Genomic DNA, 72,089 nt, shown 5'->3' with positions numbered 1-72,089 from the left:
TGTCCAGAAATACCGGCAGTGATTTGATATTATTAAGAATAAGTTTGAATTGGAGCGTTCAATAAGCGACAATAAGTGTATTTTTTTAGACTCAAAGTATTACATATTATGTAAATTTGAAGGGGAGATCGAGTCAAAGATAAACACCAAGTGACGTCCTCAATATTTTTAGCTTCCTGAAATTTGAAAATATTCAGTGAAAAAAGCAATAGCATAGTTTTCGCGGGAGAAAACATACCGCGTATTGTATATTTTGTAGCTAAAAGAGTAGGATTTACAGAAGTCTTGAATAACGAAATAATATATAGGGAAGTCATTTCTGAGAAATATATAAAATAGTTTAAAAACATAAAATCGAAAGTAGTTAATGGAAGAAGTATTGTACTGTTTCAGATTCCTGTCATTAGTGTGTTTTAAAATTATTTAAATGTTATCAAAAGTTTAAAATTAATATATGAATGAAGGTGTAATTTTAAGAGTTATGTTGCTAATCTGGATATACAAAAATTATTTTAAATGCCATCAGGACAAATTTATCTCAACGCTTAAAATTTATCTGTATAATGTTACATATGCCTAACCGCCCTCTGTCAATGGGCGCAACTGGAATCATCCATAAAAAGCGCGAGGCATTTTTGTTACGTCATATATTTCGTAAATTGTTGTTGACGTAATAGAATTTTGTCGTCAGAAATCCATTTTCAAGAGATGATGTTTGATAACTAAAATTGATGGGCCGTTCTTGAGTTATGGATTTGGAAAAAATATTGAAATTTGAATGTTTATGACATATTTCTTTGAAACCCCGATAATCCAAAATTGAATAATGTTTTAATAATGAGATGATTAACGTTTTAAACATCTGGATATATCATTGTTTCAGGAGTTTTAAAATGAAAAAAAAAAGGAGCTAAGGGCTGGATAGTAATGGATGAAAAAGCAAAATTTTTTGTCTTAAAAGTAAGTCAATTTTAGATAAAAAACCCTGTGATGGTGTTCTTTTGCTTTTTTTCATTTTTAAAAATTTTTGTCATTATTGAACAAAACTTTACATTTGTAGATCCCGTTTTAAAAAAATCATGAAAGACCCCCGAACTTATGTATATATTAAAACATGACCGTGCTTTCATCCGTTAAAAATTTTAAATGAAGGAATTCGGCATGGTAGGAAAAATAAACAACAGAGATTTACCATAGAGAAATCAAAATTGCTTTCAGACAGATTCCATTTAAAACTTGTGAAAACGTCATTTTGTCCGTCAATTTTTTTAAGCTTAAAAATTAATGTATCTTCATTTACTAGGCCTAGTGAATTAGAATATCGAAAATAGTTCTTAAAAAAATTGTTTAAATTCCATTAATCTGACATTTTGAGGGAAAAAACTGCAAATGTATAGCACATCCGTCGTCAGTTTGACGGAATTTATGTCCCGGCGTTTACACCATGTTAATTACCTGGTATATTTTTTCAATTCAAAGACCAAAATCCAAGGTAAGTACGGTTTATTATTGATATAAATGCTTTTCAATAATAAAAAATAACATCTTCTGCTGTTTAGTTTGATTAATGAAAGGAATTTTATGGATTTCATTTTTGGTACGTATCGTACTGCACATCTGTCAATCGAGTGACGTTTGCAAAATGTAAAGAAACTCAAGCTTGTAAGCACGAATGTTTAATGAGGCTATCTTAGTTAGACAGATACAACTAGTCCTTGTTAAAAAATGCCACCATCGATAGTTTTTGTACGACTTTCGTACGAATTTCTAAAAAAATAATTTGCGAACATAATTTCCGTCAATTCTTTTTAGTGACGTTCGACCTATCGCGCACTGCCTTAGAGGGTTACTTTCCGTTGATTCATTCTGATTGGGTTCATTGAGGTAAACACCGAAGTAAACCGAATGCTTAAACATGGCGGGCGGGTAGAAACTGAAATAATATTTAGGTTGGTATTTTGAAGTTTAATCGTGTCTGTCAACTTTATTTTATGTTCGCAACTAATGACGTTCTCCAAATATGTTGTGTTCTATCGATTCCAGTCATTTTGTGGCACTGACATGCTGTATTTGAGGTCAGAAATGCATTTGATTCGCCGGCAGCAGATGATCGCTTAGATAGGTTCTGTTTATTTTGAAAAACACCCTTGCGCATGAATGAACGTCATTTTTTAAGTTTTTAAGAAAGTTTTATATATTTGGATTCTGTATTTATCTATTTTATGGTCACATCCGTGTTATTTGTGCCGCGTGGCGGCTGTAAAAAGTCTCCCCGTACATTTAATCAATGATGTTATATTTTCGATCCTTGAAGATCGTTCAGCACGACATTATTGTTGTGCTTGTGGTATTTTTAGTTTCAACTTTTCGGCATTTTCTAGTTGGGTGGTTCCAATATTCCTACTTGAATAATGTGAAATCACCCTTAGGATATGTTGCCTGCTTTTTAAATTTGTCTTTTGACGTCTTATCTGTGATATGCAGGCTTCATAACCTCTGATCCCCTTTCAAAATTCCATTTTATTTAGTTCCGCCCATTGTTTTCTCGTTTAGGGCACACGCTTTTTATTACTTGGGGACCATACGCCGCTTTTCATGGAATGGCACGGAAGTGTCACATTGAAGGTTCCATGATAACCGCCGTATGAACACATCTGCGGATGTTTCTAAATTCAAAATTTTACTATTTCATGTTTAAAATGTTGAATTCTGCTTAAGCGGTGCTAGGGGGCGTGGACGGTAACTTGCACTTTCCAGTACCGTCCATGAACAGGCTCAATCAAACCGAGCCTGCAACATTTTCAATTTTGTCATGTTGGGCTTTCTTTAGGGATTCTGTATTTATCTATTTTAGTGTTTTGCTTAACACCAGAGTTAATTTTGAAACTTATTAACCCATTGTACAAACAATTGTTACCATTAATGTTGTGAGCGTCAGCTTTTGACAGACTTTAAGTTTTGAATGTCATCCTTTTGATTTACCTTCTTGTTTAACGTCTACACTACTTGAGGTCGTCAACAAAATCTCCTATCCAGGCACATGTCCTGTTAAAGGCGGCAAAAATCCAAACAAACTTAGAACTGTGTTTTCACAAACTACCTTACAATTGTGTTTTCTCCCAACTTTTCAGACTCTTCTCATAGACATAGACCTGCGAAATGGAAGACTTGGTCCGTGATGACACCAACAGCCTTGGTGACAGTAAGTCACTATATTTTCTTTTTTTAACCTCCTAGTTACACATTTTGTGATAACTTACTTTATATTGAAGGATCTCTACACTATATATGGTTTAATCTCTGCTGGTTTTATCTTATTTCACACAATATTTTATTATTTTTTTTCGTGACAATATCCGGGAGACAAGTCTGGTGTCCCAGCCCAAGCTTTGTTGAAACAAATAAATATTAGTAAAACAATTATAATAACAAATAGAAATCTTATCATTATCTTGATTTTTTCTTCCATTTCATAATTTATGTACTTTTAAACTGTTTACAATTAAGACAAAAAAGACATATGGTAATGATATTGTTTTGCCTTTATTATTTATCGAACACGCTAAAATGTGCCCCTTTTGGGGAACAACACCACACCTGCCTAAATTCCTAGAATAAACACTAAATTCATAGTGGGATACAAAATTTATTCTTCATTCAGAAGCAAGAGCTCTCTAATCAAGAATTCATTTTGCTGACATATGAAGAAAGATATGTTTGGTTTTCAGGAACTCACAAGAGTAAGTCTGCCCTGTCTCGAAATAAAATGAAAACGGACGATCCAGAAAGGTACAGAATTTATCTAGATAAATAGAAGGTGACAGCCAAACAGAGGCGTGAGGAACTGAAAAGGGAGTTACAGAAGAAAAAAGGAAATGAGCAATCTAAAGCCAAAAAAGCACATCAAAATGAGATGCAGAGACGCAGACAAAAAAGGTCGGTAAAATCTAGCATTGAATTTAGTACATTTCATAGAATATTAAACACTGAAATGGATCACAACACATGACAAAAATTCACTTAGCTGCGTCATATGAAAATGTAATCTAGACATATAGAACGGATTAAAAGATCGCCGAATTGCCTTTAATGATTTGATAAAATTTGGAACATCCACAAATGGGTCTATGGTGGGCGTCAAGATCACTCTGTGATCTCTTATTTCAAATTGTTTGTGTCAATGAAATCTAGGTCAGTTTCGAAACTGGATCATACTTGGTCACTAGTACAAATCTTTCGAAACCATTATTAACACATGTTTAGCAATGTAAGTATTTATAAATAGCTCTTGTTTAAACTTGTTTTTCACAGGTATATGGAGAGAAAGAAAGAACAAGGGATAAGCATCCAAAGTTCAACACCTAGTACAAAGGCTAAACCTCAAACTAGGAACATTATTGAAACAAGAAGGGAGTACAATAGACAAAAGAAAAGAAAAGAAAGACAGGAAATGTCGTGGCAAAAAAAGATGTGGATTAGAAAGAAGGACAGAGAAAGAAAAAAGAAAAATAGAAAAGAAGCAGCGAAACTAAAGGAAATTTTATCAACATCAACAGGAAGTCCGTTTGCGTCTAAAAAACAGAGTACAATATAACATCAAAAGTAAGGAAAAGTATACCTAAATCACCAACAAAATTTGCGAAAGTTGTGGATAATTTGCTGTCCAAAGCATCACCAAGGAAAGTCGAAGCTCTAAAACAGCTGAAAATTTCAAAGTCAACTACAAGTGTGCAATATGCCAGAAAGGTACTAGCTATTAAACAGGTGTTGAACAGTTCGAAGGCTTCTTCTGTCATTGTCGCTGAGCATTTAGTAAAAAAATATAGAGCAGGACATATCGCACATAAAAAAGGTTCTATCATGAAAAGAAAATCTCACGTTGATAGAAATTCAATTCAGACATTTTTTCTTCGGGAAGATATTTCCAGAGTCTTGCCAGGGAAGAGATACACAACAAAGGATGGACCTGGGTATGCGATGCAAGTATCTCTAAAAGCAGCACATTCTAAATATTTAGCTGAAAATCCAACAAAACGTGTGAGCCTTGGCAAGTTCTCTGCATTGCGGACAAAGAATGTTCGTCTATTGAGTGTTTCTGATAGGGAATTTTGTTGTTGTGTTTATTGCGTCAATGTACGTTACAAAATGCTTTGCTTGAGTAGAGCTGTTGTTGACAAGGACAAGAAAAAAACATGTGAAACTGATGTTCTAGATATTGTGCTCTGCCCAAAACGTGATGGCCAAAGATATCACGACCCTGATTGCATCAATGCTAACTGTAGTGATTGCATGAACTATATGGATACTTTGAATCAGTTTTATCGTACTGTCCCAGATGATAAACAATTAACATGGACAAGATGGGAGTACAGAGAGACAGAAAAAGGCAAACGCAAGAGAGTGGTTGTGACAAAGCAAGGCAACAAGCAGGCATGCTTGGAGGAGTTTGTTGAAAATGATCTTAAGAGACCAGTTCAAGCAATTAGCTATTTCCAACACATTCACACAGCACATTGGCAAATTGCTCAGTTCAATCAAATCAAGAATCAACTTCCCACTTGTGACATTTTACAAGTCATGGACTTTGCAAAGAATAGAGAAATCAAATATTAAGATGAAATCAAGGGAGCATTCTATACAGCTGGCCAAATTACAATGCACCCAATCATCACATTTTACAAGGCAGACACTGGTTTAGATCTCTCTGATCTCAGAGGATAACGGCCATGATTATTATGCAGTTCAGCATTTTCAGGAGATAGTTGATATTGAACTTGAAGAGGAACTTGGAGGCTGCAAACCAAACAGGAAAGTCATCTTTAGCGATGGATGTAGCTGTCAGTATAAGTCCAAGGGACCGTTTGCTGAATTGGCAGATTCAAGTGATGTTATCAATCGAAATTACTATGGTTCTGAACACGGAAAAAGTGAATGTGACGCTGAAACAGGTGTTGTGAATCGGTGTATTGACAGAGCTATTGTAGCTAATCAGACGGTTATAAATGATGCAGAACATCTGTACCAATACTGTAAGAAAAATTTGGAATCAGACTCGCCGTTTTCAAAAAGAACATTTCATTTAGTGAAATTAGGAGAAATAGACAGAGAGAGACCTGGTATAATGAAAGCACAGACTGTGCAGGACACTAGAAAAATCCACTAAGTATTGAATCTTCAAACCAGAAACACTTTCAAGGCTCGAAATCTGTCGTGTTTTTGCATAAAGTGTGAAGCTGGCAACCCAGATTGTTTGAATTCAAAGTATGTGAACTCGTATAAAGAGACGACCCTCGTAGAACAAACAAAGTCAAGTAAAACTCAAGCAGGTGATGAATCAAAGAAGTCCACATCAGTGAAACCAAAGGCAGGTAAAACAAGACAATCAGAAGAAAACCCAAAGCAAGGTAAAACAGTGAAACAATCAGAAGAAAAACCACAGACAGGTAAAACAAGACAATCAGAAGAAAAACCAAAGAAAGGTGAAACAGTGAAACAATCAGAAGAAAAACCAGAGACAGGTAAAACAAGACAATCAGAAGAAAAACCAAAGAAAGGTAAAACAGTGAAACAATCAGACGAAAAACCACAGACAGGTAAAACAAGAGGACGATCAGAAACATCAAATGCAGAAAATGAACGTCAGCAGTATTTCAGTTCATTATTAACCATAATGGAACTATCAGGATCAGAAGGATTTGCAAAACTGAAAGAAGTAAGCTCAGCCCTTCATACAGAAATAATGAGAAGTATCCATTCAGTTTTGCAGACGGGAAATACACAGCCGATCAGATAGCTCTGACACTTATTCCGGAAGAAATACGCACTGGAGGGATGTTGCCAGTAAATGTTACGGCGGACGGCAACTGTTTGCCTAGAACAGGTAGCATATTGTTATTTGGCAATGAAAGCGCACAAGAAGAAATGAGAGTGAGAATAGCCATTGAACAGTGTCTGAACTCGGACTTGTACATTGATAACAATTATTTGAACAGAGGTGAAAACTTTCCAGAACAAGAATCCAAATTCCTTGATCGAACCTACACAATGTTTTCGGAGCAATATATACCTGGTAACAAAGTAACAAAAACAGACACAGAAAATATATTTGAAGAAGAGACGGTGAAAATCTGTAAAAGAGGTTCATATATGGGCATATGGCAGCTGTTTGCCTTAAGCTCTGTTCTAAAAAAGAAAATCACTTCACTGTACCCAATCATAGGTCAGAGTTCCGTGAAGCAGGTGCTGAATAGAAGCATACTTCCAAGGCAAGGTGACCACAATGAACCAAGCGTTACAGTAATGTGGACATCCACGCGAACAGATATGGTACCACAACATTGGATACCAAACCACTTTGTGCCACTTTTACCTACCACACGACTGTCATATTTCACTGAAATGATGGGAGATTTGAGTGGCATGATTGACGGCTTCGACTTCAATGAAGAAGATGCTGATCTATCCCTGGATGATTCCATGATGGACACCATCCTTACTACTCTGTAAGTTTAGGTACTTTTCGAGCCTTTTAATTTTAGGTCCACTTTTCAAAGAAAAAGCAGTGTTATAAACCAGTTGTCGGTGTCGGTTAAGTTTTCTTGAGAATCCATACAGGGGAGATAAGTTTTAAATGTGGTCTTTTCTTATGCTTATAAATCTTGAGAAGAAAAGTTTTGAAATGTGAAGTTCTTTTCTAAGTTTTTGTTTATGGTCTCTAACTTCAATACTCTCATAGCTATTGCTTGGTAACTTGACATGCTTGTATAAATGTCTTAAGTAGAATAAAATTTAGTGTCTTGAAATTTGACTGGGTCAATGCTGGTCACAGATTTGATTTCTCAAAGACAACTACATGTATTTGATAACATCACGAGTATGATGTCTCATTGCACAGGTCCTCGAGCATCCCCACGCCTGATAGCACCGCCACACCTGAGGGAATTGCTGAGATAACAAAGACTGGTGAAGTTGCCAAGTGGGATGATGATACTGACTTGTCAGGACGTGAAATTCAGTCAAGGTAAAGTAAAAGTTTCAGTAACCTTTATAAATATCAATTACAATTTACTTAGATAGATACCTTCAATGACCTGCAAAATGTCAAGTACAGTCTTAGTTTTATAGAATAAATGACATTGGAAGAATCTTACTATAACATCAAATTGATTAATAGATTGAGTCCTGTATGCAATGTTTATTAATGATGCTTTATTGAAGTAACGGTACCAAAGACATTGACCCCACCTTCACGCGTGATGGCACCTCTAAACCTGATGGCACCCCCACACCTGAGGACACCGGGCCCACACCTGATGGCACTCCCACACCTGAGGACACTGGGCCCACACGTGATGGCACCCCCACACCTGATGACACCGGGCCCACACCTGATGGCATCCCCACACCTGAGGAAACCGGGCCCACACCTGATGGCACCCCCCACACCTGAGGACACCGGGCCCACACCTGATGGCACCCCCACACCTGAGGACACCGGGCCCACACCTGATGGCACCCCCACACCTGAGGACACCGGGCCCACACCTGATGGCACCCCCACACCTGAGGACACTAGGCCTACACCTGATGGCACCCCCACACCTGAGGACACTAGGCCTACACCTGATGGCACCCCCAGACCCAATCAAACTGAGGAGATAACCATTGCTGGTGGTGATGATGTTGACTTGCCAGGACGTGAAATCCAGTCAAGGTAAAGTAAAAGTCTCAATAACCTTTATAAATATAAACAAGTAGAGCGCATACATGTATGCTCTCTTGGGCCTCTTGTTTCTGTTTTCAAGAGTCATTCATGCCATTTCAAGATTTTAAATACGACATCCCTTGAATATGTAGTCAGTATATTCAATTAGTTCAAATACATTAACAATTGTGTTTAAAATTATTAAACCAGGTTTAGAACAGGAGACTATGTCCTAGTTCAACATGGAAAGTGTTTATTACCTGCAGTGGTAAGTCTTGTTATAAGTAAATGGTTGTTTTATTTTCAGCTTTTGGTACTGTTTAAGTGATTTATTGTTGGACATCATGACCATTAAGATTGTTTTATATAGTTAATACTCACAGTGAATTTTTAAAGGCTGTTTCCCAATTGGAAATGAACTATTTTTCCCAAAATATAAGCTTTTTCCCCCCGAAAACTGGTAGTTTCCCAATTGAAAGAAATATATATAAACAAAATCTAACATATACATGTATATTGGTCTTTTGGATTGGAAACTGCCACATTGTGTCACTGTGAATTTTAACTCTAGAACAGTTGCTTTATTCAGGTTATACTTATACAAGTTGTTGGTTTTTATATCGTTCCTACCATTTTGAATTTTTCAAATTTTAGACTTATTGCGCTAATTTTCCCAATTCAAACGCCACAATTGGTTTTATAATTGATGTTTTGCAAAAAATCACTGACTCATTTCGATTTATCATTGTTTTTACATGTATGTTATCATTGTTACATCTTATTGTTGCTATGCATCTGATCATTTCTATATCATAATCATTTCACCAGGTTTCAATTTTATTGTTTTCAGCCAATGGCTGCATGTTTTTTCTGTTCAAAATAAAACTGTGCTTAGATATGATCGTGAAATTAGATGCAGTTTTCTCGGAAACCATCTGTTAATGCTAGAAAAAGATTTTTTGAAGTCAATATAAACAGCCAGTCAGATTGTTAGTAAACACGCTTTTAAATGAGAACTCGCCAGTAAATTTGCTAGGAGGACGCAGAAGGCTGAGGAAACAGCGGAAGAGTATGCTGCTGATCTGAAAAGACTCTACGATAAAGCACACCAGAATAGAGATAAGTACACAAGACAAGAAGATCTGCTGCGTAAATTTATAGATGGACTTAATGATGATGAGGCAAGGTTTCATGTAGAATATCACAAGGAACCTAGTAACATTGATGAGGCAGTGTCACAGGTGGTAAACTACGTTTATAGTCGTAAGAACATAGTAATAGATAGGCACCATGAAGGAAGAAGTAACAGACGGGGTACACGCGTAGCACGAGAACTTGATCGAGACAGTGAAGATGAAGATCAGAACAGAGTCAGAACTACCTCAGGAGGTCCAAAAGAAGGAAACGGCGAAGTGAGCAAAAGGAAACAGACTGCCTTGTTGGATGACCAAAATGTGACCGCGAATACTGAACTTGATGCCCTGAAAACTCAAATTAAGGAAATGGAAATGAAACTGAAGGAAGTGGTAGAGACAAACAAGAGTCGAGACAACGTTAGGAAAGATAGCAAATCAGATGTAACTTGCTTCAACTGCAGACAAAAGGGACACTTTTCGAGAGATTGCCCTAAGAGACGACCAGGATACGGCAGATACGATGGTCGTGGAGGCCAAGGGAGAGGTATTGATAGGGGAGACAAGGGTAATGCACGAGATTTTTATAACACCGGTTCGTCTAACAGTCCTTTAAACTAGAACGGACCTACCCTTGTGGCCATAGGGAGGTCCAAACTAATGGCCAAAAGAAACGGGATGACGGTTCCGCTGTGAGACCAATGGCGCTAAGAAGGAAAGCTGGACTATGTGATGGAATTTATATAAGAGGCAGCATTCAAGGCATTCCAACTGTCCTCACAGCAGACACCGGAGCATCAAGAACAGTTCTGTCAATCAGATTCTTTAATAAGATTGAAGATAAGAATAGGCCAACCTTAGAAAAATCAAATATGCTTAAGGGAGCAGGTGGAGCTCCATTAAATGAATCAGGGAAGGGGGTTTTCTCGTTACAGATGGGATCACTGAGCTTACAGCAGGAGATGGTTGTCGCTGATATAGAAGATGATTGCCTTCTTGGAATAGATGTGCTTCAGAATGGTAACGGAGGGCCTGCAGATATGATGCTCAGCAAAGGATTTATAAAACTTCAAGGTCATGAGATCCCATGCACCCAGATAGGAATGTCTAGTCATGTTAGAAAGGTTACTGCGACGGATACAGTAGAAATACAAGGCTATAGCGAGACTTTAGTAGACGTTACAATTGAACGAAATGATATTGATGATCTGGTAGAGGAATCACATTTTTTGATAGAACCTACAGAACACTTTATAGGCAACTATCCGTTGCGCATGGCAGCATCATTAGTTGACATTAACAAAAGTAACACCAGCAAAGTAAGACTGCTTAACCCGTATCCAACGCCAGTGTCTATCAGACAGGACGCCATACTTGGAAGTGCTGAACGAATAGGAGAATATGTGAGTGTGCTGACTCCGCGTGAATCAGATCAAGAAGAGGGAAATTTCTCAGCTGTTAGAAGAATACAGATTCCAGCGCAAAATACGGAAATCACAAAACATGTGTGACGATTGTTCTCTTCTGCCTAAATTCTATAATGATATTTAGTGGGTTTATACTTAAATAAATTGTAAACAAATATGTTATCTTGTGTTTAAAAGTAGAGTTTGATCTTTTATAAATAAGTAAAAAATACATAAAAATTAAATGATAAGATTTAACAACTTATTCATAGCAATTATTTGATATAATGGGCATATTTTTATAAATTCTAAAATATCAGAACAATTCGTACTTAAAATCATTCGAACTCAATGCTATTCGTACCAATATTCGAACCATTATCAATATCTCTTGGATGCTTGATTTCTTCAACTTCAGTAAACGATCATTAAATATAACTACATGTACATAATTGGGTATACATAACGCTCAAAGCTGCGGACAATCAGTCTCTGTCCAGCTGACGAAGTGTCAACACCTCGAGAATAATATATTAATAATTTAGATTAATTACTTGGATTCTTGCACTATTTACGAAGTATATCAATTGCATCAATTTAACATTGCGTTAGGTGGAATTGTTCTTACTAAATTATTGAAAACTCGATATCCAAGTGGTTTTTCTATATATATCAAATAGCCTTAAAAGTGTCACCCCAATTTTAAATCAAGTTCAAGGAAAACTTATTTTTTTTCAAGCACGTTACTGTCATAACATTAGTTAAATAAACCTGATTCCAAAGTTTGAACAAATTATTGTATAATCATTTGTAACCAATCAACTGGCAAAGTAGCCATAAGAATAATAATATATAACAGCTAGCCCATGCACGTTACACATTATAGAAAGCAAGTAAATTCCCCAACAAAAGTTCCTGGGCACCTGAACAAGCTGTATGAAGCCAAGTGCAAAGATCTCAAGGATAATGAAAAAAATAAAATAGCTAATTTGTTAATTCGCCATCAAGAAGTTTTCTCGAAGAATGAGTGGGATATAGGCCTTACTGAATTAGCAGAACATGGCATCAATGCCGGCAATGCACGCCCAATCAAGCAAAATAGATAAAAACAGAATCCCTAAAGAAGACCAACACGGCAAAATTGAAAATGTTGCAGGCTCGGTTTGATTGAGCCTGTTCATGGACGGTACTGGAAAGTGTAAGTTACCGTCCACGCCCCCTAGCACCGGCTTAAGCAGAATTCAACATTAAAACATGAAATAGTAAAATTTAGAAACATCCGCCCAAGTAATAAAAAGGGTGTGCCCTAAACGAGAAAACAATGGGCGGTGACAAAGACAAGGAAAGTGCCATTAGCATTCGCAGATGAAGAAAAGGCAGCAATAGAAGACCTGAAAGCAAAGGGGTTGATAAGGGAGAGCACATTTCCATGGGCATCTCCACTTGTGCTTGTTCGCAAGAAAAACGGGTCAGTTAGACCATGTGTCGTCTTCCGAAAGTTGAACTTAATTCGGTTAAACCAGACGGATTTCCGATGCCTCGTGTACAGGACTGCCTGGACTTTGTGGCAGGATCGACACTACTCAGCACCTTTGACTTGACTATCGGTTATTTTCAGATCCCGATGAAAGAGGAAGATGTCCAAAAGACCGCATTTGTGTGCAAATTCGGGCAATATGAAATAATTAGAATGCCATTTGGCCTGAACAATGCGGCCAGTACGTTCCAGAGGACAATGGAAATAGCTTTGCATGGATTACAATGGAAGGTTCCGGGTTCGAACAGACCACAGGGCGCTGGTTTATCTTTTTAAGTTGAAGGAACCACGCGGAAAAACAGCAAGGTGGTTAAAATTATGATTTGGATTGAATACCGACCAGGGCACAAACAAGGCCATTTTGATGCACTCTCGAGATGTGAAACGCCAAAAAGACTGCCAATGTGCATATGTCGACATGATGGAACCGCTGAAATGTGGGCCATGTATGAAGTGCCAAAAGAGGGCAGAAAGCATGATGTGGGATGGTTCATATGCAGGAATAGTGATGGCCCAGCCTGATCTTGCGTAATGAGAAGGAAATCACTGAAGAAACAAAAGCAGTGAGGACAGTAATAGTAACAATAGTAACACCCACGACTAACAGAGAAAAGCTGCCTGAACAATGCCTGCAGGGAATTCTGTCAGGATATACCGTGGCGGAAATTAAGAAGAGTCAGGAGGACGATCCAGATGTCAAGGTGGTGCTAGAGGCAAAGTCTGAGGGTAAAAGGCCATCAGACCGAGACATCGCTGCATGGAGTCCAGCAAGTAGGCATTATTTCTTGTTGTGGGAGGCATTAGAGGTCACTGACGGAGTGTTGATAAAAATCTTCAAGAAGCAAGATGGTACAGGACAGCAATACCAGATAATAGTACCACAAAAATTAAGGAAGCATGTGCTCTTCCAAATGCATGATGCACCGATGGCCGGTCACATGGGAGTCAAAAAGACTAAAGAAAAGCTGGCCCAAAGGTATTTCTGGTACCAAATGAAGGCAGACATTTCAATATATATCAAAAGATGCGACATATGTGCTGCAGACAAGAAGCCCATGAAGACTCCAAGAGGTCCACTTGGAACCATTAGGACTGGAGCACCTTGGGACGTTTTGGCAATGGACTACATAGGACCACTCCCATGCACACCTCGAGGGAACCGCTATGCCTTGGTATTTACCGACCAGTTCTCGAAGTACGTCGAAGTGGTAGCTTTGCCAGACCAAACAGCTGAGGCATGCGCTAGGTACGTTTTGTTTGAGTTCATACCCAGGTGGGTATGTCCAATGACCATTCATACTGATCAGGGGAGGAATTTCGTGAGCAAGGTTTTTCAGGAGATGTGTCGAAAGTGGAGGTAAAGAAGACCAGGGGTGAGTAACCAGAAGCTTTCGTTAAAATCACGCTAACGAAAGCGTAAGCGATCGCGTAACGAACACGTTAGTTATTTTTACGATTGTTTTTGTTGCATAACCAGAAAGCATCGTTACCATATCGCTAATCAGTCGTTAGTAAAATTCATTAACGAAATCGTTGTGTAATCGTTAAGGGTATGCACAGCATTTTGGCACCACCTGTTATTAGCTTTTCCTGCATAGATTACATTGCACGTGCAAATAATTGTCTATAAATTGTTTAAAAATGTTTGTACAAATGAACAACCATATATCTGTGAACGTACAACTGCTTCAAAGAAACAGTTGACACTCTTTATAAATCTTTTTGTTTGTTTGTATGTTTGTTTGTTTGTTTGTATGCATGTATGTATATAGTACAGAATAGAACAGAACAGAACATTTTTTTATTTTGATATGTACATAGTACATCATCATACTAAGTGTGATAAACATTGATAGAAATGCATTAACAATACAATTTAAATACAAATTTTAAGTGAATTAAAATAAACTTTGAAGACAATGTCACGTTACATTTTAATGACGTCATTTATAGTACGAGCACGGGTAATTATACTAGAACGTTATTTCAAATAAAAAAAATTGATATTATAATGTTGATGATAAACTGTTTAAAACGCAATTAAAAATACATGTTTATATCACAGATATATCATCAGAAAATATCTGCAATATACATAAAAAATGTTTAATGGAATTTGTATGTTCTTTAATACAGATGTATAGATAAATTAAATTTATCAATACAATGCAATACAATACAATAAAGTTGAACATTATACAATGTTCTAGCAAAATATATAGACAGGAAACAACTGAACATTTTGGATTTGCAACAAAATACAAAAGGAGAGACTAGATATAAGTTCATTGCCTCATCTTTAAGATGCAGAATATTTCGGTCTTGACAGGTTATATGTGTGTGATGAAAAAGAGGAGTACACTATTTAGGACTAAATCTTAAAGTGCAAAGTAAATAAAAAAACAATAACACTTGGATACTTTTCAAGATAAATATACAATGATAGAAAAAAGTGAAATAATCTCTTATCTGCTAAATAAATAATATATAAATATATGATTTGATATTTTTTGTGATGAAATGTACATAAATAAAGATTTATACACAATTTAAGAGCAATTGTTAATTATATTTCCCTTTAAAGGCAAATTATCAATTTTTTTTAATAAATGTGAAATATTTGTTTTAAGAATAAGTTAATAAAATAGTTTAAAACTTTTTGATTATTGGCAATAACATCTTCGCTAATATCTTAATCGATGCTTGCGAAGAACTCTTTCAAAAATATTGACGCTAAATGAATTGCTTTTTCTGTAAAACGTTCTTAATATAACCTTTGTTACACACAGGTGAAAATAGTTAATAAATCTTCATATTGAAAAAATACATTGGGAAACAAAGCAAGTTTCGATTAATAAACTCTACTTTTCATGAAAATAGAGGTAAACCATCATTTAAACCATATGAAACGTATATAATGGTTTTATTAATATACTCCGATGAATTTCATTATAAATTTATCCATATACTGTGTTACGCTCTTTCATTGTACATGAATGTGTTTATACTGACTTCCTTAATTTCACTTTGTATATAGAACTAGTATAAGCATTAAAAACCTGAAACTTTTATGTAATATTATATCTATTTGATTCCATACATGAAAGAATGTAATGTGTTGTTAAACATGCAATACAAATAGTGTTAGCTTGTTTCTAGAAATAAGGAAATATGAGGAAATGACACAGATAAGAAAAAAATACTATCACATAAGATAGCTAAGGCGTGTATTAATGAAATAAATCAACCTCCTTAGAAGCATATTTGAGAGTCCAAAGTATGTCAGCTATCTAAATACTCTAGCAGCATGGCGGCCATTAATTGCGAATGAAAAAACAACATCATTTGTATAAAGATATTTGGAATTATTCTAAAAATCATTTACGAAAGAAATGCTCACTCAAGTTTTATAAGTACGGTATGTGCCATTTATAATTATTGTTAAACTTAGCGTTAAAGGTAAATTCTAATGGATATTTACAGAAATTTCGTTTGGATCTGTGAGTTATTTATTGTTTATGTGAACTAAATTATAAAATTAAAAGGAATTATAAAAAAATGAAAACTTATTTTGATCTTCATCCGTTCTCTCACTACATACCATTGGATGGGCATAATGTCACTTTAACGTATTATTTGGAAAATGAATGCAGTAATAATAATAATAATAATAATAATAATGCAGTAATAATAATAATAATAATAATTATTTAATTTTACCCATGAAATATGGTGCTATATCAGTCAAATATATTTCATATTTTTTAAAAATAAATATGAAATAAAAAATATGAAAGTGGGCGGAGTCAAATTTCATATTTATTTTTTAGGGACTACTTTCTTAATATCACATCTGACATTCAGTATTTCAGTTATTCACTTCTTTATCAATAAATTATAATAAAATTTCTATATTGAAAAATAATGATTATAAATAAATAAAATAATTTAAATAAATAAAAAGAATAAAAATAAAAATAAATAATTAAAAATGAGTTGAATTTTTATTTTAACTTCTATCCCACAACAACTAATTTTTGTCTTGTGCAAAAATATGGAAGCACAACAAGAAATGGATTTAAATATAACTAATTATTCATTAAATCCAATTATTGATAATATGACTGAGTCAGAAATTGAAAAAGCTTTTGAAAATGCTACAGGTAATGATCATGATAAAGATATTCCTGATTTTGAACTTATTCCTTCTCAATCGTCGCATAATATATCACCTGTAAAATCAACAACATCAAAATCAGAGCCAACACGGTTTAAGAAAATCACTCAAAATGATGTCATTGACTTTTTTCAAAAAACTGAAAATGAAAACACAAAGAAAAAAACTTCATCTGACTTAAAATTCATCTATGAATACCTTAGCACAATGGAAAACGAAACACGCCTTGTTGACTTTATCCCCCCGGACCAACTGGACACATACATGCAACGGTTCATTTTATCAGCAAAGAAAAAAAATTGGGAAGAGTATGAACCAGGGTCATTGGATGCCTTTATTGGTAGCCTAGAAAGGCATTTAAAATAAAAAAAATATCCGGTTGGTATAAAGGTGACTCCAAAAAATTTATTAACACAAGAGAATGCCTCAGAAATAAATAAATGAAGCTTTAATCCTTGGGCAAGGGAAACAAGCCTCATGCTGCTGAATGCCTAGAAGACCACCACCTGCAAAAAATGATAGAAAATCAAACACTTGGGACAAGAAACCCACGCTCTTTACTAAATTCCATGTGGCTTGTTTGGACATCAAATTTCGGTATGCGCACGGGAAAAGAAGCTTCAACGCTGAAATGGGGAGACATTAAATTAAGATCAGATACAGCCCACGGAGAGTACCTGATTTATGACACTGAGCGCCAAACCAAAACTAGAAGTGGTGCTGAACCTAGGAATATCAGGTAGGCTACTACACCTTTTAAAACTATATATCTGTAAAAATGTATAAATCTTATAAATTTATTATGATAACTACAAGAATAGAATCTTTTCATTTTTTTAATGAAATATTTAAACTAAATTCTGATAATCTATTAAATAAAAAATAAATAGTGCATTTAAAATTCAGCCAGATCAGGAGTTGAACCTGAAACCTTCCCAAATCTGAATAGAAACTAAATTTGGGATGCTCTAACCAATTAAGCTACCTGGCATAGAAAATCAAATAACACATGTAAAAAAATATGAAATAAATAAATATTCAATTTTTAAGTATGGTAAAAATAACATTAAATTTTAAAATATAAAAATAAAATATTGAAATGTCTCCCTTTTTTAGGTTATAAGTAACAATCGTTTAATAAAATTACTGCATTAAATATAAAATTGAAAATTTTGGTTTCATTTGCAGATCATCTAAACCAAAGGCTTGGCCTATACCAGAAACCCCTGAAAAGTGCCCTATCACATTATACAAATTGTATCAATCAAAGAGGCCTAAAGAAATGCTTGATCCAGAGGCCCCATTCTTCTTGACAGTGGCAAATGAGAGACCAAACGAGGGTCAAGCATGGTACAAGAGAGTTGCAATGGGAATTTACAAAATTTACAATATCATGAAGCAAATGAAAACTGGCGCAGGTATTGAAGCACCCAAAATCAAACCATACAGGTATGAATAAATTCCAACAACAATCAAAATTAAAACTATTACATATCATAAAAAATCTATAACTTACATGTATCACAAGCCTTCTAAGTGTCTGTACATCCATGTTCTTTTGCCATATAAACATGTGTCATTGTTGTTGAATTACAAATCCCTCTTTTTCGTATTCCATGAATTTTTACACTTTGACACAATTTCACTGCATTTGAATATAAACTCTAACTTTCACAAGATGATTTTTTGTATCACATATTGTTATCATTTTAACATCAATATTACGTCTTGTTCTTGTGGCACTAATCGAGTTGATGAACAATTTTAAGCTAAAGCACTAGATGTAAACAATGCAAATTTTGCATGGTTTGAGTTAATAATATCTTCACACTGCTGTTGCAAAAATAATATATGACAAAATTGCCTAAACTGTTTAAGCTCCTGCAAATATAGAAAAATAAGTGTTATTATATACTTTAATACTAAAGAAATGCTGTTATTTGAGTTCAATGACATTCATATATTTATCACACACCCGTGCCAATTTTGCGACTTCGTAAATATGGTATTGCACAGCCATGCATATATTTTGATGTGATGTCATTTGCCTTATACAAACATAGTGTAAAGACGCGCTAAATGTTAGCATTATACTATAGGCGCGTCAATGAAATATGACTCTTATTTCACCTTTAACGGTCTTTATTTTTGGTATGTGATAAATAGAATATTAAATTCGTGTAAGTTCATTACTGAATTTATTGCACTCGTTGAATAAAATAATATTACGCTCGCCAGAGGCTCGCATAATATTTTTTTTAACTTGTGCAATAAATTCAGTATTGCACTTACACTCATTCAATATCCTTTATATATAGTTGTCTTCAAATGATAAATTTGACTTAAAATGACAATGCAAAATCTTTTTTTTTTAAGCGCAAGAAAACGTCTTCTACAAAACATGAATGACCAGAACATTCCCCCACAACATCAAATCCAAATATCTGGTCATAAAAGCATAAATTCTTTGAATAATTATGCTGAAATGAACATGGAACAGTCCAAACTTTATTCACATGCAATTGTTCATGGAAGTAAGACAGGGTCAGATAAAATAAATGATAATGATAAAGCACAAGCACCTCCACATCCAAAAGTGTCAGAAACGCCCAGTTTTCAACCTGTTCAACCAAATTTTGCAACAACAATGCCATTTCACTATGCTCAAGTGCCTGCACATGTTAATGCTGCTGCACCATTTCATTATCAACAAAACCAACCCTCAATCACTCAACCTCGTCTGCCTGTCACCCCTTATTACCACCATGAACAAGTAATATCCCCTGATCAATATCAAAACCATCAAATCATGCCCCCACACCAATCTCACTTTCGCCACATGACAACAGGTCTTCAATATCACTATGGCCATCCCCATTTGATTACAGGTAACACTTTCAATGGCCCTGTAACATTTCGACTGCATAATTCCCAAAGCCATAATCAGACTGCCTTATCAAATATTTGTCAACAAGTACCAGCGAGCGATTTTTCGGACAGATCCCCAGATGTTGGTCCAAGGCGTTGGAAACGTATTCGTCGTTTAAGCAACTCAGACAGTGAATGAGTGATTGAAGTGGAAAAAATAAAAATAAAACATTGTTTGTGATTCATTGTTAAGAAAGAAATTTTATTAGTGTTTTCAACTGAAGAGTTCGAAATTGGCCGCGATGTCGGCCATGTGACTAAAATTTAAGATAAATAAAATCATACAAACAAACATTATTACTTACATTTCGACTTAGTTATTTATTAAACCACTCTTTTGAATATCCTTGGATCAACCAGCATTTCCCAAGATGGCGGCTATAAATTGTGTATTGAACCGCGTCACGACTCTATTAATAATCAATATATTACTGCGCGCTGTACAATTGCAGTTGCGTAGCAAGCAAGGGGATTCATAAGCATTTTTCTTTTAATGAAATTAAATAAAAAGGTTATTTTTCGTTTTTCGTGAAATGTGGAATATATTTCCACTCAACATGATAAAATGCCACATATTTTCACTCGCCGTGCCGGCTCGTGAAAATATGTGGCATTTTATCATGTTTCGTGAAAATATATTCCATATTTCACTCAAACGAAAAAATATCCTCTTATAATAGTAATAATAATAATAAATAAATAAATAATTAAATAATAATAACTTTACACATTAAGACATATACAGAGTGTAACACCATAACAAAAACTTATTATCAGGAAAATAGAAAGAAATACGCTATAAGAAATAATATATAGTCATAAAAAGTTTCTTGAAAGAGCTTCACCCGTTGTTTTTCCTTCAACGAAGGTCTAACGTGTACTCCGAGGTATTCGTTATTTAACGACAGTTTCGTTACAATTTTTGGTATAACGAACGCTTTGGGTTAGAGGGTAAATTACTAACTAGAGCTTAACCAAGGCTTAACGATGATCGTAACTCTAACGAATGCTTCTGGTTACTCACCCCAGGACGACATCAAGAAATCCTAAGTGTAATGGACAAGTCGAAAGATGGAACCGTTCCCTTATCAAAATGCTCAAAGCTTATATAAGTGATCACACTGAATGGGACCTGCATTTAGGATGCATTGCTTGAGCGTATAGGGCTACGCCCCATGAGGCAACCAAGATGACCCCCAATTTGTTGGCGTTAGGCCATGAGGTAAAGCTACCATCTGAATTGGTGTTCAGCAGCAGAATACAAGGTGACAACGAGTCCATAACATCATATGGAGCTTATGTTGATAAGCTGAGGGAAAATTTACAACAGGCACATGCATTAGCACGGAGGCACCTTAGAAGGGCCGCTGAGCGAAGCAAGGAGATCTACGATGCAAGGGACATGATCAACAAATATAAGGAAGGCGACCTTGTTTGGATTCTACAGGAGTTAAGGAAAGCAGGGTCGGCGCCAAAGTTAGGGTGGAACTACAAGGGACCTTTCATAGTGACCTGATGCCTACCAGATGGACCAGGATGGCTACAAGAGGGTAGTAAATCATGACAAGATGAAGCCATATGAGAGAAAAAACAACCCAAATTGGACAGTAAAACTACAGAAGAAACTTAAAAAATATTAATCTGAAAACATTTACATATATACATACAATACGTGTACAGATTTATATGTATAATAAAGATATTTGTACTTTTGTTGTGTTTTTATGTCTTTTGTATTAAACTAGGCGTTACACTAGGTCTCAGCAGTTTTAAGGGAGTACCAACAGATGGTGAAAACAGATCTAGGATAAAGTGCTTGATATAGTATTGGACCAGTGAAGACTTTCGCCCAGTCGGCGGCTACCTGTGTTATATTTTTATTTCAAGTCGTGGTAATGCGATAACGTAATAATTTTGAATCAGCTATGGAACCGCGTAAGTTTGTCGTCCATGGGGCAATTCGACAGTGTGACCGACAATGCTGAAGAAGATATTCGAGCATTATAGTAAATCCGCATGGGATTTGTATTAATCTATTTTATTTATTTTCAGATGACAGATTGTATGGTTCTGGCAGCTAAGAAGAGAGGACGGGCCTACAGATGTCTCCATTGTCCTAGGCTTGGGCGTCCTGACTGTATCGTAGAGAGAGGTCGCATTGAGTCCCATATCTACAAGCATCACATCCAGTTTGAACGTGTACTATATAGCTGCAGCCAGTGCATGTTTCCTTGTACATTCACAGAATCTTAGGACTACACTTGCGACACTGGTGAAGAAGAGCTCGGATCTGATGAATAGGTCAGTAGACAGAGTGGAGGATATGGTGAGGGGATTGACAGACACACTAAAGGGAGTTGCTGAAAAAATGGAGGTTTTTAGTAACAGTTTGGGAAAATGTAGGTGCAGAGGAGGTGCAGAGCATTCAGGTGATGGAATGGCTAGAGAGGGAGTGCGGAGCAAGATTACAGGAGAGGGTAATGAGGGGAGAGATAGGGGCAGAAGCAGGAGCAAGAACGAAGCAGTAGATGATAGGATAGGAAGCAGCAAGAGTCTGGATTGGAGAGGAGGACAGGGCGACAGAACAGGTAGGAGCAGGAGAGGAGATCGGGATGAACGGAAGCTAGAAAACGTCAAGGAGCATAGGGTGGAAAGAATCAACTGGAGGAGTAGAAGTAGGCGCGGTGAACGGATACGCAGAGAGCGCGAGGGAGTAATACAAGGTCAGCAAGGATATTGTAGTAAGGGCGGTGGTGAACAGAATTATAGGTGAAAGGGGGGAACAGAGATACAAAACGAGACGTGCATAATATTGTTTTATTCAACGAGGTCAGTAAATTTAGTATTGAATCTACACGAATATGATATTCTATTTATCACATTAATAAAATAGAACGGTAAACTGTTAAAAAGAGTAATTTTTCAATGACGCGCCCATAGTGTAACGCTAACATTAGCGCGAGTTAACACTTTTGCTCGTGTCTCTTGTTGTTTCTCGTCTACGGTAAGTATCTTCCCTTTGTCCCTAGTTTTTATTCATTTTATTCCCCCCCTTCCCCGTGTCTCATATCCCCTTCCCCTGTGCCTTTTTTTGACATTATGGGCCTTATATTAAATCATTTATTTGTTTTGTTTTATTTCCTTATAAGTTACTAATTATGTATTCTGATGAAGTGGTTTGCCTGCCCGTACTCTGCCTTGTGCCCTGTCCTGTTTTTCTTTGGGGTCATCCTGGGCTCCTTGCCGCTGGCGCTTGTTGCTGGGTCGGGTGGGACTGCGTTCATTGAATGCCGCCTTTCCTTGTCGATCTTGTTTATCATATTTTAACGCTATGTTTATATATAGCGCAAATGACGTCACGTCAAAGTGTTATTACACTAGTGTACTATCGTTTTTATTACATGGCTTTATTACACTCCTGCGCCGCGGTTTATGTGATAACATATTTTATGACAGAACTTATATGAAAGAGATATATTATACATGTAATCGCCTTTTGGTCTTTAAAAAATACTTATAATTTTATCTTTTTTTCTAGGACTTTTTTCTTTATAGGAAGTTATCAATCAAAACATAATATAACATTGTTCAAGCAAACATGAATTGCCTTAACTTGGATTTGAACTCCAGACCTCTCGATTCCTAAGCGAGCGTGCAAACCCCTCGGGAACGGTGAAGTTATATGTTAACGGCCTGAAGAAAACCATATTATTCTAATTTAGGGTTTGTAACTTATTATTTAGACGCTAAACCTGTTGTTTAACACAGATGTACATAATCATGGAGCTTACTATAAGCATGTATATCTATAAAGAATAAAAAAATATTAGAAATCTTCAACCATTCAGGAATTATTTTGCTTGAAAATTAATGCGCCTGTCATTTGACAATCTTTACGCAGTGATATGCCCTGAATTTTTCGGCGTTAGTGTACATAAAAAGGGAAATAACCGCTTCAAAAGAGCGGACTACTTTCGGCATTTGCAATTAACAGCATCAGAGTCTGAAATTTTGCTATCATTATTTGTTTGGTCTAACGACCCAAACAAATGAAAACGGTAATTGTTTCGATACTCTCTCTTGAAGTTAATTTCAACTGCCGTGAAAATGATATTTCCTTTTAGATATTTTATTTTCCTACATTTGGACGTTAAAACATGAATTTGCTTAAGCACATTTATTTTCAGATATAAACGCTGCATATATTGTTGTTCCAGTCGTTGTATGTGTTATTGCATTGTTATTAGGAGTTGTTATCTTATGGTGGATGTAAGTATTGTCTTAAATTTATAAATTGATGTATAATTAGATAACTTTTCATTTATTAATTTATCCATTATATCATCAAACAATTAATTATTTTAAAATTAGAAACTCCGTTTTCGGCCAATATAGAATATTTCGGACCTGAGAAAAGATATAACAACCGAGATTCCTCCACAGGACCTCGATCGATATAGCTTTTCTGCGGTTTGATACAATGTATATTAACCAATTGCTTTATCGTGTATACCACTAGTTATATCACGGGATGCGTTAATCTTAGTTTCTAAAGACCTAAATAACCGTCATAATTCTAGCCTATAACAATTATGAACGATAAACGACATTATGCATCTATAGATGTTGAGGTTTATCTATTGTTTATTGGTGAAATGTATAAGTTTACCGTCATAACTTTTATTGATGTTTTTAAGAATAGCATGCTGTAAATGCATCTTTTTTCGCTTTCAGGGACGGTATCCGATATAAAGTTCTATAAATAACTTATATTATTCGATAAAAATAATTGTACAAATTGACCACACAGAATTAACAAGTTATGGTCAAAAGTAATTTTAGCGCTAAATATGCGTTTATCAATGTTTGATGTCATATCTAATTTATATGTCGTAAACATAGGAACGTACATGTATGTTTATTTCAGTCCTTAAAATTTTATTTTTATTTGAATTCCATATTATTCTTTTGAGGAAAGCTATTTATTTTATCTTAAAACTGAATTTTAATACTCGAGGCCATCTCAATTCAAGATAGGACATATAACACATAGTTTGCCTTTCTAAAACTCTAAAAATATGGAAATATTCATAGTTAAAGAATTCTGTTAAGCCAACAGCACTTTATATAATGTTTATTTCTTTTACAATTCCGAAATTGAAGTGACTGCTGTGCAGTAGTTTACCTGTTTATAAATATTATTTTAAATTTCTTTATGTGAATGGAAATTCGTCTTATTTCGATTCAGCGGAAATAAAGTAACTGGCTACAGTAAACTTTGAATAACGTGATTAATTAGAATTTTGGTTTAATGTACAATACATCAGCTCATTCAAATAATATTATTTTCAGGCAAAAAAGGCAAAATAGGAAAGGTTAAGGAGTGAAAACAGAGAGCTGCAGGAAGTACGATTTTATCTTACAATACATACATGTATATACAAATGGTAAATGTTCATAATTTACGAGAAGGAAATGAATTCTGTACATGTATTCAGTTTAAGTGTCTTGTTATAGATTAGTGAGTGGGTTCAGAAAACCGGTCTGATTTGGGGCATCGCTATATCTTCAATAATTATTATCTAGATACAACTTTGATTGCATGTATAATAATTATGGAGTACTATTGTTATCATTTTATGCTGTAAAAACTTCCCTATTTGCAATCATTACACTCTAAAGATGTAAATAAAAATAAAAGCATCTGCGACAGGAACATATATCCTTCTTACGAAATAGCAAACATGTGTTTAAGAATGTTATAATAATGGAATAAGAAGAATATTGCATTTGTAACACTTGGATAAAGTAGCGCTTGAAGTGAAATAATTTGTCAAGAAAATAGCAAAGTATAAAGAATTTAAAGCGATATTTTGACTTCGATTAAAAATACTAAAAAGCTTTTGCTATACTTATTGCAAAAATGCTAAAGCAACAAAAGTATGATAAAGAAAATAAATAAAAAGTTGAAGAAATTATTTGTACGATATATAATATGTCTGATAATGATTGCTTTTTTCTATGTTCTCGTACAAAACGAGGGCCTATGCTCGGCCAAATAAGTCGTTCAGATACGATCACCATTTTTCATTGCTATGTATCTGTTCGTACGTGCGGCTGTGCGTCCATGTGTGTGTGTGTGTGTGTGCGTGCGTGCGTGCATGTGTGTCTGTGTGTTTCGACAATAACACGTTTTGCCTTTTTTCATATTTTTTCAGAAAAGGAATGCACTTCAAATATAACGTCATCGACTACAGTTTCTTCTGAAACACTGCCTTCAGTTTCGTCAACAGGTACGCTCTGTCTCAGAAAAACAAAAAAAAACAAAAAACAAAAACCAACAACACTAAAAGAAACCGCGGTAGGGCTCGAATCCACAAATTCTGGGATATCATGCAACCACATTACTCACTATCCAATCGCTCCTCTCATTTTGTATAATAAATAAAGCAATAGTGGTCTGCTTTTTGAAGAAAAAAACACAAGTTTTCTGACACGATTTAATCAACAAAATTTTTGATTTACCTTAAATGGTTATAGCGCACCGATTTTGTATGTTTAAAATCTTTTTAATATGTAACAGAATTATAATTAAACGTTGAACCACTTCCAACAATATATTGTTTATCGTGACGATATTTTACATGATGAATATAGTAAATGAACATTATGTTTTATATTTGTGCATTGTTTTAGAATACTCTGTCGTAAACCCTTCTACAACGGAAAGTAGTCCCGCCTATGACTGCGATTATGACAACAGAAAGAGCTATTGATAGAGTTACATTTTGTATTTAATCCTGAATTTGCTGAATTTGTGTGATTGATTTGCCTCGATTTAAGTTTGGAACCGTCAATTTAAATCTTAAAGGAATTTAGTATCAAAATATACATAATTATGTATAGAGTCTGAGGGATGAAGACTAGCTTCGATTTATACTGGTGGTAACGGCTAGTCATTATAAGATATTATAGCATGATAATATAAACTATTTGTCAAAAAGTGACCCCTCGGAATAATTACAAACAGCAAAATTACATGAAAATTGCAGAATCGGTTGATGATATTATTGTGAAATGGCTTAATTTAACGTAATTAATTTTATTTAGAATCTCCCTCAATACTATATGCATTTACGTAACTATATATCATCTCAAACATATTCAAAATTCAAATTATTAATTGTTGATTAAGAATCACATACTGCAAACACCGCTTGAATATCTTTCCATGTAGGCACAAAATATAATTTACCAAATTTTAGTTTGATAAATACAAAGAAGTTAGACAAAATAATAATGCTCAGTGTGTAGAGAGGTAAATGATCTTTACACATAAAACGAAAACTGTCAAAATACTTATTCGTTATTAATGATATATTAATATGTTAAATGCAACCTTTTATTGTACGATTTAATATTGAAGTATGCTTAAGCCGGTGCTAGGGGGGCGGTAATGAACAGGCTCAATCAAACCGAGTCTGCAACATTTTCAATTTTGACGTGTTTCTTTATGGTTTTTTTTTCTCTTTTTTACAATGACTGCTCCGCAAATTCCACAGAAAATATCGGGTATGTTTTTATGCAAAAATCAAGTCTTTGTATTGATGATACTATTGATACTAAATGGTACATATATGATTAAAACTTTCACGATCCCCGTTTAGATGCATAAATGATACTTTAGGATGAAGATATAAAAAGAGTTCTAGTATTTTAATACAAATAATAACAGCTATAACTTTTCGGAAAGACAAACACTTTCAAAAGTGAATGGTCATTCAGTTCTATTTCTAGATTATGGGTTTTAGTCATATCATGTAATATATTATATTAGGAATATTCATTTGTTTAAAACGCTTTCGTAAGTCATTTTTTCGTGTGTTCGTGGCCGAGTGGTTTATGTCGTTGACTTCAAACCACTCGGCCCTCACTCCAGTGAGGTTAAATCCAAACTGACACTTTAGATAATCCAACTTGCGAAACACCAGTGGTTTCTGCTGAAATAATGCATAAAAGGGCACTTGAGGTATTCTACCACCAGTAAAACTGGAAAGTCGCTATATGACCCATACTGAATAAAAAATCACAAAAAAAGATATACAAAAAAAAGCACAAAAAACAACAACAAAAACACAACATAGTCATTTTTCAGAACATGTAATCGGATAATTACATTTTAAACGTTTTGAAGATTTACTTGGCATTTTTATAATGACATTCATACATTTATTTGATATTCTGGTAATTATCTTTCTGTGCACAATGCAGTTATAATACCCGATATAAAACATAGTCAAAAGTAAGCTTTGTTTTCATACAATCTAACTTCATCATAATCAAATTTATAGTTTTATATTTAGATACATTCAAGAATTACTAATGATTTTGATTGCAAATATTCTCCTGCTTAGCTAAACAGGGATAGTATTGGATTAGGGGTCGCTAGTGAGGCGAAATTACTATGTTGGTGCAACGTAACCAACCCCCTCCCCCACCCCCAAAAATATTTCATAAAACAAAAATCAATTTACCTACAAAGAATTATGGTAAGAGATCAATCATATTCACTTTGACCTGATATTATCTATAGCGCTTTCTTTAGGAAGACGGAGGTGTCAAACAATATTTGGCATAGTGCTACATCAAAGACTCATAAAGGAAATGCACCCAATGTTTGAATAGAATATCCACAATATTCGTATACGAAATGCACTATATGTGGTATTAATCTAAAAATACCTTGATTAAAATTAACTGAATTACTTTTCCAGAGGTAAACGCTGTATACATTGCCGCTCTAGTTGCCTCTTGTCTTGTTGTTTTGATGGTGCTGCTTTTATTTCTTTGGTGGCGGTAAGTGTTACATAAGAGGTTCATATCAAATAGAATAGAATATAAATATGAAACTTTACATACTTCTAAAGATTATTAAATATTAAACACAAATTATTTGATATTATCACACCTGCAGCAATTCGACTAAATAGTTGTTATTGATGGGATATCTATTTTACGCATTGGAATAATTCCTGTAATCAACTATATTATAACATCTGTTCCAGGTTGTTTATATTACAGACATAACAAATGTAATCTCTCTTGTACGCTGCGCACACTTAGGAAACGAGACCCGGGTACATTGATTAAAAGTAAGACGTACAAAGCAAGCGGTATAGATCGACATAGGTCCATGGATGATATACGCCAGTCTGAAGTTAATGAGTATGCAGAAATATCTTAAGATAACATGAATACTGACAATTCCAGGGGACATGATTATCAAGAAATAAAGGAAACAAATGATGATAAAACTGACAGAAACAAATCGTATTATCAGATAGGGACTTCGTTGATACGAATGATACGAACTACTCTCATATAGATATTGGAAGGGGAGCAAATAGCATACATTTCGATAAAACATACGCACATACAAACGCAGTTGATGCGTCAAATAAACCTGAAATGAGCTGGAAGGATAATTTCGAGACATACAACAAGTTGAACACTGTGAAACTGACAAAGAAATAGAGTCCAAAGCGGCGAAGACACTGACACAGAGTATAACCATGCTCATTCTGGAGGTCAAGATCCCAAATATGAAAATAACAATTATTCGCATCTGGCTTGTGAAGCTAATTAAATGACACAGATAATAAGATAGAAATAGTCCATATATATGTATGTGGTGATACTTCATATGACAATTTAGGACGAATTCTTTGCTTAATTTGTTTCGATATTTCGATTTTCGTTGTTTTTAAATAAACAGTTGAATTTTGTAAAGTGGCAAGATAATGATATATTGTCCACTTCTGTCGGATTTCACTAAAGGATTATCTATTAGTGTTCACTTCCTTGTAATTTATCATGACAAACATACTTTAGGTTTTATCATGCAAGAATTAAGTGGGAGGACACAAATACGATTTTTAATTAACATAACCGGATCTCATTTCTACTTCCTTAAAGTATGTTTACTTCATATTTGTGCATGGATATCAGTTTTATAATATGATATGGATAAGATACATATCATTTTGTGTATTCTTTTTCATTTCCATGGTATGTTAATTTGCATAATCAGTTTAAATCAAACAAGTCTATTATTGTTTATAATTTATTTTAATAATCTTTATATTTAACGTTTTGAATAGTCTAGTGAGAGGCGATCAGGCAAAACTATTATTGTGATAAATAGTAAACATATATAATTGTTGTTTGACTTTTTCTCAAATCAATATAAGTATTATAATTTTTATAAGTTTAGAAACAATAATTTTGCCCAATATTTTTCAGGAATCATTTACGGAGGTATAGAAAGAGATCTTACTGATTGTCAACGGGGGCCCAAATATGAACCCTGTGGTATGATTGATTTTTTTTCTTTAAATTGAAATGGAATCTCATCCTGATTTAAAAGGTTCAACACAGTCATCTTTTAACAAAATAATATGCTTAATTTGCCGTTCTGATGGATATCATGTATTTCCTCATTTTCAATACGTGATAGCATATCAAGTGTTTTTTCCCTTCTTTATCACATATAAATCAATGACACAGGATATATTTTCCTTACTTTTAGAATGTAATTTTCAACAACTTTTTTCTATTTTACAGTATGTTATGGAATTACAACACCCATTTCTCCTTATTTGCATCATATAACGATAGACCCCTGACTACTCATAGTTTGCAATGTGTAATAATAATTCGTCGGTAAACAATCTACTGGCTAACCACATGCATGCACTTCTTCCTCGAAGTATACATACGATATATATTTTTTTTCAAATTAACTGCTGTTTCTCCATAGATGCGGCATCTCATGATTAACCACATATATTTACTTTATTTGTACTTTGCAATAATGAGTATAATGTTTTCTCACTAACCAGATAGAAAAATCCTTAAATGTTACTAAAATAGCGGTGTTGGAAAATCTTATCTCACATGGGCTTATCTCACACTCAACGTGCAGCACTTCTAAATAATACGCGATTCACTCCTATTTTAATAAAAATGAAACGTCAAAAGGTCAAAATGTATTAAATATTTGTGAGCTAATCTATTAAATTGTCTACGGAATCAAAATAGATTGATATTAACTTTCACACTGCAATGAGTCCTACTCTACCTAGATCCGCCCTTTTCAATAACGATCTGTTACTAAAAATAGCACACTTTAAAATATCGAAAAATTCTTCGTAAAATCGGATATTATGACACTTTGCCTGAAAAACATTCATGTTTTTTGTTATGATAACGATGCTTCTTGATTACGAATCTCTTTTTGATATATTTTAATTGAATATTCGGCCAAAATAACCGAAAAGTAGAAAAATCTTTGCAAACGGTAAACGCTTTTTTGTCAACCATTGAAGTATGGACTGAAGTCCTTATATAAACAGTAATATTATGGCACTTTCCGTTTTTAATATCGATGTGTTTTATCATGATAACCTTGCTTTTTGATGAGGGATCTTATATGAATTTATTCTCATTAAATTTTTCACACATAATCTTGGTCAGAAGAAGTTTTTGCGGACGTACATAATGCTTTTTAATCCTAAGCCCCGCCCCCTTTTCAAAACTAGGTACGTTGTACATAATGCGCGTAGCAAGTAGATTCACTGATATTTGTGTGTCCAGGTGAGTGAGAAAAATAATCAACCATTGGGTTTGATAGAGGATAGGGAAATCCCAACCCTCGGGCAATCGGTTCCATCGGGAACTCGCCAAGGCTCGTTCCCGATGGAACCGATCACCCTCGGGTTGGGATTTCCCTATCCTCTATCAAACCCAATGATAGATTCTATTATTCTCCATATTTGCATTATGGAATGATTAACAACATTTGGTTTGTTTGTGTTACATCTGACATCATATGACGTCATTCATTCCGCGAAATCGCGATAATAAATCTTTATACAATCAACTCAAGCGATACACGTTTGATTTGCAGCGTGTAATGACCTATAATCCATTTCTTGATTGATGCATTATGTTAACATATACCAGCTGAACCTCTTTGTTTTCATATGTTATAATGTCCTTGCTAGATCCATTGCTCTGTGTTTTCAGTACGTAATCATGTACAAACAATTTCTTTGTTTACATATGTTATGATGTACTCTGGCTTGTTTTCTGTTTTCAGTATGTAAAAATGTACAGGTGATTTCTCTTGGCGTGCAATTTGTAATTTTGTCTTAAAAATTTCTCTTGGCTTGTAATTAGTAATTTTGTCCTGAAAATATCTTTCGGCTTGCAATTTATAACTGTTGCCTGAATGTTTCTCATGACTTGCAATTTGTGATTTTGTCCTGAAACCTTCCCCTTGCTTGCAATTTGTAATATTATTGTGTCCTAACTATTTCTCTTGGTCTGCAATATGTACTTGTGCCCTGAAAATTTGTCTTTGCTTGCGATATGTAATTTCAGTACTGGCAATTTCTTTTGACTTGAAATATGTAATTGTATCCTGACAATTTCACTTGACTTGTAATATGTAAATGATAGACAGGCGATATCTCTTCGTATTTAGTACTTTACAATTTACTGGTAACCAGTATGCAATGATTTACTGGCAATTAATATTTTGAAATATACGTAATTATGATACTGTCCATTTCCCTTGTTGCAGTATGTAATGTTGAAATGGCATGTTCTCTTTGTTGCAGCTCATAATGTTAAAATGGCATTTTCTCTTTACTAGCAGAATGTGATGTTGAAAAAGTTATTTCTCTTGACTTGCAGGATGTTTTGAGTTGTCTTTGTTGCATCATGTAATGCTAAATTGACGAATTCGTTTTGTTATCAGTATGCAATATTGACATGGCAATTTCTTTATGTTGCAGTATGTAACATTACACTAGTAGTTTCTCCTTTCTTGCAGCGTGATGTACCGGCTGTTTGTTTTCGATTTCAATATGGTCATTTTTGTTTGCTTTTAGTGTGTAATGATGTACCGGTTTATCCTCCGTTTGGCTCTACTGAGTTTGTGGATCAGACACAAGGAACATATAAATGTGAGAAAGGCTACGCTTTAAAAGTCAATGCAATTATTCGATGTCTTAAGGGAAGGAAAAACAGATCAAATTATTGGAATGCATCCGAAAGTGCTTGTGCAGCTATAGGTAAAAAAGGTTATAAATAAGAAACAAACTCTACTTTCGATTTGCAATGGCTAAAAGTGATTGGAATTAATACAAAACTAACTGAACAAATAGAATAATGATTGGTTAAGGGGCGCCAAAGAAAAATATTAATCCCGACAATTCGCACTGTCACTAGCTATATGTAATTAACCATAAGATATTTTATAGTTACCTCTATATTCACCCCTGTCATATATTATTTAATTCCATCATGGTGAAAGCCATTCCTAAGTTTGGGCACAACAGTTTGAGGGAAATACAATTAGTTTCAGGCGTCCATTAATATTTGTCTGCCAACTTACATGAAATAAAATGTAATGTATTAAATAAAAGTTATTATTAAAGAGATTTATAGATTTATGAAGCAACAGATCGGCTACGTGTAATTTGCAACATTATCTTTTTGAATTGTTAAGAAGAAAATTTCTAAAGTACATGTATAAAAAAGAATGTGTTTTTTGTCTGTTTAAAATGTGATTCCTCAGTAACTTAAAATGTCCGCTATGTATTGGTATTTACTCTGATTTAAATGTCTTCCGCTCTCATTTACAGACGACTGTGATCCCTCCCCATGTTATAATGAAAATATATGCATTGATGGAATTGAGGACTATACATGTCTTTGTTTACCTGGATATACAGGCAAAAACTGTTCTGATAGTAAGTTTAATAATTATGAAACATAAGCAACTCTTTCGTTATTTGTCAGAAAGCGTACAATCATTCTGTCTAAAATTTAAAATGAATAATTTTACAGTTTTTATATTTCTCATTTCAATAAGTATCAGGCTTCTATAGAAGCTTATAGTTAAAGGTGTTAATCATTTTTATTTTATGTCCTTATGCAACTTTTTTATCTTGTTATTTTTTCACTCTAACTTCTGTTTTATTTTCGTGCATAGATGTAGCTCAATAGATTGAAATGGTGTAAACACATTCATTACATGTCGGTCTTTCTTTAAAAGTGCATTTAACAGATTAAGTCACTGTAGATCTGTATTTCATTTTCCCCATACATCTGTGATATGTAATTTTGTATTAAATAAAAAGTACAAATAAACAACATTGGCACGATATGTGTGAGTAATAGGAATTAAAAATGCATGTATATACTTTAATATATATAATACATAAAACATCATTGTTTTCTGAGTGTATTATTGCGACTCATCCGCATGATCATAATGATAATTATTAAACAGTGACACTTTTTCACCTTTCAATAATTTGTTGATATTTCTTTTTCAATTCTTCATCATCAAAGATATAACAACAGTGAGTGAAACAACTTCCGGTCACGTCACACAACAGACAAGCAACGATGATTCAACTGAAAAGCAAACAATTTCAAGATAGAGGCATACCTGTAAGTAACTCATCAAACTCAAGATTATTAAACAAATGGAAAAAACGTAAACATTTGAGTTTAAAAGTTAATTGTAAAATTGAACTTGGTGTAGTCTTTACTTTAAATATTAAATATTCATAACAGGATTTATTTTACTTTACTCTTGGTGTTTATATAAATAATTCCAGAAGATAATATAGCATGATAATATAACATATTTGTCAAAAAAAGTGATCCCTCGGAAGCATTAAAAAAACAACAAAATTTCATGAAAATTGCAGAATCGGTTTATTATATTATGGTGAAATGACTTAGTTTAACGTAATTAATTTTATTTAGAATCTCTCTCAATACCATATGCATTTACGTATATATCTTCTCAAACATATTTAAAATTGTTGATTAAGAACCACATATTGCAAACACCTTTTGAATATATTTTCATATCAGCACAAAAAATAATTTACCAAATTTTACTTTGATAAAGACAAAAAAGTAAGACAAAAAAATAAAGCTCAGTGTGTAGAGGGGTAAATGATCTTTACACATAGAACGAAAACTGTCAAAATATATTTTTGCTTATAAATGATATATTCATACGTGAAATGCAACTTTTTATCGTAAGATTCAATGGACCTTTCCAGTGTTTACAGTTTTATGTAAATTTGCTAACTTGTTTTCCAATTGCTACACTGAGATAACACATAGTCACTGGTTGACCTGGTTTGCACGAAAGAACAAATGGTTATGTTTGTGATACTGTTTGTGAGCTGTTGACCTAGCAATGAATGGAAACGTACAGAGTGGCTAAATGTTCCACTACGAATAACCGGAAAGGTCCATATTGAAGTCTGCTTAAGCCGGTGCTAACGGATTTTGTTGTCATATTTAAAACGAAATAAAAGTAGTTTTATTTGTAAATAAAATTATTCACCATCAGCACAAGTGTGTAATCTGTAAGTTAGTTCTCTATAAAAATATTATTCTAATATACACGTGAGTTTTTGAAAATCTTAATCACATTTATCCAGAGGACGTAATTATAGCCGGTGTGTCAGTGTTAATTTATTGCTTCCTAAATTGGTCTCCCCTTCGGTGATTCGCAGCATGTCATATTAATAAATGAGAACGGGAACAAAGCTATAAACAGATATGACCTTTACATTAAGAAAGTCCGAAAATATATTTATAGAAGTAGTTTAGTTAACCGCTATACTAATTAAACGAATTGGAGAGTTTTGCAGAATGAAATAAAAACATATTCAACCATAAATTGCACCCTTTATAACTTATCGAAAAAATTAAGTAAATTAATAGCTCCCCTGATTATGTAAAACCGACCCTGGTGTCCCCAATTGTTTCTATTAGAAGTTGATTTCATTTTGTTTGAAGGCTGTCGGTTTTATGGTGGTTTAAGTGGAATGTTAATTTGCTGAATAATGCGACGTGGTGTTATGGGTTTATTGAAAGGAATGTAAACACACTGGTGGGTCAGACGAGGAATTTGAAACAATTCAACAAAATAGTAGATTCATCTCTTAATAAATCAATTTACAATAGTTCTTTATTTATAACCTATGACCTATGTCAAGTAGCTTTTACATCTTTGACTCGCATGAACATGATGTTAGTGAATTTCCTCATACCTTATGATACCTGTCTAAAAAAAGTCTTTCCATTGATGAATAATGGTTCAATATATCAACATGCCGTGCAAATTTATTCATGATTTTAAATGTACCATTATTTTTGTTTACGGGTATAACAAAAAAAAAAACAAACAATGAATTTGTCCTTTTAGAAATTCATCCCAAATGTTTCATTTCAGTGTATGTTCTTCTTTCAGTATTTATCCGATACTTAAAATATAGCTACTGTATCTTAAGTCAAAACTGTATCTTAAGTCAAAGGCATCAAAGGAACCATTCTTCTAAATAGATAGAAAAAATGCCTGTTATATTACAATATTAGTCTCTTTTGTTACTATTTTTATATGCTGTTTGTATATTTGTTACAATTATAATTAAAAACAAACTTTGTTCAATTTGACTACTGTATTGTATGCTCCAAAGAAAATACATTTAATATTTTTTATTTTAGCAAGCCGACCAAAGTTCATGTCGTCCGCCCATTTATCCATGATATACATGTACAATTCTGGTAAAATCCAATTAACCATTAAAAAGTTTAAATAAACATCTCTTCAGCAGATGTCTACTAGTTCATCGTCACTTGCTGCATTTCTTGCTTGGACGCCATTTGATGCTTTGCATCAATGCCTTTCTTGTTTAACATGATATACCATTTGGATGGAAACATGTAACGGACATTTTGAAAAATAAAGTCGATTTGGCTTATTTACATGTGGATTTTAATATTTTCTACAATGATTAGTTGTTGATATTTGTAGAAAGTGAGTAGCATTATAGGTGTAAAAGAAAATGTTCATGCTTTGATATTTTTTATCATCTAATATTACTTACTACGGTAGTGACACAAACAGAACAATGTTGCACTACTGACATGTCACATTAAATTTACAAGCTTTGTTTGTATTTAGATTACTTTCCTTACCAGATAGGCATTTTAGAATTTAATATCTGGCCCCTGTGTCTTGGACAGTGCATACGATAAGTATACTTATCAAATGATTCACAAAACACCCGGGATAATGTACACTAGTCCTTAATCTAAATAGAAAATGACTTCTTTGCAGAAATGATTTGGTAAGGTTTCTGTAATGAGCGCATTTTTTGCGCGGAGCTTCTAAATTGCTGCAATGAAGCAGCACTTGTACTTGTATTAAGTTTTACTTCGTAAACCGAATAGTTTCGTTACATAAAGTTTCATTAGATGACATTATATGATTTAATGTAATTAACCCATTACGTATTTATTTGAATAACAAATGTTTGATTGAAAGATTGGCTGTTGTATAAAGATATTTTGGGTGTTTAATTTCCCTGCCCTGTACCCTCTTCCTATTGTTGCTCCGTACCCTGCTGAATGCTGAGTGCCTTGCTGGTGATTATGTGTGACTGGGTAAAGTCAGCTACGTTCTCCTTTCAACGTCGCTCTTTGTTTTCAAAAGAACGCTTTTTGTTTACATTTTATTTTAAAAGCTTTCTATAGAAGCTCGAGTTTTAATATTTGATAATATCATTTTAAAGAATTCTTTATAAAATGACACAGATAATAAGATAGAAAATGGTCCATATATACATGCATGTGGTGATACTTGATATGACAATTAAGGACGATTGCTTTGCTTGATTTGTTTTGATATTTTGATTTTCGTTGTTTTAGATACACAGTTGAATTATGTAAAGTGACAAAAAATGATAAATTGTCCACTTCTGTCGGATTTCACTCACGGAATATATATTATTTAGTTTAATATCCTAAATAGTTGTATGAGGCTTATATATTGCTATCAATTCAGAATTGATCTTGAAGACATTGTTATGATAATTATAAAATAAGGCTGTAACCATGCATGTGAAAATTAAGAATGTATACTATGATTAAATAACACACACACTAACCCACTGTGTACTTCAAAATGATTAATAAAATTACCGAAGAGCGCGATTATTTGACGGATAAGATAATTTCATTTGAATATGTTTACATTCCGAAATTATCCAGTTCGCTATTCATTTTACATATCGCAAAATTTCATTTTTGATAATGAAACACTCATACCAGTCGGAAAGTTCGGCTAAAATGGCCGACGAAAGGGCCCAAGAAGTTGCAATTGTCCTCTTACAAAATCTGATTTCATTCCATAAGGGCGTGGCGCTTCGGCGCGAACGCCAATAAAAGTGGGTGGTGCTGCATGTGAAAATTCAATTGATCAGCATTCTGCTGTGAAATAGAGTAAAACGAAAAAAAGGTTTGTATAGTTCATATCATCATTTTAGTTCTTTGACACTTACTTCAAAATATATTATGTTCATCTTTGGGGTAAAATATTTTCATCGCGGATATTTTATAAAATACATTTGTATATGAAATTTTCATTCAATATGTCTCATTTGAATAAAAGAATGTACGGCTAATCTCAGCTATTATTCATAATAACCCCGGACTTAATACGGGTTGAAAGTAGTACAACCACGTGGTTTTAGATGTACATATAAACCAAGGGTGGGGTGTAATCCTTGATAATGTACCGGGATAACAAATGTATATATTTGAAATGCAAAGTAAAAGAAAGTCCATTTCGGTAAATTTATGATTAAACATATGTCTGACAATAATGTTCTATTTAAAAATGCTCACTTGTGTATAATTATAACCGACTCCGAAATATTGTCAGCGGATAGACAGCGTGTACTATAGGTTTCTAAAACCATAGTTATAAGTATGTAAAGTGTGTAGTGTTTACTTTTAAATATATATATAAATCAACTTCATTTAGATGGACTTTTACTCCTGTATCGGAATAATCTTAGCCAACAACGCCTACCATTGAATTAATATTTGTTTACATGTGTAGCTTCTTAACGTAGGTTGGACCAAAGAACCACATCCGTTCTGTGTATTCTTACTATTGTGTTTGAGGTCCTCATCCGAAGTTCGACGGAAAGGGCCGAGAAGTTGCGATTGGTAGCTTGATTGTGTCGGAGGTTGCGTACTGTGAACGTCTCCTTGCCTTGTTAATCATTGATCTAATGTTGTATAGACAACTGAATTAAAATGGACAAAACTGTTTAAACATTTGATAAGTGTTCATTTCCTTGTATTGTATCATGACAAGCATAATTTAGGTTTTATCATGCTAGAATTATGTGGGAGGACACAATTACGATTATTAACTAATACAACCGGATCTCATTTCAACTTTCTTAATTTACTTCTTATTTGTGCATCATGATGGATGTCAGTATTATAATATTATATGGATAACATCATGTTGTATATTCTTTTTCTATTCCATGGTATGCAAATTTTCATAGTTAAAATCAAACTAGTCTTATTTTTTATTACTTATTTTAATAAACTTGGTATTTAACGTATTGAATATACTAATGAGAATCGATCAAGCAAAACTATAATTGTGACATAAAATCCTCTTTTTTTTCTCCTCTCAAATCAATATTACTGTTATAATTTTTAAACGTTAGATACAAAAATACAATAATTCTTTATTTATAACCTATGACCTATGTCAAGTAGCTTTTATATCTTTGACTCACATGAACATGATGTTAGTGAATTTCCTCATACCCTATGATACCTATCTAAAATACAGTCTTCCATTGATGAATAATGTTTCAATATATCAACATGCCATGCAAATTTATTCATGATTTTACATGTACCATTATTTTTGTTAACGGGTATAACAAAAAAAAATCCTGAATTTGTCCTTTTAGAAATTCATCCCAAATTTTTCATTTCAGTGTATGTTCTATTTTTAGTATTTATCCGAGACTTAAAATATAGCTACTGTATCTTAAGTCAAAGGCATCAAAAGAAACCATTCTTCTTAATTAGATAGAAAAAATGCCTGTTATATTACAATATTAGTCTCTTTTGTTACTATTTTTATATGCTGTCTGTATATTTGTTACAATTCTAATAAAAACAAACTTTGTTCAATTTGACTACTGTATTGTATGCTCCAAAGAAAATACATTTAATATTTTTTATTTTAGCAAGCCGACCAAAGTTCATGTCGTCCGCCCATTTATCCATGATATACATGTACAATTCTGGTAAAATCCAATTAACCATTAAAAAGTTTAAATAAACATCTCTTCAGCAGATGTCTACTAGTTCATCGTCACTTGCTGCATTTCTTGCTTGGACGCCATTTGATGCTTTGCATCAATGCCTTTCTTGTTTAACATGATATACCATTTGGATGGAAACATGTAACGGACATTTTGAAAAATAAAGTCGATTTGGCTTATTTACATGTGGATTTTAATATTTTCTACAATGATTAGTTGTTGATATTTGTAGAAAGTGAGTAGCATTATAGGTGTAAAAGAAAATGTTCATGCTTTGATATTTTTTAATCATCTAATATTACTTACTACGGTAGTGACACAAACAGAACAATGTTGCACTACTGACATGTCACATTAAATTTACAAGTCTTGTTTGTATTTAGATTACTTTCCTTACCAGGTAGGCATTTTAGAATTTAATATCTGGCCCTCTGTCTTGGACAGTGCATACGATAAGTATACTTATTAAATGATTTACAAAACACCCGGGATAATGTACAACAGTCCTTAATCTAAATAGAAAATGACTTGTTCGCAGAAATGATTTGGTAAGGTTTCTGTAATGAGCGCATTTTTTTGCGCGGAGCTTCTCAATTGCTGCAATGAAGCAGCACTTGTACTTGTATCATATTTTACTTCGTAAACCGAATACTTTCGTTACATAAAGTTTCATTAGATGAAATTATATGATTTAATGTTATAAACCCATTACGTATTTATTTGAATAACAAATGTTTGATTGCAAGTTTGGCTGTGTATAAAGATATTTTGGGTGTTTAATTTCCCTCCCCTGTACCCTCTTCCTATTGTTTCAGGATTTATTTTCGGAGGTGCAGAGACAGATCAAACTGATTGTAAAAATGGGCCCAAATATGACGCCTGTGGTATGATTGATTTTTTTCCATAAATTGAAATAGAATCTCTTCCTTATTTAAAGCTACAGCAAGTTATTTTTGAACCATGTAATATGCTAAATTTGCAGTTCCGATGGATTTAATGTCTTTCTTTATTTTCAATATGTGATAGCATATCAACTATATTTCTTCTATTTTACTGTATGTTATGGAATTATAACACCCATTTTCCTTATTTGCAGACATTAACCTATACATTTTACTACTCTTAATTTGCACTGTGTAATAAAAATTTGTCTGAACATTTCTTCTTATGTGAACAATGTATTGGCTAACCAAATACATGCACTTCTCCCTCGAAGTATACATACGATATACGTATTTTTCCAACGTAACTGCTACTTCTCCATAATTAACCACATATATTCATCATATTTGCACTATAATCTATTTCTTGATTGACGCGGAATGTTAGCATATACCAGCTGTAGCTTTTTGTTTTCATGTGTTATAATGTCCTTGCTAGATCTATTATTCTGTGTTTTCAGTACGTAATCATGTACAGACAATCTCTTTGTTTTCATATGTTAAGATGTACTCTGGCTTTTTTTCTGTTTTCAGTGTGTAAAAATGTACTGGTGATTTTTCTTTGCTTGCAATTTGTAATTTTGTTTTAAAACGTTTTTTTGGATTCCAGTGTGTAATTTTGTCCTGGAAATATCTGTCGGCTTGCAATTTATAATTATTGCCTGAAAATTTCTCATGGCTTGCAATATCTAATTGTGTCCTGATAATTTCAGTTCACTTGACTTGTAATATGTAAATGATAAATCAGCAATATCTCTTCGTATTAAGTATTTTACCATTTGCTGGTATTTTTTGCTTGTATCCAAAATGCAATGATTTACTGGCAATTAATAAATTGATATATACGTAATTATGTACAAGGTACTTGTATTTTTCAGTTGTTTAATTATAATACTGGTAGTTTCTCTTGTTGCAGTATGAAATGTTGAAATGACATTTTCTCTTTGTTGCAGCTCACAATGTTGAAAAGGCAATTTCTCATTACTAGCAGAATGTAATGTTGAAATAGTTATTTCTCTTGATTTGCAGGATGTTATGATTTACTGGTTATTTGTCTTTGTTGAAGTATGTAATGCTAAATTGACGAATTCGTTTTGTTGTCATTATGCAATATTGACATGGCAATTTCTTTTTAATGCAGTATGTAACATTACACTAGATGTTTCTCCTTTCTTTAGCGTGTTGTACTGGCTATTTGTATTTAATTTTAATATGTTAATCACGTGCTTCTTTTTTTTTTTTTTGCTTTCAGTGTGTAGTGGTGTACCGATTGATCCTCCATATGGCTCTATTGAGCTTGTGGACCAGACACAAGGAACGTATAAATGTAATAAAGGCTTCGCTTTAAAAGTCTACGCAATAATTCGATGTCTTAAGGGAGGGAGAGACAGACCAAATTATTGGAATGAATCCAAAAGTGCTTGTACAGCTATAGGTAAAAGATGTTATAAAAAAGAATTAAATTCTAGTTTCGAATGGCAATGGCTAAAAGTGATTGGAGTTAATACAATTCTAACTGAACAAATAGAATAATGATTTATTTAGGGGCACCAAGAAAAAGTATTTATTCCGAAAATTTTCACGGTCTCGTTAACCATAAATTTTCTCTGTATGCTTCCCCTGTTATATTTTAATTTATAACATCATGATGTAAAACATTCCTTAGTTTGAGCACAACATTTGAGGGAAATACATTGGGGTTCAGGCGTCGATTAGAATTTGTCTTACAACTAACATGAAATGAAATGTATTAAATAAAAAATATTATAAATACAATCAATGTAGGCAATCGGAATTGCTTTATGAAAAGCGTTTTATTTATGAAATCTTTTTAAGAGCTTTAGGTTGTAACCTTCATATGTCGACATAATCTAATAGTAGCAGGTGTCATGTTTTAAAAACATCGTAAAATTGTCACACTGTTTATCAAAGTTTTCTTGAAATCCTGACATTAAATACTGATGAAGAAAAAATAGAAATCAACATGAAAAAAAATGATATTCATTATTTAAAAAAATTAAAAAAAAACATTAAACAGTAACTTCAGAAAAGGGCATTTGAAAATACTAATGCATCATTTAAAACAAAGATTATCTAAACAACTTGTCATTCAACTGATCACTCAAAACATATTTTTTCCTTACACACAATTGCTGATTTTAAAAACTTATATCAACTGATTCTTTTGTCTATGGAATAGTAGGAAAGTACGATTTTGTTTTTGATGATGAATAAAAATAAATGATGTGATTCGGATTGCCTTCGATTCGGATTGCCTACACTTACTGTAATATATATTTCAGGTTTAAACGACATATCGGCTACCCTAAGTTTACAAGTTTATATCTTTAATTGTGAAGGATAACGTTCAAAGTACCTGTATAAAAGAAATATGTTTATCTATTTGTTGACATTGTGAAATCTCAGTAACTTAAAATATCCTGTCATGTTTTGGTATTTCCTCTGTTTAAAATGTCATGCTTCCTCATTTACAGACGACTGTAATCCCTCTCCATGTTTTAATGCAGATATATGCATTGATGAAATTGAGGACTATACATGTTTGTGTTTACCTGGATATACAGGCAAAAACTGTTCTGAAAGTAAGTTAAATATGAAACATAAGCAACACTTTCGTTATTTGTCAGAAAGCGTACAATCATTCTGTTAAAATTTTAAAAAAATATATTTTACAGTTTCGTATATCTCATTTAAATTAGTATCAGGCTTATTGAAGCGATAGTGAAAGATTCTAATCATTTTTATTTTATCTCATTTCGCAACTTTATTCCATCTCATTATTTTTTTACTCTTACTTCTGTTTTTATTTTCGCGTATAGATGTAGCTCAATGGATTGAAATGGTGTTTTACAATAAGGTATACACATTCCATACACGTTGGTGGGTGTTTCTTTATTAGTGCATTTATTGTTATATTTATATTTCATTTTATCAATATTATAAATTGCATAGATCTTTTTTATATACGTTAAAATGTGAGTCATTGTTTCAATAATTCACAATTAAATGTTATACTGCTCTAAAGAAATAATCAGTTCAGTCAAAACAGAACCATCTTCTATAAAGACAACAAAAACAACAGCATCCAGGCAGCCTGTAATGACTTCAACTGTAATTGCTACTTCAATTTCAGGTACTAATTATTATTTTATCAACACGACATACTTGTTTTCCTTGGTATATTCTGTTTAACATGTTTTTTCTCGGTTTACCAAATTATGATGAATACTATAATATCCCGATGAACAGGAAATGTTATTTTTATTCTTATTATCTACGATTATTTTCTTAAGGTTATCAGATTTAATTAAAATTAATTAAGATTTCATTTTAAGCGCTTTAATTAAAAATGTCATTGATTTATTACAAAATTATTTCCTATGGTATAATTTCTTTAACAAATACAACAAACATTGACACATCCTTTTATTTCCAAATCTTTGTGGTAATATGATAACAATACTTCAAATGTTGGGTAGAGTGACTTGCTTTCTTTGATAATGACAAATATATTTTAGAATATAGTTATCGTGAAGTAAACACACATCAGTAATCCACGATATAAAACATAGTGTGAGAGTCACCTTTGTTTACGTACATTTTAAAACTCTTATAATTAAATTCAATTTATAAAAGTACTTTTATATTGAACTTCATTCAAAAGTTATAAAGAGACTATTGGGTCGCTGGTTTGAACATAGGACGAGGCGAAATTTCTTCATAAATTTATCTCGGACATTGAAACTATTGGTGAGTGTTTTCTTATCGCCAGTTCACTTTCGAAGAAGCTATTTATCAAGGAAAGCTGGTTACGTAGATCTACCGCCAAGATATAACTAGAATGTGTTACATTCCGTTTCAAAACCAGAATAAAAACACACACAAAAATGTGATTGCAATTATATACATATTTATCTAAACATTTCTCCCATAAAAATCAATCTTACGTAAAATGTCTTAACATTCTAAATCTATTTATAACATTAACAAGCACTTTTACATACAGTAATACTTGCTATCATGATATTACTGAGTGATACCTTACGATGTTTAATTATATATTCTCCTTACTAAGTCACTGGAGAAACAGACTTAGATACCGACAAAGAAAGTCCAGTTTACATATGGTACATTGTAGGAGCAACTGTAGTCTGCATTTTAGGCATTATACTTGTTGTAGCTGCAGTTCGAATTGTACGCCGGTAAGTTTGCTTCTCCTTTTCTCTAAAATTTAATTATATGAAATGTTAAAATATAATAATTCCATTCTTGTTTTCAAAATGATATAGGAAGTTCTATAAATGTGTAAAAATGTGTCTGTGTACGATTTTAACTGAATAGATCTAATGAAAATTATTAAGGATGCATATTGAGAAATTTTGCATGTTAGAGTCTTCTGGTAGGTATCTTTGAATTAGTATTGTTATCTATAATGATATAAAACACACATTTTTACTTTTATTTCCTCTAAGCGCACGGTCACGGTTATAGCAGAGTTGATCAAACCAATAATAGTTGTTATAATGTCTCTACCATGTGTTATATTAAAGATATATCTATATTAAATAGTTGACACTTTAGTGGTTAACACGTCGCACTTATAATCTGAGGATTGCTGAACGCATCAGTTTAAACCTCGATAGGGGAATCAAGTTGTTTTCGTGAGCAAGAAACACATTGCTTATTTCCTGTTGGCTCCAGGAACTGATTCGAGTGTGTTTCAATAAGCATACGCTTATAACTTCTATCACAATCAAATATAATAAAATAAATTCGTATTAACTAGATAAAATACTGCAAATACAAAAACAAACCAAAAATGTACTATTTGAAAGTTTGGGTACTTTGTGATGCCATGATTATAATTTTTATATACATTTATTTTCTTTATTTGTGATCATTACGCGTACATATACACATTGTTAAAAGGGCACTATATAAAATCTTTACATGTTATATATTTTCTTAATTACAGTAGAAGAAGACTTGCCACAAAACAAACACCAGATCGCAATGATGATACTTCTGAACAAGTTCCAGAATATACTGAACTAGACATTACACAGGCAAATTCTAATCCGTACTCAGCACTAAGTAAGATCTCAAACAGATATGCCAGGGACAAAATTGATTCAATGAATAGTGATGCAGCTTACTTAACGCCATGTGCCTCTACAAATCCAGATGTTTCTAACGAATATATTAGTATTGATGCTTAAGAAATTCTTGGAAGATTGAAATACAAATATCTATTGAATATATTTAATGTGTCAAATACTCCATAGCACATTGTTAGTTACGTTGATCTTTGTAAATATCTGAAATGTGCATTGATAGAAGGATAATTATTTTTTGATAGTAAATGTGAACTTATTAAAATATACATATTGAGAAAAGCGATGATACAAGTGACAGACTTCTTTCTAAAATCAAAGGGCTGCAAGCTCTGTAGTATTTTCTGATCTTTGCAATTTAAATCGTACTGAATATCTGTATGTATTTTCCTTTATATGTTTATTTTTATATACTATAATTCATCTTGCATGGCACCAAGATGCAGCGACTGCGTTTAGATCTTTTTACTATAATAGTTTGAGTTTGATACATACGGAATTTTTCATGACTATAGTTGCATCTTTCATTTTTTATGACAGCTGCACTTTATCCTTGCATGTCGATGCTACTTCTTAAAATAATATATATATAAAAAAATTGTTGCCTCGACTGGGATTTGAACCCCAGACCTCTCACACCCTAACGGAACGCGTTACCCCTGCACCACGGGGAAGTTAAACGAGGAAAGCCTGAATAAAATTAAATAATTCTAAATTTAAAATTTCCATTGAGGGTTTGTAATCTTTATTTATTTCGAGGTATTTTGTTCATGATAAACCTATTGTGTAAAACTGATGTAAGTAATTTAGAGAAAAACGTCTCGCCAAAACAGCTCGAATTATTTGTGTAATACGGTAGTCGACATCGTTAAAAATGGCATTTTGTTGATTTGGATTAAATTTTCGGGTGTAGAAATTGATTATCGATCGTTGACTCCCCTAAATTTGTCCCTGTCCTAAAGTCAACATAACATCCTTACTTTATTTTTCAGAAAGTCTAAATACCAAACGTTCATTTAGGAGGAGTTTAATTGCGATCCCATTAATCCGAATCTTTACGGAAATAGTCGAGCAATTTTAATTGATTAAAATGATATTATCCGCGTAATTTGGGATTGGGCATTTATTGACAAGTCTATAAGCCAACGCTACTTTTAAACTTTGAATGCGTTGTAATTTGTTGGATACTTGTAACAAAATCAAAATATTTCCTTCTTTTACAACGCTAGTTTTCAGCTGTTTTGAGCACTACTTGTTGTTAGGTTTGTCGTGAAGCGTTGTACCCGAGATTGAATGTAAGCATTGTATTTCCTGACCTGCGATCAGAAAATACAAGAAGTATGTTATTACTCTTGGCAAGCAGAAATTAGAATGCAAGGATAAAGATGCGTGTAAAATATCTATATTTGTCTTAAGAGAACTAAAATATCACAGATTTGTGAAAATCATCTTCTTTACATTGATTCATAGAAAGTAACAAAAAGCCAACAATTGTCAAAATGTAAATGTATTACGCAACATAGTATTTTTACTGTAGACAATTTTTCAAAGTCACTTGATATATCTACACACATTCAGCATTTGAATAAATAAAAATATACGATTAAATCTCAAAGTGTAAAGAAATAAAAGATATAATGCCGGATTTTTATTGGTAATAAATAAATATTTTCGAAGCGAATACTTATGTATTATCTTAATATCATATTAAAATCAGGTGTTTATCCTAAATAATGGTGACAGGGGTTTATCGCCCCAATACATACCAAAGGTGATCATAATAATCCCTTAAATTTAAATCGATTAAAACCACATCCTTATTAATGCTACGCATTAGGATCTGACGATGACCATAGGAGGTCTCATTCTCGTGACCTTTCTATCAGCCAATCATTGTCGAGTTTTAACAATTTTGAAAGTGCGAGGTGGTTTCTAATTTTAACCGCTGTTACACCACGGTTATAGGGCGTTTACCACAACTTTTCCGCGCAACAGCAAAATATCATACTTCTGACCGAGACACCGTATATTTCTAGACAAAATATTTATGGCGGGATAACCATATTGCAGGTAATACCTTACAAAACATCTTACTGCTGGACGTTGCAAAATTATTCCAATTGTTTAAGTACTCCATCGAATTTTTGAAACAATTGATCGTTAATCTAGCACAACACAATTCACAAAAAATTAGATACATGTACTTCGAAGAAATAGTGTTTACAAAAGATCGTGTCTACCTCAACATGACTCGTACTTCGTCACAAAAACATGTGTTAAAACGACGATGTATTTGTTCTATAACCTTATGAGCTCGTGTATACATTATTGTTAGGCATAAATTCAAGTTCCATACAAAATTGTGTGTTTCTATTGTAAATTTTAGGGAATATATGTTGTTAAAAGGCCTATTAACTCGAATATTGGAGCACCGTACAACACTGAATTCAAACACCGCATTCTTTTTCCGTTTGACCGATTTATACTGGAACCGTTTTCACCATACTATATAAGTAACTGTTAACTGGCCTGCTGTTATGTTATGTTTCTGTTATAATCATATGTTATTTTATAGAAAACTTCTGAAGGTCTGGTCTATGTAAATAATACCAGTTAGGTATGTCAATGGTATCTATATAGATCAGTAAGTCGATATCTTTTCTTTTTTCGAACTTATTCAAATATGGAAAGATCATTCTTCGATGAGGTTACCAAGCATTGTGTTGTGGAAAGTGTTTCTTTCAATAATCATTTCCCAGGAAAATGCAGGTCATGGTCTGATAACATTTGACAGATTTTTACCCTTTGAAGAAATGTTCCGTTTCCGTTCATTATCTCCCCAAAAACTGTACACATTCAACTCAAAATTGACAAAAGTCATATAAATTTGTGATGGGAATACGTAGATCAAGTTCAAATTTGGTCATGATTCGATTATTTTTGAAAGAGTTATGACCCTTAGAATGATTACAACAATTCAATTATGTTATTATAATCAAAAGCACAAGAGGAATTCAAACCTGTGATCTGTATTTATCTATTTTTTGAGACTCACAAGTCATATACTTAAAAGATAGAGAAAATAAGAATCCCCAAAGAAAGCTCAACACGACAAATTTGAAAATGTTGCAGGCTCGGTTTGATTGAGCCTGTTCATGGACGGTACTGTCAAGTCCAAACTACCGTCCACTCACCTTAGCAACGGCTTAAGCAGAATTCAACATTAAACATGAACTTGTAAAGTTTTTAATTTTGAAACATCCGCAGATGTGTTCATATGGAACCTTCAATGTGAAAATACATTCCAAGAAAAGCGGCATATGGCCCAACTACAAAGTAGCGTACATTCAAATTACAAGGAGTTAACTCAGGAGCTCAACAATAGATACCGGTTCATAGAGACTGCAAAGACTTTTGCCAGTAAATTTGCTAGGAGGACGCAGAAGGCTGGGGAAACAGCGGACGAGTATGCTGCTGATCTGAAAAGACTCTACGATAAAGCACAACAGAATAGAGATAGGTACACAAGAGAAGATCTACTGCGTAAATCTATAGATGGACTTAATGATGATGAGGCAAGGTTTCATGTAGAATATACCAAGGAACCTAGTGACATTGATGTGGCAGTGTCACAGGTGGTAAACAACGTTTATAGTCGTAAAAAACATAGTAATAGATAGGCACCATGAAGGAAGAAATAACAGACGGGGAACACGAATAGCACGAGAACTTGATCGAGACAGTGAAGATGAAGATCAGAACAGAGTCAAAACTACCTCAGGTGGCCCAAAAGAAGGAAACGGCGAACTTAGCAAAAGGAAACAGACTGCCTTGTTGGATGACCAAAATGTTACCACGAATACTGAATTCGAAGCCCTGAATAACTCAAATTAAAGAAATGGAAATGAAACTGAAGAAAGTTGTAGAGACAAACAAGAGTCGTGACAACGTTAGGAAAGATAGAAAATCAGACGTTACTTGTTTCAACTGCAGACAAAAGGGATACTTTTCGAGAGATTGCCTCAAGAGACGACCAGGATACGGGAGATACGATGGTCGTGGAGGCCAAGGGAGAGACATTGATAGGGGAGACAAGCGTTATGCACGAGGTTTATATGGGTGGTTCCAATATTCCTACTTGAATAATGTTGAATCACCCTTAGGATATGTTGCCTGCTTTATAAATTTGTCTTTTGACGTCTTATCTGTGATATGCAGGCTTCATAACCTCAGATTCCCTTTCAAAATTCCATTTTATTTCGTTCCGCCCATTGTTTTCTAGTTTAGGGCACACGCTTTCTTTAACTTGGGGAAAACCGTCTCCGTGGTCGAGGGGTTAGAGTCGATGACTTCTAATCCAGTTACCTCTCTGGCGTGGGTTCGATCCCCGGGAGATGCTTTGGTAGTTTAGCGCGGAGGAAGGTAGTCTAGTACAGGTGTAACTCTCCAGGAACGATGGTTAGGAAACTACCCGCCTATATGACTGAAATAATGTTGGAAAAAGGCGTAAAATGAAACAAACAAACAAACAAACAAACAAATTTAACTTGGGGACCATACGCCGCTTTTCATGGACTGACACTACTGTGTCACATTGAAGGTTCCATGATAACCGCCGTATGAACACATCTGCGGATGTTTCTAAATTCAAAATTTTACCATTTTAGTGTTTAATTGTTGAATTCTTCTTAAGCCGGTGCTAGGGGGCGTGGACGGTAACTTGCACTTTCCAGTACCGTCTATGAACAGGCTCAATCAAACCAAGCCTGCAACATTTTCAATTTTGCCGTGTTGGGCTTTCTTTAGGGATTCTGTATTTATCTATTTTTTGCTCATCTATAGTGATGACGTCGAAGTGTTTGGCACTGATGATCACATTAATAAAGTGGACAAAGTACTACAGGGAATAGGCGAAGCGGGACTGAAACTGAAACCAGAGAAGTGTTAGGTGCTACATAAGGAGGTGACATTTTTGGGACACGTGGTATCAGGCGAGGCGGTACGGCTTAATGCCATGAATATAGAAAAGATCTTAAACTGGCTGAGACCGAAGAATGCCCGTGATGTTAAGCAGTTTGTAGCTTTGGAAAGTTACTACAGAAAATTGGTTGAAAACTTTGCGAAGCGTGCAAGGCCTATTGTGGAACTTACTAAGAAGTGAAAGAAGTTTGAGTGGTCAGCTTACTGTGAAGGATCATTCCAGCATATAAAATCAGCATTAGTGAGCCCATATGTGATGGATGGGGTATCCGTCGAATGATGGAGGAGAGTTTGTCTTATCACAGATGCAGGGGGTACGTGAAAGAGTCATCGGGTATGCAAGCAGGGCATTCAACAATGCCGAAAGGAAGAACTGCTGGCAATACGGTACTTTGTAGAGTACTACCGTCAGTCTCTCTTAGGCCGTAGGTTGCGGGTTCGAACAGACTATAGGGCGCTGGTGTATCTTTTTGAGTTGAAGGAACCACGCGGAAAAACAGCAAGGTGGTTAGAAATACTGACTCAGTATGATTTCTGGATTGAATACCGGCCAGGGCACAAACAAGGCCTTTGTGATGCACACTCGAGATGTGAAACTCCAAAGGACTGCTAATGTGCAGATGTCGACATGATGGAACCGCTGAAATGTGGGCCATATAAGAAGTGCCAAAAGAGGCCAAAAAGCATGATGTTGGGTGGTTCATATACAGGAATAGTGATGGCCCAGCCTGATCTTGCGTCAAGTAGTGAGAAGGAAATCACTGAAGTATCACTGAAATAACAGAAGCAGTGCGCAGTGCAAGGCAAGACGATAAGGACATAATAGTAACACCCACGACCACTACAGAAAAGCTGCCTGAACAATGCCTGCAGGGAATTCTGTCAGGATATACCGTGGTGGAAATTAAAAAGAGTCAGGAGGACGATCCAGATGTCAAGGTGGTGCTAGACGCAAAGTCTGAGGGGAAAAGGCCATCACACCGAAACATCGCTGTAATGAGTTCAGCAAGTAGGCATTATTTCTTGTTGTGGGATGCAAGAAGCAAGATGGTACAGGACAGCACTACCAGATAATAGTACCACGAAAAATTAAGAAGCATGTGCTCTTCCAAATGCATGATGCACCGATGCATGTCATGCCGGCTACCTGTGATATATTCTTATTTCAAGCCGTGGTAATGCGATAACATGATAATTTTGAATCAGCTATGGAACCTCGTAAGTTTGTCGTCCATGGGGCAATTCGAAAGTGTGACCGACATTGCTGAAGAAGATATTCCAGCATTATAGTAAACCCGCGTGTGGTCTTTATTTATTTTCAGATGACAGAGTGTATGGTTCTGGCAGCTAAGAATTGAGGACGGGCCTAGAGATGCCTCCATTGTCCTAGGCTTGGGCGTCCTGACTGTGTCGCAGAGAGAGGTCGCATTGAATCCCATATCTACAAGCATCACGTCCAGTTGGACCGTGTACCATATAGCTGCAGCCACTGCATGTTTCATTGTACGAGTCAGGAACAGTTTGACCGCCATCTTACGAACTATGCCTGGCACGAACAGAGAGGGGATGCCGTAGTAAATGTAAGACCACTTGTTAGTACTGACCCTATATTTTATGTCAAAAGGACATTGAACAGCTGAGCAAAGATGAATCTCTAAAATACGTTTAAGGTAGGGTTAGAACTCCAGCATCTAGTCCAGGCGCCTCACATGTTACATATATTGGCTGAGGCGGCGAAGGGGTTCGTGTTGGATTATACCGACGAAGAAACATCGCCAGCAGAGAAGGGTTAAATCGAGCTGGAGGTGAGTGATGTTGAAACAGATGAGGTGTTGGTACCACCAGAAGAAGCATTAGATCTGCGGATAGTTGTATAGAGGGAAGAGCCAAGGAGTGAGGTAAACCAGGAGGTAGTAGGGAAGGAAGATGAGGTCGGGGACCCTGGAGAGTCAGTTGATGGAGTTGGGGCCAGGAAAAGACATCCGACAGCGTCATCGGACTCATCTGGCAGCTCCGGTGGCTCGAACACAACTGATGAATCTTTTAGAAGGTCACAGGAACTTATGACTACACTTGCGACACTGGTGAAGCAGAGCTCAGATCTGGTGAATAGGTCAGTGGACAGAGTGGAGGATATGGTGAGGGGATTGACAGACACACTTAAGGGAGTTGCGGAAAAAATGGAGGTTTTTGGTAACAGTTTGGGGAAATGTAGGTGCAAAGGAGGTTCAGAGGATTTAGGTGATGGAATGGCTAGAGAGGGAGCGCGGAGCAAGATTACAGGAGAGGGTAACGAGGGGAGAGATAGGAGCAGAAGCAGGAACAAGAACGAAGCAAGAGATGATAGGATATGAGGCAGCAATAGTCTTAATTGGAGAGGAGGGCAGCGACAGAACAGGTAGGAGCAGAAGAGGAGATCGGGATAACGGAAGCTAGAAAACGTCAAGGAGCATAGGGTTGAAAAAGGAGTGAAATAAGAATCCCTAAAAAAAGCCCAACGCGGCAAAATTGAAAATGTTGCAGGCTCGGTTTGATTGAGCCTGTTCATTGACGGTACTGTCAAGTGCAAACTACCGTCCACGATCCCTAGCACTGGCTTAAGCAGAATTCAACAATTCAAATGAACTGATAAAATTTAGAATTTTAAAACATCCGCAAATGTGTTCATAAAGAATCAACTTGAGGAGTAGAAGTTGGAGCGATGAACAGATACGCAGAGAGAGCGAGGGAGTTATACAAGGTCAGCAAGGACGGTGGTGAACAGAAATATATGTGTAAGGAGGGGAACAGAGATACAAAACGAGACGTGCAGCAACAGAGGCATGACAGGAGTAGAAGTGCCGGTTGAAGGAAGAGGAGCAGGAAGAGGAACGGACTTGCCAACGGAGGTAGGCAGGAGAGACGGCCGGAACAGGAGAGGAGTAGTTGTAGCGGTAATGGGAACAGAAGCAGAAAGAACTGGAGATAGACGGGAGGAAAGACGATTCTATAGAAACAGAGGCGATGTCAGGAGCGGAGAGAGATGAAAGTATTAGGCAGGACCGCAGACAACAGGGACGCGTGTGTGTACATATGCATATCTTATTTATTTGGGAATAACGTTTTTGAACAGTAAAGTTTCTGCAATATTCATAATTCTAGGCATTTTCCAGTTCTGATATGACATTATTGAAAGTTATGTTAAATTGATCTGTTAACTTTGAATTGAATGTTCTTTAACTATGTGTATATTGTATACTCCTGATAATTGTAGTGGCAATTGGAACTTTGCCTCTTTAGGTGGGGGGTGTAATGTAGTATCCGTACCCCACCCACTGTTTTTTTTTTCATTACGTATTTTTTTTTTTTTTTTTTTTTTTTTTAAGGTTTCAGATTATTCATGTGTTATAAATAGGTAAATAAGGTTTGCATATCAGGTAGATGGTTACCTTTTATTTTTCTGGACATTTAAATATTTGACACTTATTGTTCTGTCTCATGTTTTTACCGTAAGTCCAGCGGCCATGTTGTTCGGGTCTTGTTTTTTCATATCTGAAATTATTTGTTTGTGAGCGCTATTTTTAGCTCAAAAGTTATTCACCCGCCAAATTTGAATTGGTAAATTTATTCAAAGATAATTATAAACATTCTTGTTAGGCAACTTTATGATAAATTGTCCATTTAATAACTATTCATTTCTGTGTATTTACATGTATAAAATTTATTATGTATTTGTCGCAACGTAACACAGTTGGAAGCCTGACATTGTTAGAGAGCCTTTGGCGCCTCTTACAACAATGTTGGCACGTCCAACAGCGTTTGTTAGGATGTTGGATCGTTGGAAATTGTATTGGCTATATATAAACGTGATCGGCCATTTTGGGGCACTTACACATTTACAACTTTAAGAGCGCCACATTCTTTAGTATCTTTGATTTTTTCAAAATGCAATTAAATCTGGATCTTTATTTCTTCGGAAACACAAGTAAAGGTAGAATAGTCTAGAGTGGTCAATCCTATCATACAAAACTTTTCATAACATTTATCCTATCACTCTATCAAAATTAAAGTACATTTTATCAAGTTATCACCATCTATAAATGTGAGAGAGGCTACTCTTTTAAATTCAATGCAATTATTCGATGTCTTAAGGGAGGGAAAGACAGATTAAATTATTGGAATGCATCTAAAAGTGCTTGTGCAGCTACGAGGTAAAAAATTTTATAAATAAGAAACGAATTTTACTTTCGACATGCAATGGCTAAAAGTGATTGGAATTAATAGAAAACTAAGATAACAAATAGAACAAATAGAATAATGATTTATTAAGGGGCGCAAACGAATAGTATAAATCCGACAATTCGCACTGCCGCTTACTATATGAAAGTAAACCATAAAATATTCATAGTTACCTCTATATTTACCCCTGCCATATTTTATTTAATGTCATCGTGGTGTGTAAAAGTTAACATTCCTTAGTTTGGACACAACAATTAAAGGGAAATACAATGAGTCTCATGCGTCAATTAGAATTTGTCTTACAACTTACATAAAATAAAATGAAATGTATTAAATAAATATTATTATTAAAAAATTGATAGATCAAAGTTTATGGAGCAACAGATCGGCTACGTGTTATTTGAAACATTATCTTTTTGAATCGTTAAGACGAAAATTACCAAAAGTACATGTATAGAATAGAATATGGTTGTCTGATTAAATGTGATTTCACAGTTACTTAAGATGTCATTCAGATAAACACATTCCATACACGTCGGTCTTTCTTCAAAAGTGCATTTAACAGATTTAGTCACTGTAGATCTGTATTTCGTTTTCCCCATACATCTGTGATATGTAATTTTGTATTAAATGAAAAAAGTACAAATAAACAACATTTGCATGATATGTAACAGTTATTTGAATTAAAAAACATGTATATACTTTAATAAATATAATACATAAAATATCATTCTTTTCTGAATGTATTATTGCTACTCATAAATAGTGATACTTTTTCATCTTTCAGCAATTTGTTGATATTTTTTCAAAACTTCGTCATCAAAGATATAACAACAGTGAGTGAAACAACTTCCGGTCATGTCACACAGCACAAAAGCAACGATGATTCAACTGAAAAACAAATAATTTCAAGATATACATGTACGCATACTTGTAAGTTACTTCTCAAACTCAAGGTTATTAAACAAACATTTGAGTTTAAAAGTTAATTTTAAAATTGAACTTGGTGTCTTTACTTTAAATGTTAAATATTCATATCAGGGTTTATTTTACTTTAATCTTGGTTTTATATAAATATTTTAAATTTTGTTCTGTTTTATTCTTAGCAATTAATCATGTTTTATTTTGGTTTGCAGCAATGCTTCTTATTTACGGTATAATATATTGTAGATTTAACAAATTAATGTTATGGTGGCGTATTTCTGCCACAAGATAACCATATAACTAACTAATTAATTAAGAGGTTAACTTGTTACGTAACTAGTTAACCTTTTATTTAACTAGTTAGTTATATGGTTAACTAGTTACGTTACTAGTAAAGTTTTCAATAATTAAAAGATCATTTCGGGAAATAAATGCATTTTAGTGCCTACAACTGCCATCCTTTTATTATTTTTAGCAGCTTAATGTTAAGAGGCTAACTAGTTACGTAACTAGTTAACTTCTTAACATATGGTTATCAGGTTGGAGAAAGATGCCACCATACAATGTCAACCAAATTATGATGAAAGATAATATCTTTTTTAAACAAAACAAAGCAAAAAAGCAAACAATACATCTCTAGATTGTGCAGTAATTACATGAATTAATGACACAACAACTGTGACACCAGAAGAGCTTCCTACCAACGTGTGGTGGACACAATTAACAATAAAACCGCTCTCCATCTTTCAGTGTAACATTTTTATTTTCACTTACAGAATGGCCGAACAGTAATTTCTCGATCTAAATATTAATAAAAGTGGAAAATTTACTTTTAGATACAAATACCGAGAGTAAACTGTCCACGGTCATTTATAGTTCTACAAGTGTGCCTACTTTGCAAGAGACTGTTAATATAACCTATTCAACTTATGCAGGTTGGTTTTATTTGTAATAAAGCGTATCAATATTTAAATATCTCGAATCCAGACACGCTTAATTATAGCATCGTGTACACTATAGATAAATCAAATAATTAAGTATGTCTCATTTTTTCTTACAACAAAACATTATACAGTTGAAAGATAAGATCAACTCAAAAGCTAGCACGTTACATGAAATAAAAACCTCATCGGTGAATATTGTTTATTTCATTTTTATTTTCAGAAGCAAAATCGTTTTCCTTGATTATCCCTATTACCATGCCAGTTGTACTTTTCGTGTTTGCAGCATTGGTTCTCGTCATATTTTTGTTCAGGTATTTGTTGTTTATGTTAATGCTTGAGTGAATTGACTTGTAGGAGATTGAATTCTTTCATTCCTGAAATCCCAAGCAGGGTTTAGACATTTTAATAACCTTATTCTGTTAAGATTTCTTTTTTATACTTAATTCGAGAAATCAATTATGGAAGACTATAAGAGATATTCTGAACATTTTACTACTTATTTAAAAGTGATATACTACATGCTTATAAATATATTTATTTAAAAAATATATTGTTTTTTAAATTAATAGTTATATTGTCACACAAATGCTATTTATATTAGACAAGTCATACATAGAGTTATCGCAATAAAGATCAGTTCTAAAGATTTATTTTACCGCTGTCTTTTTAGGCGCAAAATAAAAGAAGTAAAGATACTATGATCGTTAGAGACAACACATCTGCTCATACCATTACAAACAAATGCTATGATGTTGACCGGAAGACATCATTTAGACAAGGTATTGATTCGCAAGACAGAGTATATGCAGACATTCAGGAAGATCATACAATAGCAGGGGATATATCAGCAAATACATATCACACTATAGATGAACTGAAAGATAATGCTAGTAAAGAGAACATCTATGGTCAACTAAGCAATAAGACGACCCTGCGTGTGAATGATAATTATTCTCATATCGATGTTACAGACATAAACAGAAATATTATCAATGACTTTACATATTCATACACATGTAACATCCCGCTAGCAGGGGAAGACAAACAAGTTGTAAACAGTGAGATAGAGAAACAGACTATGATCATGCTCATTCAGCATCGTTTACACGCATTAGTGAAATAGATACATATTCCCATCTGGGTAGTAGTTAATGACTCGTATAAATGAAGTTATACGAATATGTGTAAGTTTCGTTAGCAAGTGAGAAAAACTTCATATTCTCATTTTTGGAAATTACCATAAACAGCAATTGCAATAGTAAAGTAATAATAACGGGAAGACTTGCAACAATTCTAAAACAAATTCAGTTTGCAATTCTGTTTATAAAGGGAGTTTTGCCTATCAGTGAAAACTACCCAATAATATAAAATAACAACACTGGTACTCATTATTGGCTTAAACAAATTTTGTAAACTCAAAATGCATTGCTTACACATGAAAAAAAGTTCCATAGGGTTGTAGGACATAACGTTTTTAAAACATATACACTATGAGTGCAATAACATGTCATATCGCTTCTAGTTTGTCAGGGTGATAGTGTTCTATATAAATGTAAAAAAATTAAACGTATAACCTGTTAGCCTTTTTTCATAAACATTAGTTTACATAAACTGTACTTTTCTTGTATTTTCACGCAAAATGCAATACATACCACGTTTTACAAAAACTTGTTACTTGTTTCTAAATATAGGAAAAATATCAAACTCCATCACCGATAATGCCGCCTCATGAAATCGTCCCAGGGATTGATCAACAAATCATGACATTAATAAGTTGCAATAAATGTATATAATGATTGTTAGATATTACAATATACCAAGCTAGTTTACGGAACGTCGATGGTTCTACTCAGGTGCTCTTTCGTGCCTGAAATAACGCACAGAAGGAAACCTGAGGTGTACCTCCAACAGTAACGCTGAAACATCACCATATGACCTATACTGTGTCAGTGTGACGTAAAGTCAAAACAAACAAAATAAATTATCCCAAAAGCTACAAATGCTTAACGCAACATTTGAGATGTTCATACATTTCAAACTGCTGATGGTGTATAGTCTTTATCATTTTAAGCGCTTAGTCCAGTATATACTGTCATCTGTTACATATTGTCGCCTTTGATATAATTATATATATATATATATATATTTACAAAACTAATAATATGAGATGCTGATGACTAGAAACATGGCATTTTTCTTTTCTGACATATGTGAAATCATTTATTTTATGACTTTCATCAACGGTTACAGTTTTTTATCGTTTTATAAAGCAATTTTAATCAATCGTCAATAAAATTATTTATTTTTTTCCTATAAGAACAAACACTTAGGAATGAACTGAAAACAAAACGTGTATTCATATAACTGAATAAGACGTGTTATGGATACAAGGGAAGAAACTTTTACAGACAAAAATGTATAACCTTAAATTTGTTTGAATTTTACATTTTTTTTAAAATTAATCTTGAACTCATTTTCACTTTGGGAAACACACCTACAACCACACTGAATAGAGGTTATACGCGGTGCGTTGTATGTCCCTGCCACATATTTTTCAGCGGATACAAAGTGAAGCAAATTCAAGAAGTAGATTATATTCCCGCGACTGGGTATGATCATTTACTACTAACACATATGTTTCTAAAAATTATACTTAGTTATAGAATCGACTGAAAGTGACCGTCAATGTACTGTACTGTACTTTTATGAAATTTAACCTTAAATCTACTAAAGTGTTCTATCTCGACACAAAATGGTTTAAAGTACCGCATATTTAAGCCAGCGTTTTAAAATATGCCAATCAGTTGCAAATATATGGACTGGACAATACATGCACTATAAATGCATTTTCATATCATGACTTATGGTCATCAAGTTTGACCTTCATTTTTTATGGAAAAAAAATCCTCCAAAATTAAAAAAGGACCACGACGTTTGAAATTCCACACAATACTTGGTCTGAATAAGCTTCACATTTATGCAAAGTATTAAAAACTCCAAACATGAATAATTATATGGACCAGACATAAAGTATCTTCTGAACGGAAGTACATAAGGAAGGAAGGAACGAATTGTCTTCCTGACTTGGCACTATCAAATTTTTAATTCAAAATGTACATTTTCACTGACAGTCACTCGGTTTATTGTCTTCATTTTTTTCATGTTACACTTACCTAAAAATATTCTTTTTTTATGTGTTAAACCAATTAAAGAAAAGAATAATGAATACTTTATATTTATGCGTTATAGGGCTAACTGTCTATCAAAATTCCAACACTCTAAATATTGCTATTGTATTACATAAAACAGGTTTCTCTCATATAATGGATTACAACATAAGTAATAGAAATAATATTTATCCCTTAAATACTAAATTTGAGTATGTTTTTTGTAAATATGTTATCTTTTATTTTTTTAAAGTAACATTTAACATTTTATAAAAAATGCACAAAAACGAAAGACTGGTTTTCATTTAATGTGTTAGTGTGTTATAAAATTGCACCTATTAAATTGTTTTATTAAACTATGAACTTTTTATACATAAAAAATATGTAAACAGACAGAAACAAGAAGAAATATATTTCAAAAACTACTCGGCCGAAGTAATTCTGGTAAACCTGCAAAGTTATGTTATTTCTAAGTTTTCAATACGAAATGAAATGTAAGCAATGCTTGCTTAACAATGACATAACAATTATTTCTTGCAGCTCAGAAAAAATACTCATTTTGTAAACATTGAAATTAAACAATAGCATTTTGATAATGATGTTTTTTTCAGTAGGACAACTTTTATTTGAAGTGTCCCTTTTACTTGTTTTACGTTTTACTTTATAAATTGTGTCATTGTAATCATTAACAAAATACCCGAAAGGTTCAACAACTATCCTCATTTCTGTACACTTTATTTTAGAACTATCCTTTACATTTAATCATTTTATTTTAGAATGGCTAGAACTGTCTTTTACATTTTATTTTAGAATAAGAAATGAAATTAACAATTTTAATTTTTGATTTTAAAATGACCAATAAAAATTCTTCATAATTTAGTCCTTCTCTGTTACTTTTACAGGAAGTCAAACCGATAATAGAAGTGAAGTCCGGAAAACAGAGAACGATGGCAAAAAATGTTAAGTACATTAAGTTCAAAAATACGACAAATAATGGCAAGCAGAAAAACTACTTTTGATAAATACTGACTTTAAGAGGAAAGGCTATCACTTTACATTATCTAAACAGAAAGGTTTGTCTTATCTCTTGATCTCTTGTTGAACTTTATACCATTCTTTCAACCGACAGTGTGTACACCAAGGCATTTAAAATGTTACTGTGTGGAATATTCATAATTTATATAATTCCACTTGCTTCTTCAAACCAAACTAACTTCTCTCTACAGGACGTTATGGCAAAATTTGCTGGTTTGGAAGAAAGACTTCTGTAAGTAGAGTACCTGTTTATCTATGCAGTTTTAAGTAATATGACATTTGAAGGCATGTTTTTCTTCTTTTTTATAAGTTATTCTTTACTACTCAATCTTGTCAAATGATAAAAACATCTTAAACATTCACTTATCTGGTGTTCTCTCTCTTTTTTTCTAGCTGGTAAACCAACTTTTGTTGAAGTTATTTAACTCATTGTGTTTTCATAAGCCACCAATATTTCATAGTATTCCAACAAAGTGGCCTGCATGTAACCACATTAGATGACAATATTTACTTTGATCTTAATGCTTGAGTAATATTTGGTTGTCATTATTTGAATTATCTGATAACAATTTTTCATTATGCTTCAATCTGTTTTTACAGGAAACAAGAAAAATTGATAAAGAAACAGGATTTCATTATAGAAAAACAAAACATGCAGATAAAGTTTCTTGAAAAACAAATCGCTAATCACAGCGCGGCTATACGTGATTGCAGATCTGGGCAAGGTGTAGTCACTCAAAGAAATGAAGTTCTTCCAGAAAATCATGATCATTCACGGAATGTCAAAAAATGTAAGGATAAATGTAAAGATATTGATCAGCCCGTTGATACTTAACAGTTTATTACATAATGCATTAAAATGTATATTGTATATAACATATTTTTTTCAAGTCAAGTGGAAATTTAAAATCTTTACATCTTTTCTTTTCATTCCAGACTTTCATTCTAATTCACTAAGTTTTGAATACAGGAATACAGCTCAGTTTATATATTTTGGTATATACTTTCTAGCGATAGATGGCAGAATTGCATTCACAGCTTTCATGAACCACGATGCAGATTTTGGTGCTGACCAAACCCTCAAATTCAACCAGGTATATACAATTGCTGCATTATATTTTATTCCGGTATTTAAAGGGTAGCCAACTCCACAATATAAATGATGATGCAAGCATTATATTTATATTAAATAAACAGTACATAATATTTGAATCTGATATTTTACCACAAGTTTTAGCATCGAATCCAAAACATTAGATTGTGTGGCAGGTGTGCCTAAACATTCAATGCAGTTTATAGTTCAAAATAGCATACGTTCTCTTTAAACGATTTGTCATAGATTATACAATTATTGACTATTGAGCCATTCAATAAGGTGTGCTATTCACCAGCAGATGACATATTGACCAAGGCGATATAATATTATGTCATCTGCCGGTGAAAATAACATCATATTCAATGGGTTACTAGTCATTGTATGAATAAGCTTAAAATTTTAAAGTCATAAAAGGTAAAGCCTTATTAGAAAGTCCAAAACACAACTTCTGCCTGATGTCGCAGAAGCAAGACGTAAAAGACACACGTTCACAATATAACGTCAGCTGTTAAATGACTACACAAACGCTGCGCAAACAAACAATTCAAGTTTATCTTTAACAAGATCCTATTATAGGAAAGCAATTAATATTTAAATCGAGAAATATGACATAAAGAACAAAACAAATCACTATAACCGCAAGCGTAATTAATAAATAGATATTGAATATGAGTCTTAGTCTATTATTAGACTGGGAAAATCCAATTCAATCAGTAAATCGTGGTACTTGTGTACTACACCGCATAAATATAACTGTATATTTTTTGTTACTTTATTTGGATTAATGAGACTATATTTAGATGATATAATAATTTCAGATAATTACAAACGAAGGAAATGGATACAACATGCATACAGGCGTTTTTACCTGTCCTGAAGCTGGAATGTATATGTTCATGTTCTTCATAGGAGAGAGGGGAGAGAAAGAAGGCATTACACAAATGTATGCAGATTTAAAGGTAAATAGCCAAAACGTTATTGACGCTGTAGCAGAAACCAGGCACATTTACGAAGATGCCCAAGGCGGAAATTCTGTGGTTATAAGGTTAAAACAGGGTGACGCAGTATGGATCAGTAATAGATACAATGGTTTTCACATTGAGGGCGACATGTCACGTGTTTCTTCGTTTACTGGACTTTTCTTGTACTCTTAAAAGAATAGGAAACTAGACTTACATAACTGTTAAATTGTAATTCTAAGTGAATTATAAAATTCTCGAGTATTGATTGCTTTTGTCGTGTTGTCACTTTATTTACTTAATGGTGAATATCTACGGAATATGTAGGTGTTAAAGTGAATATGTGTAAAATGAAAAGTCTGTAATAAAATAAATGATAATGTAGAAAGTATTCAGTATCAGACATATCAACCAAACACGAAAGAATAATAGGTGGATGTTGTTAAAATGTGTGAGACACAAGATCCGATATAAAATATATTCATATACTAGTAGCAGATAGCATATTGTTCTAGGCTGTCACATGAATTGAAATATAAGATGTGTAGGCTTGAAGATAATTTATTATCAAGAAAGTGTGATTGATCATACAGTAAAGACTGTTTACAGTGACCTTCGATGGGAGAAAAGAAAAAAGGTCATTATAGACAGGGAGTCACTGTGGACAGTCTCTACACAATTCGAATATATATACATATCATACCAATATTTTGTTGAAAAGCATGATAGTACCATACTATGGGTTTAATTATATTTTTATTGATATTAAACATATCAAATACCATTTATAAAAAAACAAGAGAGTATTAAAATTGCATGTATAATTGGTTAAGATTATAAACTACACCATAACATTAGTATTTAAAAGTAACATATTGTTTAAAAATTGATTAAAAATGTAATTTATATTGATAAATCTGTTTGTAAAAAAATGTTTAATTTCAATTTTACTAATGAGATGTTACTATAGAGACATTTAATTTTGTATAATCAGCTATTTACTTTACGGAGTTCAATGTATTAATAAAACATTAGATACAAATCTTCACATAATTTCTACAGATAAGTGCTCCGAAAAAAATTAACAATCGAGGTTTCGAACAAAACCACACCTTTAAGACGTTTGGCATTGTTTATCTTTACTCGCCAAAACACCGCAGCAATTATGTATATGCAGGTGTCTTTAATCATTCTATCGGCGAAAATTGATTGAATCTGTCGCCATTTTGTGTAATTGTCAACAAACAGCCACAGTGTATTACCGTGTCGCCGATTGGTCAATGCAAACTGCCGTAGATACAACGCGCGTTCTGATTCGTCAATCGCATGAATACGTAATTGGTTGTAATTGAGAGGTAAACAAATTGTTAACAGACCTGGCGGCGTAAATAAGTATGACAGAAAATTATAAAAATCGGGCGACTTCAAAATCTCTTTGAAGTTTGTTTTCGGCAAAGTCGCTGATCCGAAGGCGACTTCTTTGCCCAAGTCGACACCTAGTTCAAGCCTTGCCCCCCTTGCAAAAGTCGCTGTTCACGGCTCAAATACCGTAACGGGTGACTAAATCATGGTCGTTGTACGGACTAGACAGGGAGTCGCTACATACAGACCATTTATATAGTAAATACTGTTCGGCGCACCTAACTATGGTCACTAAAGACAGAACGTCGCTATATACAGGGGGTCACTAAGACAGTCTTTACTGTATTTCAAGTGTGGCGACTATTATGTCTTGTCTTTATGCAACGACCAGGACCTTGAGTTATTATGTGGGTGCTTTCCTTTATTATCCAAGCTACAAAGATATTAAATAAAAAAGTGATTCAAAAGAAAACGATATCGAAATCTCTACAACTTAGATGTAATCGCTGAAAGCACTAGGTATGATGGAAGAAACATAAGCAATAAGAAAGGGCATTAAGACTAAACTTTCAGGTGCATCTCTGCAGTTACCTGGAGTAAAATGTGTAACCCGAAGTCCCTAGTTAAGCTCAGCATTTCTGTCTGTCGTATTCAGAGTCTTTAGCGTTTTGATCGTGTATTTACGATACCATATCGGCTCTTGAAGTTTTCTTAAGTTTGTCTCGTTTACAAAAGCATTTGAAAATACGTTTACACTATCCCATAAAATTTATAATTATGAGTTCTCTGAACTCAATGTCCTTAACACTGATCAAGAAACTATAGTTATCTATGGAACAGAATTAGTGCATTTATTCCCTCTTAAATGATATTATTGGAACTTACATTATGCTTGATCCATACTTTTTCATGACATCGGAAACCTACCCTTTACTGAATAGTATCATGCATAATGATTATTAAATGCATTATCATGTAATTTCAACTTCCTGTGTTCCTTTCTAAACCATCTAACTGACATATTTAAATATGTTATATGTTTAATAGCATCTTTCTGTAAGGACAGCATATTAAAGTCATTTTTTTAAATTTTGCATTATTTTATATCCTGATACAAACGTATTGATATCAGTTTAAATTAAGACACTATATATGCTTGCATTCAACATTAACAATATTAATTATGCCATGTAAGAGAGTCTGAGAATAGGTGAGCAATATAAGTCCTCTTTTTTATTTTCAACGTGCCGATTATAGGGCAGTTATACAGTACTGATTATGTATGTAACCTTGTAGGTGTAATCTCCCCTTCATGAAACAAAGAACGTAAAAACAAAACATAAATTGTGCAAAGTGGTCTTTAAGGTCAAAATAAATAGCATTATATCGGTATTTCCATTAGATACTTAACTGATATACGATGTTTTTTTACGAAAACATATCAAAAGCTGAGAGAAGGACTGAACACGTTTGTGTTTTTGTGTAACTTCTTTATTACTGTTTAACAATTCTTACGGGGCATATATCACGTGTTATGTCAAATCTAATTCACCAGTTAAATCACTTAAAATAAATATGTGACATATACGCTAGGGTTTATTGTTTTGTTTGTTTGTTGTTTGTTGTTAATCAGGCCTTCAGTCACTAGTCTAATCTAGTATTTGGAACCTCCTTTTCCATCGATTAGAAAATGACTTCATGTAAAGACTCAATAAAACCTAGTCTGCAATTTTCAGGCTATTTTGTTTTAATTAATGCTTCCGAGGGATCAATTATCAATGTTTTTATAGATATATACTAGGCATCTATGTATAAAGCCGTTGCTAGGAACGTAATAGAAGTTACACTTTCAACTGTCTCCCAGAAACAGATTAAATAAAACGGAGTCTGCGATTGACAACAATTTGTTGTTTGCGTTGTTGGTTTCTCTTTATGTTTATCTCGAAGGTCTCCTTCTTTCCGAAACTTTCAGTGCCCTTAAAAGATGATTTGACACTTTGTGGCAGCCGTATACCATGCAGTCATTTGAAATTATAGATTACAATAAGATTGAATACCACTCAAAGCAGATAAAAATAAATCTTGAAAAGTGTGATCCTTAGGAAGCATTAATCACAACAAAATTACATGAAAATTGCAGACTCGGTTTGATTGAGTCTGTACATAATTGGTAATGAAAATGTGCAACATCCCTCACGCCCCTAGCACAGTCTTGAACGGTACTCAATTTTTAACACTTAAAAGTGTTGGAATTCATGATCCCGAAATACTAAAAAAACTAAACTGAAGTGAAGCATGGGAAATTGTTTTACAGCTGCCACACAGCACTTGACACCTGCTGTTGTGAAGCATAAAAATCTGGAAAGTGTGATCCTTCGGAAGGATTATAAACAACTAAATTACATGAAAATTATTATAATTATTGTCATCATCATCATCATCATCATCATCATCATTATTATTATTATTATTATTATTATTATTATTATTATTATTATTATTATTATTATTTTTATTATTATCAAATGCAAGAAATCTCCTGAGAGAGTTTTTGTAAACTCGAAAAATTACAGCTGTCAGATCTTTTTGATATCATTTGGAAACATGTGCCGAATATTTATACAGGTTGTATGACTTCGGTATTTTAAGTTGTATAACGATGATATTTATACAACATCTAGATATGATACATATGGCTCTCTTTAGATAAGTATATGTTCTGCGGAACACAAAAAAATCATTTCTTTGCATAATAATTGCAGATAGGTAAGGAAAAAAGCATCATATGCACACATCTTTCCTTTCCAGCTTTTGCAGTATTTAAATGTCCTACATGTGAAGTGCTTTGTTGTTATGATATATTTGAATATTTCGCTAGTCCTTAGAAAGGGGCATTGTTATAATGTTTTTCTACCTGTGGAAACGTAACTTAGAGAAACGCGATATAGACGTAGATAGAACATTAAAAACGATATATCAAGATATAAAAATAGAGATTTATAATTTATTGCTTTAGAGCGAGAGGTAACCAGAGTATGTTTAAGCATTTGTTTTTTCTCCTATAATAGCCATTTTATATCCTAAATTAATAAACTTAATTTACTTTTAAGATGTTTAAAGTCAACCCGTGCGCAGATGATTTCTTGTTGTCTTGACTTAATTGTATATATTTTGTTAAACAGCGCGTGTGTCTTAACAATACAATTAAATTGAATTAATGACAAATTAAATTATATTATTTTTTTAGTAGCTGAACCATGATTTAAAAATATGGTTTTATGGAATAAAATGAACGAGAGTCATTGCTCGTTTAACACCCTTATTCGTGTCATATTTCAGTCTTATAATTTATTCTTGAAATCAGCAGTATTATTGTATTATTTTTAACTTATTGTAGATAAAAAGTCGATTTGTTTTCTGAACTCAAGAAAGAAAAGGAAACATTTGTAAACTCGCTTATTTCAAAGAAAACAACAAGAAGGTAAACGCAATTGGAATAGATCGTATATTAACATTATAAGCCATATTTGGTAAAGATGGTGAGAACTTGATTAAACGTTCTTTAATTGTTAGAAGTGCAACTGTTATGAAAAAGTTTGGTCAGGTGAGATCAATCACTCTAGAGCAACAGATAAAGAATATTTGAAAATCGCAGGATCGGTTTTGGATAAGCCTCATTATAAGAAATAACACAATGTGCATCATCGGTCATGGCCGTAAAATAATCCACGGTTTGATATGGTCTTAAAGCAGCACGCCTCCAGGGTAATTATTTTCATGAAATTTTAAATGTATTCAAAAGTAAAATATTGTGAAGCGAACAAAGAAAGTAATTTTCTCATTGCAAATGGCATTTATAATCCGTGTAAATTATCACAACAGTGATCAAAATTTAGAACATGTTTCTCTAGTTTAATTTTCCCAAAGTCATAGTTTAAGCTGCTCATGTATACGCTCATGTGTATACATTTTCATTGGCCATGTATATTCAAAAGCTGCATGCCTTAAGAAAATAAAACTTAAGAAAAATATACTAAGATTTTAAGAAAAAACGATTGCAATATTTAATTATAATTGATATTAATATTAAAATAATTTTACATGTTATGTGCGATTATAACTGATTTTGCACTACTTATGTTAAGATTTCTATTGCGTGAACAAACCAGTAAGGACTATTTTTGTGCATTTTGACCTCTTTCTGGTAATTGACATGGATTGTATGTGCCGTTTTCAATGTGTTAATAATTTAATTTGTTCACTTTGCGATATTTTACAGATTTCAGAAACATTTTCATGGAAATAGCAATAATCTAGAAACATGCTGCTAAATGATCGCATGTTTTTATGTGCATCATGTGTGTTGATGCATTGTGTAATAAAGTTTCTTCTTATGATCATTTACTCCTTATAGTTTTAAATATTTAACTTTTAAAGATTAAGAATACCCGTATGAAAGATATCTCCTGCATGGCGTATATCATTTTATTTGTTAAGAATCCTAGCTTTTTGAGAACTTTAAGCGTAAATTGGCGATCTGACATTTTCTGTGTGATTTTATAATTTAACAGTAACAAACCTTCTTAATATAATTCTGAACGAAATGTTTTGTATCAAAGACACCTTATACAGATATTATTTACGTTTACATTCTTGGAAAATGGTCTGACCAAAATAAAAAGCTTTTAAATAACTGATTAACTTGACCTTTCATGCAAATTATCAGATATTCTTTGCGTTTATAATTTGTAATAATATGAAACTAAGCGGCTTAAGATCTAGAACGAACGCCCCCTCAACATTTAAATAGATTTAGTACATTTGATAAATAGTGTAGCTTTAGATGTTGCTTTCTGAGAAATTTGTTTATGGATTTTGAATTGATTACAGGGCTTTTAACTTCTACATATCAAATTAAGCTAAACTTAAATTATAGCTAAAATAATTCAATTTAGAATAACATTGTTTTCTTTAATTAATAAGTTTATCAAGTAAAATTGCCTAGATATTATAGACAAAATAACATCACTTGAAGCTATGGATTCTGTTTGGAAAAATGACATGTTGTAAAACCAAGTTGTTCGCTTCAAATCTAATATTAGTGTCCTTGTTGTTACACAGGCACATTTTATTTTAGGTCTATATCTTACACATCTCATTGTCTTTTAAATTAATGATTCATGGATACATGAGTTACTTACATATGGCACCGGTTTCACGGGGGTACGTTATTAGATCCGAACCATTCTAGAAAATTTATTATTTGATATTGAAGCGTATCATCAAAGTCGTTTTATAGGCTGATTGGTCCAATTCAAGGTGTATCTATTGCAAATATGTACATAAAATGACTATATATTCTAGTTTTTTGTATGTGTGTTCTGTAGGACCTCTTTTCTTGACGAAGGTTTTCAAGAAGTTGTACGAAACCAGAAGATTTGCCTGTCTGAGGTCCAGAATTAATTCCTGTGATTAATTTATTCCTTAATGTATAAGACAAGAATAGAAAGGGACGTCACCATCAGTCATGTAAGAAGCGGTTTTATCTTCCACTTTGCCCCTAGCTGTTGTTTATTTTATTTATCCCCTCCCTTCCCCGGGTCTCCTGTCCCCTTCCCCTGTGCCCTTTGACTTTTTGGGCCTCCTCAATCATTTATTTGTTTTCTTTTAGTTTCTCGTCAGTTACTAATTATTTATGATTTTAGTGGTTAGCCTTCCCATGCTCTGCCTTGTGCCCTGTCCCGTTTTTGTTTGGTGTCCTCTTGGGCTCCTTGCCAATGGCTCTTGTTACTGGGTCGGTGAGGGTTGCGTCATTGAAGCCGCCTTTCCTTGTTGATCTTGTTAGTCTTTTTTTAACGTGATCATGTTGTGTAACTTTCTCCTGGTTGGCAACTAACATTGTACTTAATAGCATTTTAAGATACTCATAAGATAATAATTATATTTTTGAATTTTATACCCGAGTCAAAGAATAATATGGCGTTTTTAAATATGTGATTGACTCTTTCATAACTTACTCAAAAGATAAAACTACTTCCCAAGAGTTGCTGTCTGAAAATGAAGAATATACTTCTATTAATTAAAAGGGCAGATTAGGAGATTAGAAAGATATTCGCTGTTTTCACGAGATTTTTAATTTTAAATTGAATATATGTCTTAAAAGGTGTTAAATTTGTCATCTGTAATATTTTGTATATAGGATTAAACAATAACATTATTATGTATTTTCTTAATTTTATGGTCGGTTCTAGAAGAATTTTGTTAAACAATATATCTCTTTTCTTTAACACACATGATTATTGCAAGTAAAGTAAATAAAGTGTTTGGAACAAGATATTATGCTGCTATTATAAGTAAGGTATAAAATGATTTCAAGTAATTTCCATTCGCATTATACAAACATATTAATTATTCTACAAATATTTTTCAAAATTTAAACAATTATTTGTATATTACTTGTAGCAGATAAATAGCATTAAACACTTTAAATGCCATTCAATTTTAATGACCATGACTATATGTATAATATGTAGAAATAGATGAGAAAATAAACATAAATGAGCCACGTCACGACAAAGCCAACATAGTGCGTTTGCGACCAGCATGGATCCAGACCAGCCTGCGCATCCTCGCAGTCTGATTAGGATCCATGCTGTTTGCTATCAGTTTCTCTACTTGTAATAGGGTTGGTAAGCGAACAGCATGGATCCTGATCAGACTGCGCGGATGCGCAGTCTGGTCTGGATCCATTCTGGTCGCAAACCCATTATGTTGGTTTTGTCGTGACGCGGCTCAAATGATCACTAACTTCAACTAGGCGAAACGTGATACAAGAGAAGAAAGAACATTGTCTAAAATCGATATTATCAAATATTAAAACAACCGCCTTAAAATTCATCGTCTTGGAAAATATAGGATATAACTTTTAGTAAAATAAGTCAGTTACTATCTTAATCAATTAAGTTTGTGACATTTGAAATACATTTAAATGTCAATTCAACACATAGAAATAAAGATTAATTCGCTTCTTGCTTTAATCACTTGATTATTTTTCCTTCAAAAAATCTTCTTCGGCTTTTTAAACCAAGAGCCAAATCAAATTATTTTTTGTGTAATTTGAATCTTTTTTTGTGAAATTAATTAATGGTATCGTAAATGGTATAAACCCGAATGATCATTAATAACTACTATATT

At 33.5% G+C, this 72,089-nt stretch overlaps 4 protein-coding genes and 1 long non-coding RNA gene across 6 annotated transcripts; all 5 read left to right on the top strand.

The window, feature by feature from the left end:
• Window positions 1-8,255: 8,255 nt before the first annotated feature.
• LOC132747081 (uncharacterized) lies at window positions 8,256-10,458 on the top strand. The gene is made up of 2 exons (XM_060736389.1): window positions 8,256-8,713; window positions 9,741-10,458. Exons 1-2 carry the CDS (start codon window positions 8,256-8,258, stop codon window positions 10,456-10,458), a joined length of 1,176 nt encoding a protein of 391 aa, XP_060592372.1.
• A 15,663-nt stretch (window positions 10,459-26,121) lies between these two features.
• Window positions 26,122-29,434, top strand: LOC132747080 (uncharacterized). Its single transcript, XR_009628078.1, has 3 exons — window positions 26,122-26,178; window positions 28,660-28,741; window positions 28,967-29,434. It is a non-coding gene; the product is annotated as an uncharacterized LOC132747080 (long non-coding RNA).
• Window positions 29,435-29,601: 167 nt separating this feature from the next.
• LOC132747079 (fibulin-7-like) lies at window positions 29,602-34,434 on the top strand. Its single transcript, XM_060736388.1, has 5 exons — window positions 29,602-29,953; window positions 30,188-30,256; window positions 32,842-33,024; window positions 33,598-33,705; window positions 34,310-34,434. Exons 1-5 carry the CDS (start codon window positions 29,908-29,910, stop codon window positions 34,399-34,401), a joined length of 498 nt encoding a protein of 165 aa, XP_060592371.1. The 5' UTR covers window positions 29,602-29,907; the 3' UTR covers window positions 34,402-34,434.
• A 4,665-nt stretch (window positions 34,435-39,099) lies between these two features.
• LOC132747078 (fibropellin-1-like) lies at window positions 39,100-47,847 on the top strand. 2 transcript variants are annotated; one of them, XM_060736387.1, is made up of 7 exons: window positions 39,100-39,336; window positions 40,950-41,018; window positions 42,328-42,510; window positions 43,571-43,678; window positions 44,122-44,229; window positions 45,172-45,298; window positions 46,075-47,847. In XM_060736387.1, the coding sequence occupies exons 1-7, from the start codon at window positions 39,297-39,299 to the stop codon at window positions 46,313-46,315; spliced, it is 876 nt and encodes a 291-aa protein (XP_060592370.1). In that variant the 5' UTR covers window positions 39,100-39,296; the 3' UTR covers window positions 46,316-47,847. The 2 variants fall into 2 exon arrangements, with proteins under 2 accessions (XP_060592370.1, XP_060592369.1); XM_060736386.1 differs by having other exon boundaries at window positions 46,072-47,847.
• Window positions 47,848-61,543: 13,696 nt separating this feature from the next.
• LOC132747077 (complement C1q-like protein 4) lies at window positions 61,544-63,787 on the top strand. Its single transcript, XM_060736384.1, has 4 exons — window positions 61,544-61,710; window positions 62,079-62,269; window positions 62,490-62,572; window positions 63,393-63,787. The coding sequence occupies exons 1-4, from the start codon at window positions 61,595-61,597 to the stop codon at window positions 63,726-63,728; spliced, it is 726 nt and encodes a 241-aa protein (XP_060592367.1). The 5' UTR covers window positions 61,544-61,594; the 3' UTR covers window positions 63,729-63,787.
• Window positions 63,788-72,089: the final 8,302 nt, after the last annotated feature.

The sequence above is a fragment of the Ruditapes philippinarum genome, unplaced genomic scaffold (assembly GCF_026571515.1).
Source record: "Ruditapes philippinarum isolate M1 unplaced genomic scaffold, ASM2657151v2 ctg3250_1_1_1_1, whole genome shotgun sequence".
NCBI classification, from domain to species: domain Eukaryota; kingdom Metazoa; phylum Mollusca; class Bivalvia; order Venerida; family Veneridae; genus Ruditapes; species Ruditapes philippinarum.
Note: the sequence above shows the minus strand (reverse complement) of the source record. Positions and strands in the feature narration are given on the sequence as shown.

Coding starts and splice junctions, on each gene's coding strand:
- LOC132747081 (XM_060736389.1), top strand. CDS start 8,256: ATGGCACCTCTAAACCTGATGGCACCCCCACACCTGAGGACACCGGGC. Junction 8,714..9,740: donor GGACGTGAAATCCAGTCAAG/GTAAAGTAAAAG, acceptor TAAATTTGCTAG/GAGGACGCAGAAGGCTGAGG.
- LOC132747079 (XM_060736388.1), top strand. CDS start 29,908: ATGGATAAGATACATATCATTTTGTGTATTCTTTTTCATTTCCATG. Junction 29,954..30,187: donor TATTCTTTTTCATTTCCATG/GTATGTTAATTT, acceptor AATATTTTTCAG/GAATCATTTACGGAGGTATA. Junction 33,706..34,309: donor AGGCAAAAACTGTTCTGATA/GTAAGTTTAATA, acceptor TCATCATCAAAG/ATATAACAACAGTGAGTGAA.
- LOC132747078 (XM_060736386.1), top strand. CDS start 39,297: ATGGATAACATCATGTTGTATATTCTTTTTCTATTCCATG. Junction 42,511..43,570: donor AAGTGCTTGTACAGCTATAG/GTAAAAGATGTT, acceptor CCTCATTTACAG/ACGACTGTAATCCCTCTCCA. Junction 44,230..45,171: donor AATTGCTACTTCAATTTCAG/GTACTAATTATT, acceptor CTCCTTACTAAG/TCACTGGAGAAACAGACTTA.
- LOC132747077 (XM_060736384.1), top strand. CDS start 61,595: ATGTTACTGTGTGGAATATTCATAATTTATATAATTCCACTTGCTTCT. Junction 61,711..62,078: donor GGTTTGGAAGAAAGACTTCT/GTAAGTAGAGTA, acceptor CTGTTTTTACAG/GAAACAAGAAAAATTGATAA. Junction 62,270..62,489: donor TTCACGGAATGTCAAAAAAT/GTAAGGATAAAT, acceptor TATACTTTCTAG/CGATAGATGGCAGAATTGCA.